The sequence below is a fragment of the Antechinus flavipes genome, chromosome 4, assembly GCF_016432865.1.
Source record: "Antechinus flavipes isolate AdamAnt ecotype Samford, QLD, Australia chromosome 4, AdamAnt_v2, whole genome shotgun sequence".
NCBI classification, from domain to species: domain Eukaryota; kingdom Metazoa; phylum Chordata; class Mammalia; order Dasyuromorphia; family Dasyuridae; genus Antechinus; species Antechinus flavipes.
The window spans coordinates 470140749-470201696 of record NC_067401.1 but is presented as its reverse complement, the minus strand read 5'-3'; the positions used below and the strand labels follow the sequence as shown (position 1 = coordinate 470201696).

Genomic DNA, 60948 nt, shown 5'->3' with positions numbered 1-60948 from the left:
AACCCTTTACCTCCCCGGCATTATGATTGTCATACATAATTAAAAACAAAAATCCCACACCTCCCCCTTCCTCCTCCCGCAACAATCCAACTTCTGATAAACATCCCCCCCACAACTCTGTTTTTTATTTTTTGAAATATGAAAATACATTTAAGTGCTAGCTTTGTTTAGAGAGGCAAAACAACTGTGACCAACAGGACTTCTCAAAGTGGCCGTTAACATGCACACCAACCAGGCTTTGCCCAAGTAGAGGTGGCCCAGAGGAAACAAGAATAACTTTGGCGTGTACGGAAGAAATAGTGACTCTGAAATACGCCCGTGACCGCAATGAGAAGTCAGTATGGAGGGGCCGGTAATTCTGGAAGGAGTTGGGGCAGCTTGCTTCCAACCTCCAGACCTCATCCCTTTCATTTTAATCCCCTATAATACAGCATTTACTTATACTTTATAAGGCCTCAAAGCCTTCCCACTGTCAAATGTTTTAAAATAATTCCCTAAAATACCATTTAAGTGCTAAAAAAATATTCCATGTAGAAAATTTAAAATCTAGACTTTTAAGGAATAAAAGTAAGCATGTGCTGAGTAGATTATGTAAACCTACTGCTCAATAATATGTTCCCTAAATGAAACCGGCTACCTTTGAAGTAGAGAGTTCCCCATTTAGAAGTAGTCAAGTAGAAGTTTGGCGACCAACAATTTGGAATATTTTTTGGAATATTCCATATTCTGGTAACCACACAACTCCTCCTCCTTAAATAACATTCATGGAAAAATTGACTTGGAATATGGTAAAAGATTGCACTTGGAAAGGTCATAGGTATGTGTGTCTTTCACAAAATCACAAATGTTTTCATCAATAAGATAGAATCTCTTATCGACAAGGTGTTGATGAATTTCATTGCCAGAGGAACATTAAAACAGGTTCTCACTCAAGAAATTGTCGAGGAAAGCATTTCTGGAGCCTGCAAAGATTAGAAATCACCAAACATTTGGAGCTTAGGTGATGGGATGAGACAGGAAGTAATCCCTGTAGAATGTCCAGACCGATGATCAGGACATTTTCACATTTGTATACAGTTTATTAATTATATTTCAACTGAAATTTTATATTGAATCCCTGAATTTAGGAAGGTATCAGAAACATTCAAGATGCTTCCTCAAAGGGCAGCAGTGATTGATTTTTAACTTACTTCTTTGATGTTTCAGACATTAAATGGGGTATTGTTGAGGTACCACATGTTAAAGTGGACATTGACAAGATAAAGCAAGACCAGAAGTGGGTGGTTGGGGTGCTGAGAGGATTTAAATGTATGTCCTTTAAAGCCTCAAGAAAAGGGCTGGGGATATTCATCTTGGAGAAAAGAGAGCTCAGGAGAAATAATTTGATTATGTGCAGTTGTATCCAGGGAGCCAGAATTAGACAGAGGAAGTCTTGGTTTCAAATCTTGCTTTAGACACATACTAGCCATGGGACTCTGATCAAGGCACTTGATTTCCCCCCTCCCCCAAAGCTGCAGAGCAGCAGGTGTTGCTCTGCTTTGATGCTCAGTTGCTCACTGAGAATTGCCTACACAATAAAGTCGCAGGCGTGTACCCCACCACAGCCCCCACAAAAATGTGACATAAGCACTGACTTTGGAGATGTCCCTTATGCTCTGTGACCTTCAGCAACACGTTTATCATGTATAAAATCAGGGATTTAAAGGGGATGATATCCAAGGGTACACCTCTAGATCTTCTAATTATTTTTCAATATTGGGGAGTTGTCATTTTGAAGAGACAGGAAATACTCTGGATGCTTTGTTCTAGAGATCTACAGGATGAGGTAAAGTAGGGGGAAGTTAAGGAGAGCCAAACTTTGGCTCAAAGCCATGAAGAATGAAAACAAAACAAAACAAAAAACAAACAAAAAACAAATAATATGTTCCCTAAATGAAATCGGCCAACTTTGAAGTAGTGAATTCCCCATCATTTAAGAAGTAGTCAAGCAGAAGTCTGGCGACCAGCAATTTGGAATATTTTAGAAAAAGAAATTTACTTCAAGTTTCGAGAGATCGGGTAAGTGATTCTTGTGTCTTTTCTAATCTAAGAATCTATGATTTTACAATGGGACTATATTTCCAAGAGCATCTGAATGTTGCTGGCTATGTATGTAGTTAAGGGTGAAGGTTTTCAAAACACAAACGGAGAAACCAAATCAAACCATTTCCTTGAAATTAAGATGGTCAATTAGCATGTATCCATCAAAAATAAAGAATGGGACATTGTCACTGGTAAACTAGAGATTGTCTTTGAGGGATCTGGCTTTAAAAAAAAAAGCAAAATAAAAAACAAAACCCTAAATTGATGTTTTATCTTATGAGTACAACTGTAGTCCCTGAGAAGTTAATATTTGCCATTAGAATTATAATATACGATGAGATTATTTTAAGTGAAATGATGACGTCAAGTTCTTCTTTAGACAAATCTAGCATCTCCACAAATTATGTGAGGTTGCTCTATAGGTGTTAATAACTGTAATCTCTTTATTATACTGGGGTATATTGTATTATACCCATCAGAGGATTACTGAGCAATTTTGCTCCTTTGCTGTAATAAAATAATTTGGGGAGACAAAGAATCAATTCCCTTCCTCTTCTCTTCACTCATCCAATGCAACTTTACCAAGTAGTACCTTTGGAAATAGAAAGCAAACGACTTGTATAGGATTGATGAGACTTTGTTTAGGGTGATAACCAAACATTGCTACCTCGCCTTTTGATGGTGCTTTCTACTTTTTGGAAGTTTTTTTGCATCTGTCACCTTATTTTATTGGAATATATCCTTATGGATTAAGGGGACTTCTTAAATTTATTGTGACTCCTTTTCACCTGGGAAATTTTCATGTGCCCCCAGAGATATAAAATAGGTACACGGACCAAACATTTATTGATAATAAACCATCATTTCATCATCCCTACATTCAGTTACGAGATCGCGTACAGGGTTGTGGACCACGATTTAAGAAGCTAGACCACTTCTCAGTCTCCATGAAGCTGAGGATGTCTTAGCTTTTTCCTCAGTTGTCGACGTGTAGCTGGTGCTTAATAATGTTAGATGAATGAGGCAATGAGGCATTCTGCTGAATCCTAGGAATTTTTTCACATGTACAGTATTAGTTATTATTGAATTGTGTTAGTAATAATTGTAATTAATATTTACATGCCGTTGCACTGTCTGAGCCTCGTGACTGCTTTGTGAGGGACGGCAGGGATTATTTTCAGATGAGGCAAAGTTGACTTTCCTTTGTTCCAGAGAGAAATTTCAGAGGTGAGATTAGGACCTAGGAGTTCCTGACTCTAAATAGCAATCTCTTCACTAGTCTTTTAGGTTGTAGCTTTTTTGATTGCCCCATTTAAAAGTAAGTAAAAAAAGAAAATTGAGCACACGCTCCTAAAATACATGCATATTTATTTATAATCATACATGTTCTCCTGTATGAAAATGTTATCTAATATAAAATATATGTAACATAGAAATAAAAACATTAAAGATGAAATAATAATAGCTAGCATTCGTATGGAGCTTTGCAAAGTCCTTTACAAATGTGATCCCATTTGATCCTCGCAGCAATCCTGGGAGGCAGGTGCTGTTTTTGTCCCCATCTTACAGATGAGAAAATGGAGACAATCAGAGATTAAGTGACTTGCCAATAGCTGGTAAATGCCTCTTTCTGACTCGAGGTCCCTTAAATCTTATCTCGTCTCCCTCTCTCTTTTAAGCTGGGAGTTTGGTGGCCATCATGGACAGCTCTCACGAGGGATGAGTGTGGGGCAGGCTCCATTTCTGATCTGGGGGAGCCCCTCCTTAAGCTCCTCCTGCCCCCCAGGATAGTCTCAAAGCTTACCATGGACAGCAGCAGGTGGTATACAGGTGGTACAGTGGAGAGAGGCAAGAAGATGCATCAAATCTGGTCTCAGACTCTGTATGATCCTGAGCAAGTCACTTAACTCAATCATGCCTCAGTTTCCTCATCTGTAAAATGAGCTGGAAAAGGAAATGGCAAGCCATTCTTGTATCCTTGCCAAGAAAATCCCGAATGGAGTCATGACCGAAAGGAACAAACCCTCCTGCGCCTCTGAGGCACTGTGGATGGAGCATGAGGCCTGGAGTCATGAATACCCTAGTTCAAAGCCAGCCTGATACCTATACTGTGTGTCTCTGGGCAAGTCACTTTACTTCTATCTGTCTCTGTCTCCTCATCTGTAAAATGTGGACGATTACAGTATCTGTTTCTCAGGGTCCCACCAGGTCTGTCTGAGCTCACAGTTCTCCAGGCAATCGCGCTCCTAAGCCGGTCTCCTGCTGTAACACCTGCAGATGCGTCTCGGGTGTCCGCGCAGTCACGCTTTCCTCTTGGAACCCCTTCCTGTGCTTTAACTGGAGGTCCTGAGATGTTTGAGCTGTTTTATAAGAGTATCTAAATAACCAGCCAAGAATAAGGAAACAGGGACATCAGTGAATGAGGAAAAATATCATGTATCTGCCATGTTTGGCCAAGTGGGGACTCCTGATGAGGGCAAGGAGATTTTCATCTACCAAACCCTTTCATTTCTTGGGAAATCTCTATTGAAATGGCAACAGAATTCCCACGAAGGGTCAGAATGCCCTTTCTATGATGAGAAGGTCCAACAGATCCTCGTACACATTGAAGAGGAACTCACTGCGGGAAGACACACCCATATGTTTGTGGGATAGCTCCCTTCTTCAGTAGAAGGGTTTATAAAGCTGCCTACAGGAGGGCAACAGGGTTTTCTAATCTGACAAACTAAGAGCTTTTAAAGGATTTAGGGAGAAACGAGGGTTCGTAGTTGACAGACACCTAGCCTTGGGCTCAAGTACATTTTGGGAAGTAAGAGTTTCTGCAAAATTGAATTTGCTTCGACGGTGAAATCACAGACCCAATCTTCCTCTTCTTTTCCCATCCCCAAATATCTCCCCTTTTCCCTCCCCAAAAAGGGATTTATAACTGTCTTCAAGTATTTGAAAATTTGTCTTTAGGAAAAACAATTAAACTTGTTAGATCTGGGCCTGGGAAACCCCAGAATAATGTAGTAAAAGATGCAAGGAAGCAACTTTAGGCTTCGTTTCGTGAAGAAAAAAATTTCTATTAGAACTATCCATGAATGGAATGGGCTCAGCAGTCAGTTAGTCAACGAGTAGCTATTAAGTGACTACTGTGTAGTTACAAAGAAAGCTAATAATTGCCCTCCGCCAGTATACATTCTATAAAAGGGAAGCATGTAAATAGTTATGGATAAGACATAAGTAGGGTGGGACAAAGGTGGTCTGAGGTGGGAAGCCATTAATGAACGGGGGGATAAAGGCTAAAACGGGCCTCCTGCCAAATCCGGGCTTTGAGTTGAGTCTTTGGGAGCTGAAAGGGAGGAGGAAGCCCATAATGGCCCCGGGGAAGCTAGCAGAGGAGCAGGGGATGGCGTCTGGTGGACGGATGTAGCTGGGCCGCAAGGGGCTGGAGGACCACGAGAAGCTTTAAAAGCCAAGCCGGGAACATCACGTTTGAACCTGGAGCTAAGAGGGACCCTAAGGAGTTCCTGCAGCTACCTGTTAGCTTGGCTTTGCCACAAAGGGTCAACGTACCTCAAATCTTTCTTTAAGCACTTTGTCTTCCTTTTCCAACTTGAGTTTTTCTAAGCTGGATTTCTTGTTTTTGAGGAAGAGTCTAGAAGACAAAGTGTAGGAAGAGAGAAAGTCAGCGTAAGCGATGGCCAGGTATTTTTTGTTAACTCCCCCCTGCTCTGTGGCTCCTAGGCTGCCTCTTGGCGCTCTCGGGTTCTCTGAAAGCTCCCTAACTTAGAGAAGATTGTCCCAGATCCCCCAAATGAGTGATAATTCCTCTAGTAACTGATTCCAATTCTCGCCCTAATTTTGACCCTATGTGCCAGGCACTCTACTAAATATGTTACAAGAATTGTTTCATTTGATCTTTACAACTTTGGCAAGTGGGGTGTATTATGAACCCATTTGACAGATGAGGCAAAAGAGGTTAAGTTACCTTTTTCAGGATCATTTTAAAAAAAACTAGTCTAGCTAAGAGGCTCATCAATGAATGGTCAGCCAGGCAAAGATACAAGTCATCCTGTGTCTGTGGGACTCATTTTGCTTCTCTGTAAACTGGGGGACTCCTGGCAGCGCTAAATCTGGAACACTGGGTGACAGTCCACTTCCCTGGGCTTCCTCCTCCGTAAGATGGTTGGGCTTCATGGGATGACCCTCGAGCTCCCTTCTGGCTCCAGATCTAAACTCTTCTGTGAGTTACTGGGGTCCTTGGAGCCTTTGTAGCCTGCTGCCCCGGAGGGAGCTCAAGAATAATGGAGTCCCCCCCCCACTTTGGGACTGCAAAGTTAGAAAACTCAATAAAGCCCCTTCTCAAGCAATGTGAAACACATTATAGAATATGCATAATGAAAAACATATTTGTCTGCTGGGGGCACAGAACATGGAGTCCAAAGTCAGGAAGCCCCAGCCTGGGTGACTGTGGGTGAGTCTCTGGGTAGGTCAATTGCTCTCTGCCTCGGTTTCCACAACTGTTCATAGCTCCTACCACCAGAGACTGCTGTGAGGATCAATGAGATACTATTTGTAAAGAGCCTATCACACAGTAGGAGCTTTATAAATCCGAGCCACAGTCAGAAACCAGCCACAATGGCTAGTAGAGCTTAACAGGGCAAATGAACAAATGAACAAATGTGTAGATTGTTTGAGAGAAAATTAAATTAAAAAATCCTTTACAGATAAAAAAATAATAAAACCCCACAAAAATAAAAACTCTACTTTGGGCAAAAAAATTTATTCTTTTTAAGGAAAAGAAAATGAGTTAAACAGGAAAATCTGGTTCTTAGATCCTATAGAATAAATAATCTAGAATAAAAATAATAATATAGAATAAATAGTAATAGAATAAAATAATATAAATATAGAATAACAGAAGCAAATAAATAATATTTTATCTATATAGTTTATATTTCTATATAGTATATTAAAATATAAAATACATATTTATTTACTTCTGTTATTATTCTATATTATTAAAATATAGAATAGAGAATAATAATATAGAATAAAAGAAACTTAATGAAAAGTATTTCAAAAACTATCCTTCCCTTCACAATTATCTAAATGGATTTTTTTGATGCTCACGGTTGACTTCGGTTTTGTGCGCTTACTCTTTTTTTAGCTTAGTACTTGTTCACGGGGCTGAGGGGACAGAAATTCTAACTCCCTCCAGCTCACTTGAATAAATGTGATTTTTACTTCATGACTTGAAAGCATATTGCAGTTGGAGGAGGGAGGAGGAGAGACGAGAGAGCGACGGGACCATGGAAGAGAGATGCCGATTCTCAAATGGCCCAGAGTCTCGTTTGCCGGACTGGCCGTCCAGCCTCGGCCCGTTGGGCTCTAGCTCTTTGGTCCAGTGGTGGATGGGCAAAGAACTAATGTGGGTCAAAGGCAGGATCTGAACCCAGGGCTTCCTGTCTCTGTGCCTGGGCTCTGTTCACTACCTCACTCTCTTCCCCACCACCGAGAGTTCTTGCTCTTGGCACGGGAATCAGACGGACCATTGCTACTTGTGACCGCCCTGTGTCTGTCACCCCCCCTTCCAGATACCTTCCCTGGTTCCCACTCCCTTCCAGGAAAATGCAAACTCTCTGAAGGCTTCTTCACTCTTCCTCTTCATTGTCCCCATCTTGCCTTAGGATGTCACGTTTGTATGAGGATTCAGATAGAGGCAATTCTGTGACAAATCCTCCTTCTGTCACAGTTTCCTTCACATTCTGTGTTCTGCTTGGGAGAGTAAAATGACCTCTGAACTAAATCGGGAGGGGATGGAAGCCCGGGAGGGGATGGAAGCCCGGAAGGTTCTGGGTACGGGTCCAGTAGCAACAGGACAGACGCCAGGGGAGCCACATAAATGGCCTTTGCCCTCATGGTGCTGTTTTCAGCTCTTTAGGCTTATTGTCATTCTTTTTCACTACTTCTGCTTCTCCTGCCACTTCCACCAAGGCTACTCCAACTCCAACTACTCCAATAGCTTCTCCCATCACCACCATCATCACAACTACTACTACTGTGTCCCTAAAAATAAAAGACCCAGCAGAAGAAATTAAAAAAAATCAAGATTAGAACATTTTCTCCTGTCAGCTTTTCAGTGACTCCACAGTAAATAAACCTTTTTATCGATATTTTCATTCAAGTAAAAAATCTATCTCCTCAGCAATCGTGCTCTGAATGTTAAATATTAAAAACAGTCATCCAATGGTGACTCATCTTAAGAACATTTCTGTAAAATGTAGATTCCCTGAGGATGTTTCTTTTTTGTCTTTGTGTTTTCGTGCATTTATTAAGTGTCTGCTGTATACCAGGCACTATGCTAAGTGATGGGGATACTAAGAAAGGCAAAAGACACTTTGTGATTTGAAGGAGTTCCCAGTCTAATGGGGAAGACAATGTACAAACAATGACTCCTGAGTAAAATCTAGACAGGCTAGATGGCAGATAATCAATAAAAAGGAGACACTGGCCTTAGGGAAGATGGCTGAGATTTCTTGTAGAAGGGGAGATTTCAGAGGCAGCTAGATGGTGCAGTAGATAGTGTTAGCCCTGAAGTCAGAAGGACATGAGTTCAAATCCAGCCTCAGACACTTAGTACTTCCTCGCTGTGTGACCCTGGGTAAGTCACTTAACCCCAATTGCCTCAGCCCCCCCCCCCCAAAAAAAAGTGAGATTTCAGCTGAAACTTGAAGGAAGCCAGAAGGAAGAGAGGAGGATTCTGGGCATGGAGGATGGCAGAGAAAATACCTGAGTCAGGAGTTGGAATACCTTAATGAGTACTAGCAAGGTAGCCAGGGTCAGTGATGAGTGGAGTGTATGAAGGGGAATAAGAGGACGGGAAAAGTTTTTCTTGGGGTTCAGGTTAGGAAGGGCTTTGGACGCCAAACAGGGTTCTAGAGTTGATTTCAGACCCTATCGCAGTGTTGGTACACAGTAGGCACTTAATAGATACGTGTTCATCAATGGATTGAACTCCTTTGAATGAAGAACACAGGTAATGATTAAGTTGAGAATTAGATAATAATAACAATAATATTAACTTCCCCCCTCCTGCACCACCGATAAGGTAGAATAATATGTCCTCTCATTATGTCCTTGGTATATCACAGGATTTTTCCGAGATCATGGAATTAGCTCTGGAAAGCCCCTTAAAGGTCACCAAGTGGAACCCTCTCATTTACAGATGAGATTTAGAGAGATGATGTCATTTGCCCATGGTCCCTCCTGTATGTCAGGAAATAGCAAAGGTGGGATTTGAACTTGGGTCCTCTGAAGCCAAACCGCTGGGCCGGAGGGCTGCTTTCCCCAAGAGGTCGCTGCTAGTAACCAGTTTCCCTAAAGGTGCTGACCTGCTTTCATTGCAGCTTCTCTGACAGCCTCCTCCTGCCCAGTTCCTGCACTCTGAAACCCCGTTAGCTGGCCACAGGCTTCGAGTTTTTCCGCTTGCCTGGGACCCTCCTGACCATTTTCTGCCCTCAGCTCTCTAGCCCTGCCTTTCAGGGGCCTTTATCCCACCCACCACCCCTCCGTGCTCTCCGGGGCACCCCCTGGCACTGGCTGCATTCTGTTCTCTTTTAGCACCGTTGGGATTCTCTCTATTTGAATCCCTTGCCTGCTGGTGGGTCACTCTTCGCCAAATTCTACTTTGGCTCATTCCACCCCCTGGAACCCCAGCTTCTCTTCACTTAATATTGAACAGAGGGAGAGAAAGTCACAAAATCATGGCGATGAGGTCCCCAACGACTTTAGAGGGGTTCTCCTGGCCGTGCCCCAGACTGTCGTATTAATAGATTCGTTCTCCCTTTTGGCAAAATGGCTGTTCCAGACATTTCCTCCCTCTTCATCCCTCCCGTGGCTGCAAGGGGACCCCTTGCAGTTAATGATCCCTCCCATGCTTGACTGAAGAAAATGAGACCATCCACCTTGTCTCCTGTTATTTGGATCCCCAGGCCTCCCACTATTTCCTCCTTTACTGCTGTCTTTTAGGAAGAAGTGACCAAGGTAAGCCCATCTCCACAGAACCTTACTTCCAACCTTTTGGTGTCTTCTCCAGGAGATTGCTCCCACCACCAATCCCTCTTCCTCCAATCTTCTCCCTCCCTTCCTCTCCCCCCGTCTCCTCATCTCCTCTCTGTCTCTGTCTCAGTTTCTTTCTGTCTCTGTCTGTCTGTTTCTGTCTCTCTGTTTTTGTCTCTGTCTCTCCTTCACAATAGCCCCTTATCCCTCCTGTTGCTACGGGCTCTCCCTCTAGAGCCCTCGGTGCCTTCTCCTCCGAGCTCCCTGAGAAGCACACGTGGTGACTCCTCTCTTCTCCCTCACCTAAGAACATCCTGATGGCCACTGCTCTCTCCGGAGCCCTAGGGGAGTTCTTTGTTGCCTAGTGACCTTGGCTCAGTCCCCACGATTTCTTGAAAGCCTTTGACCCAGGATCCCTTGCCAGGTTTCCTTCTCTCCCCCTTCTCCCAGCTTCTCTCCCTGCACCTTCCCAGCCTCCTTTGCTAGATCTCCATGGGGATGACCCTGTTTAATATGAATGCCCTCAGGACTTTTTCCTGGTTGCAGAGACCAAAGTGGTCTTCCTAAAGGGTGGGGCCATCACTCTCCTAGGGAGTGAATTCCTGTGGCTCCCTATTACTCCAGGATCAAACAAAAATCCTGTGGCTTTTTTTTCTGAGCAATTGGGGTTAAGTAACTTGTCCAGGGTCACACAGCCAGGACGTGTTAAGTGTCTAAGATTAGATTTGAATTCAGGTCCTCCTGACTCCAGGGCCAGTGCTCTCTCCACTGCCTCATGTAGCTGCCTTCACAGCCTGTTTCCGTCTTCTCTTTCTGCCCGTGTCTTTCTACCTCAGTCCAGTGACACTTTCCCTTTGTTCCTTAACATCTATCTCCTATATTTCCACCAGCTGCCTCCCCCATCTGTAATTCTTTGGGTCATCTCTGTCTCTTGGCTTCCTTCGAGTCCCGGCCGAAATCCCAGATCCTACAAAAAGCCGTTCCCAATCACTTCTAGTACTAATGCCTCCCTCGGCATTATCTCAGTTTCCCTCCCTTATAACCGGTTGGTCCCTGGCTGTTTGTACACTGCCTCCCAACCCCACCTTGCTCTCGGAGCGACTTTCTTATTTCTGCCTTTCTCTCTCTCCCCAGCCTTTAGACGAGGAGCTGACACAGAGTGTCACAACATTTGTTGATTGATTTATTTTGAGGAAAGTTCTTCATAAAACTGAAAAATGCTGGGAAATCTTGCTGCTGCTCCCTTCCTCCTAATTCATCTCTCTAGCACCGGCCTGGGGAAAAAGTGATAGAATTCATCCTTTTCACTGCGGTTGTTTTTAATGGCTGTAGATTAATGTTTGAAGGGCAAGGAAGCTGGGTATTGATAAACAGGAAATGAACAAGATAGAAAAGCGTCTGGACTTCCTGCCGCATAAATATTCATTTAAACACTGGAGTGTTTAACCTGGCAGATAGTCCTGAGGTGGGAGACATTATCCCCAATTTCAATTGTTTGCGGGGCTGTCACATGGGAGATAGAATGGATATGTTTTACTTGGCCCAGAGACAGAATAAGACTGACGGGAACCCCCCCCCCTACAAAAAAAAACCACATTTAAACCAGAGAGCCAAAAAATCTTCCCAACAATAAGCAGCATCCTGAAGAAGAGGAAGCTTTTGATGAGAAGTGGTCAGGGGCCCTTGGTGTGAGATGTTCAAGAAAGGAAGATGATGGATAAAATGTCATAAAAAAGATTCTTATTTATTCACTGGGCTAGATGATTTTTGAGGTTTCTAGTCATTCTGAAGTTAGAATCATCTAGAACTATTATGAAGAACTATTTTTGTTTTGTCTTTTTAGGAAAAATTAAATTAAGACAAAAATTGAATTCATTCATTTAAAAAATGAATTAAAAAATGAAAAAAAAAGACTTCCTCTGCAATGTCATTTTGAAAGGGGGAATTCCTGTCTTCTTGGAGATTGGGTCAACATAACCAAGCTTTAATGGTGTCCACAAAGCTGAAAATGCTCAGAGTTCAGGTCCAACCTCAGAGGAACTCTTCACTCCATTGGCCATAATATCATGAATTGTTGCTCAAAGCAGTTCCCATCAGTAAATGGAATACCCAAGCTTAAAATATCCCTCATCTTTGAAGTATTTAAGAGCTTGTGAGTTATGGCCCTCAGCCAGTTTTTAGAAGGAGATAGGGCTGGGTGTGGTGGCCCAGGCCTGTAATTTCAGCTCCTTAGGGAAACTGAGGATGATTGAAAAATTGAGCTGCACTGTTTGGAACCGACATGGCGAGTCCCAGGGAGACCCACACAGGGGCAGACCAGCGCAAGTCAGAAATGGAGGAGATCCAAGCTTCCCCACACTCAGGAGTGTGTCTCAATAACAAACAAATCCAAAAAAGGAGGAGGAGCTGCAGAGAGAAAATGTTTTCCCAGTGCAGATCAGCAACTTTTCTATAGTTTATAAACTTAAGAGAATTTCTTAGGAGTTGTAAGAGTTAACTTCCCCCTTTCAGGAGGAGGTTTCAGAGGATTTCTGTAATGATCCTGTCCAGAATAGGTATTTAATAACTTGTTTTTTAATAATAAATTCATTTTTGTCTTAATTTAATTTTTTCTAAAAGGACAAAACATAAAAATAGAGGTTTAGAATATTTAAACTTCAGAGTGACTAGGAACCTCAAAAGTCATCAAGTCCAATGAATAAATAAGACTCTTTCCTCCATTTTTATCCATCATCTCCCCTTTCTTGAACATCTCACCCAAAGGGCCCCAGACAGATTCTCATTAAAAGTTCCCTGGACAAGTCATTTAACTTTGCCTCAGTTTCCTCATTTGTAAAATGAGCTGGAGAAGGAGCTGGCTAACTGCTCTGGTATCTTTACCCAGAAAACCTCAAGTGGGGTCATGGAAAGTCAGAAAAATGACCGACCCGATCTATAAAAATGCTGTACTTGTTCCTTTCAAGCCATTTGCCTTTTGGGCATAGCATGGGTCTCCCCTCCTCCGGCTCTGTGAATGTCTAGCTGTTCTTTGATATAAATACATAAATACGAGACTTCAATGACTGGGGCATTTAAAGTTTAAAATGGAAAACGGCTTTTCCAACCCATGAATCCATCTTTCCACCCCAGGAAAAATAAATTACATGAAATCTGAGTCCAGAAAAAATAAACTTCAGGAAAAGGGGATTCTGTGCCATCTTCCAAGTCTGTATTTGCCTTGGCCAGGCCCAGGATCCCCTCCCCCAGGGGGTCTTCATCATTGCCCAAAGCAGCCATCACCGCCACCAAACTTGGGGAGGTACCCTTCATGAGACACTTTCTACAACAGAGCCGGAGAGAGCGTTCCCAGCCCCTAATGATGGAGGAGGCTCCGTGTCCACTTCCCAATAGCTCAAACATCCCACTTCCAAACTGTCCACCAGGCTTGCCAGGGGCTAGAGCTGCAAAGCTGATTCCTCTTTCAGATCAGAGCTTCGGGTCATCTCTGCTGGGGGGACAGAGCACTAAACAACATGGCGGAGGAAGATTGCTGGGGCTGGAATCTGACTGAGACCTAGCCTTGAAACAGTGGGCAGTCGACACTTTCAGCCTCTGTTTCTACTTGTCAAGCACAGTTAAAAGCTGGCTTCCCTCACGCCTCCAACTAGAGATTTTGCTGCTGTTCTTGAGGCGTTTCAGTCACGGCCGACTCTCCATGACCCCATTTGGAATTTTCTTGGCAGAGACACTGGAGCAGTTGGCCATTTCCTTTTTTTCTGCTTATTTGACAGATGAGGAAACTGAGGCACATGGGGGAAGTGACTTGCCCAGAGTCACACAGCTAAGAAGTGTCTGAGGCTGGATTTGAACTCATGTCCTTCTTGACATTAGGCGTCATGGCACTACCAAGTTGTCCACTTAGTATTTGCTCTCTGCATGTGATAATCTATTTATCTGCCCACATGTTTCCCTCAATAGAATGATGGCTTCTTGATAACAGGGAGGGTTTTGCCTTCATCAATGCCTTGCACATTGGCACTAAACAGATTTTCATTGCCTTCAAGTCTGAATTTTACTATGTAATCGGCCTGTGTGGGGGAAGAAAGTGCTTAGCCAGCCCTAAGTGACCATCTTCACATGAGGGCTCGACCTTGATTCTTTCTACAAGATGGAACTGCTCCAGAGAACGGCAGGGTGGTGAGGGAGCGGACTCCACATTGGGCATCAGGGAGGAAGGGGCTAGCCATGTTTAGTTGGCAGAGAGGGGGCCTTGGGCAGAGGGGACAGCTACTCCCTGGTTAGAAAATCTCTTCTCTGTGGTCCAGGTGGGGCTTCTTAAGCCTTTTGCACTTGAGAATCCTTTTTGCCCAAGAAATGTTTGCATGACCCCAGGGATGTGGGTATGTAAAATGGGTCCACAAATCAAACTTCACTGATAATGAATCATAAGTTCGGTTATGAGACCACACGTGAGGTCGTGATTCACAGTATAAGACTCTGGGGGGAGAATGAAGACAATGAAGGGGCCGGGAGACCAGTCTGGACTCGGTCACTGGCTGATGCCCACAGTGGAGCGGGGCCAGACTGAGAGGTTTGTCTGGGGTCCACACGGGGGACTTTGGGATATGACCTTGCCAAAGACCTTTGGTTTCAACAGAGTGGAAGCTTTTTGGTCCATCCCTCTGCCTCCCAGCTTGTTTGGTTGGTGCTTCTGTGCTGGGGGGAACGTCAGGTCCATCCCGGGGGCTATCCCCTCACCCTCACGACTCCCCTGCTTGGCTCTGGGCTGTGGTACGAGCCAGACTGATTCTTTCAGCGGGCAGGGGGACAGTTTTTCAAGTGGAAAAAGACGCAGCTCAGTGAGAATTGGGTGTGGGAATGTCAGCTGAGCTCTTAATGCCCTCTGGGCCGAGCCTTTCTGACCTCGCTGATTCTTGGCTGTGGTGATTTTGAAGGAAAAGGATATAAATGCTTTATGTCGAATTTAAATCAATTTTTAAATGTCGCATCCACAAAGCTGGTTTTTTTTTTTTTTTACATTTTTTCACATACTGCACTATGATCCCCTAGCTTGAATTACTGAACTGGTGTTGGTTAGGCCCGGTTTACATTAATCAGCATGTGGAGCTCCCAGTATGGAGGTTCCATCCACCAGTGCACATCACAACTTGTCTGTGATTTAGGAGAAAAGCTCTAGGATAGAGGCCTTTAACCTGGAGATCATGAATTTGTCTTTAAACTATCTGGGGAACTTTATTTCAATGCATTTATTGGGTAATCCTATGAATTTAGCTTGGTTCTGAGACGAGGAGGTTCAGATCTATGAAATAAGAAAGGTGACGATTTTCTACTTTAGGGAGTTTTCTGAGAGCTGAGTGACTACCTCAGGGACACACAGCGACAGTATTTAGTGGGATTTAAACCCAATTCTTCCTGTCTCCAAGTCTGTCTCTGCCTACTGCCCCACAATGCCGCCTTTTAGGAATGCAGACATCTTTAATACTAAAGGAAAAAATTCCATCCTTCATGATATGCAGGTATTTATTTTGTGATGTCAAGTCATGTGTGTGAGCGTAAAGCTTTAAGGTACCCAGGGGACCCTATTTCCAAGTCTTGCCTAAGGAACACAAGTGCCTTTACCTAGCTCTGTTTCCCAGAGATGTTGTAGGAGGGATTCGTGCTTTGGCTCAGTCATGGACTCGACTTCTGAGTCAAATCTGTCCCCTTTCCTGCATCTTTAATTTCTCCCACTAGCCTTCACCTTCACCTACAGGCTCACTAAGTTATCCCCCTTCCCCTTCCCAAATTGTCTCAACTTTATGAGTCCCTCCAGCCAGCATGCACTCTCCTGTTACTGGCTGGGCCCACCATCACTGGCTTTACTTTCTCATCTCACTGCTCAGATCGCTCTAATTTGACTTTTTATTCATTCTCCTCTTCTTCTGCTCTGCTGAAATCATTCTTTCCCAAATCAATGGTAACTTCCTCACCTCTGAATCCCTTGGCCTTTATTCTCTTCTTACTGATATTTGGTGCTGTACATCACTTTGTTTTTTCTTTTTTCTAGACCCCAACCCACTTTTGGAACCCTTCTCTTACAGTTTCTTTCCTTTTCCTTGTTCATCTTTGGTCATCTTTTCCTGCTTCCCTTTAAATGTAAATAACCCTCAAGGACCTGTCTTTGGTCTCCTTCTCTTCTCCCTCTGAATCATTTCTTGGGATCTCATGTATTTCCATAATTTCCATAGGTTTCTGCACATAGTAGGTGCTTTATAAATGTGGCTAAACTTATTTATTTAAATAATTTAAATAAACTTGATTATTAATTACATTTCATAGAGACAGAGATAATTCTCAAATCTCTAAATCCAGTTTCAGCCTTTTTAATATCTCACAATATTCCAAGGCATTTATAAATTCAACATGTTCAAAACTGAGCCTTCTGCCCCTCAAAGGCCAAGCCTTTCTCTTACTTCCATGGAAGTAAGTGCCACCGGCACTCCAATAATGTTGCTTCATATCCTCCGACTCATTTGGACTCTCTCATTCCTCACTTTATGAGCCAACTCTAGTCAATTTTACCTCTTCAATATTTCTTACATCTGGTTCTTTTCTACTATGCTGGCTCAGGACCCCCGACTCATCTCACCCACTCATCTAGATAAAGGTAATAGCCTCCCAACTAGCCTTCCTTCTTCTAATCCAATCCTGTTTGTCTCCCGTTTGCCTTTAACACAAGCCCTCCCTTTCCCAAGAAGCCTTGCTCAATTCCCCTTAATTCTAAGGGCTTCCTTTTTTGCTCCATGTACATCTTGTTTGTACAGAGCTATTTATATGTTTTCCATCCCTTTAGATTGTGAACTCCTTGAGAATAGGGATTACTTCTTGTTTTGTTATTTTTTTTCCCTATCTTTGCGTCCTCAGTACTGAGACCTGGCCCATAGTAGGTGCTTAATAGATGCAAGATGCCTGACTGACATTGCTATATGAGCCATCTTCGTCTTCAGTGTTTGATCGTATCCCTCTACAGCACAAGAATCTTCATTTTCTGCCTATTGCCTACACATACATGTAGTAGTATACAAGATGATAAATCTTGTATTGGCCCACAATTCTGAATCCTCCACAGTTTGCTTGAAACAACTGCATGAGGTTGGTATTTCAGATATTACTTTCCCTAACTTTGGGATGAGACAGGTTATCAGTGTAGCTGGCCATAGTGTAAGGTAGGAAGAGTGTTAGATTTGAACTTAGAAGCCTTGAGTTCAAATCATGTCTTGTTTACTTACTCTCCGTGTGACACTGGCCAAGTGACTCATCCTTTCTGATTCTCAGTTTCTTCATATGTAAAATGAAGATATTGAAGTTGACTGTCTCCCAAGGTTCCTTTCAGATCTAAATCTGTATTCCTCTGCTCCTCTGGGTCAAAGAGGGACTCAAAATGAGGCTTCCTGATTTCAAGACTCTTGTTTATTTTGCTTTTCTATTTTACTGCACTGCCCCGTGTGGAATCTGGTTTTAGCTTAATTTTCTGGCTTTATCTTTCACATCTCCCACAAACTCTGTATTCCAACCGAATTGAATGCTTCCCCTCCTTCTCATTTCTTCTGACAATATTGCCAGAGTAGATTCGCCCCTCTTCTCCATCTTTTGAAATCTTCCCTAATTTGAAGACTTAACTCATTGACTCCATGGCGCCTTCCTTCTCAGAAGCAAAGAATTTCCTGGTGGGAAGTGATTGATCAATCCCAGTGACCCTTGGGTCCAGATCCTCATGTTACACGGCATAACAATCCTCACAAAACAAGAGAGGGAAGGACCCACTTGGACCCTGAAGCCTCATGTATACCCCAGAGGGCATCCCGACACGACCTGGCTGATCCAGAGAGCTTGGACTTGGGCACTGGAGGGAGCCCGTGCCCTCCTGGAACAGCCCACTCTGTTTCTGCGCCCCTCCAGCCATTAGGGAGTTATTTCTCTTTTTAACCTCAGGCCTGCATGGGTGACTCCCACCCATTGTTCTCAGGTCTGCCTGTGAGAGCTGGACAGAGCACGTGCAGTTCTTCTTCCCCATGACAGTGGGCATTTAATAAAAATACTTAATCAACTTTACTGAGTATTTTTCCTTACAGTTTCATTCAAGTTCTGATGGAGAAAAATGATCCCTTGACCCCAGACACCCATTCCTGAGCAGCTTCCTACTTAGGCTCTGAGAGTGTCCATTCCACGAGGGCAAAGACGGTGTCTCGCCTACACTACACGGCCCTGTTGCCTCAGGCTCGATACCAGGTGCCTGGTGCCGGGTCATGAACATTCCTAAAAAGCTCTCTGGTCACACATCTGACATGTTCTGAGCCTAGAATTTAGGTTCTTGTTCATTTGAAAACTCACATCAAGGAGACCCTTGAGTAAGACCCAGGGAGGGATGGGATGGGCGCAGGCCATTACCTTTCGGATTCCTCAGGCATTTTGTTCGTTTTGCTGTCTTTCATCATCAGAAATTTTGGTTTCCAGAGTCTTCCTTTGTCTTCTTTTTCTCTGAAATGGGAAAAGGGAATGAAAACAAGGTAAGCACAAGTGGTTTTTAGAAAGGGATAACACAGAGCATAGGAAATAGAAAATTTGGCCAGACAAGATCCCTGCCTTTGGTTATCTGAAAAGATTTAGACAGATTCAGACTCTCGAGAACATAATTAGTGAGGACCCTAGGAAGGAGCTTGTGGAAGGTAGACTTTGGCCCGATGGAAGAAAGAACATCCTGATAACTATAGCTGCCCAACTATGAGAGTATCAGCATTAATTTAGTTCAATTCAACGTTGACTTCGAGCACCTCTAGTAGCCTGACTTTCATAACTGGGCTTGGTGAGATTAAAAAACGTTGAGATAGGCCATGGCCTCTTTCTTTTCTTTTAATTAATATTTTTTCACTGCCTCTTTCCTCATGGAGGTTATGGCTAGCTGTACCACACATCCCAAGCTCTACTACAGAGTCGTAGTCATCAAGGCAGTTTGGTCCTGGATAGAAATAGAGGGGTTGCTTATAGCCCCCTCATTCCCCAGCTCCCTGAAGGCTAGAGCTATGCTGTAAGAGGGCTAGGTCACTGACAGAGGATGAGGAAGCTAGACAAGGGCAGGGTCTTCTACACCCAGGGGTGGGGAGGGACATTCAAGAAGAGGGAGCTGATTATTGTTACAAAGAGATCAAGGAGAGGAAGCATTAGTCCATTTAACGGGGCAATTGGGAACCATTGCCATTTTGCACTTGCATCTATTTCTTTGGGCTTTTCTTGGCAAAAGCACCAGAACAGTTGGCCATTTCCTTCTCTAGCTCATTTTACAAATGGAAATGGGAGCAAATAGAGTGAAGTGACTTGCCCTGAGCCACACACACAATTAGTAAGAGTCTGAGCCTGATTTTGAGCTCAGGTCTTCCCGATTCCGAGCCCAGAGCTCCGGTCACTGTACCACCAGCTGACCTGCTAATTGGGAGCTCCTGGGGACCTTTGAGAAGCTATTTGAGTGGAGTGCTGCAGGACGCAGCCAGATGCCAACAAGCTGAGGAAGAAGGGAGGTAGAGGGAAGAGTAAGGGGAACTACGGCACGGGAGCAGCTAGGCAGCGAAGAAGGCCTTAAAAAAAGTTTTTTTTTTTTTAAATGGAAAATTAAGCAGAGAAGAGTGTGTTGTAGCCAGATGGTAATGAGTCAATTCAGAGGGATTATTTGAGAGGAGAGAGAAGACTTCAAGATCCTAGAAAAAAGCAGAAGGGAATTATCCCAGGGAGGCAGACAGGTGGATTAGCCCTGGAAAACTCACATGACCTTTAGGGATTTATGACACTCTTTAGATCAGCCAGTCGGACCCTTTGTCTCATAGACAAGGACACTGAAGCCTGACTTTTCCCAATCCAGTCAAAATTCCAAATCTGGGTGATTTTCCCTTCCACCATGCTGGCTGTCCTCAGCGGACTTAAAAAATGGTATACTTCTCAAAAGATCCAATCCACACTGAGGGGCCGGATTAAACATTGGGCATATCTGGCTGACAAAAGAGCAAAATCAACATACTTGGAATCTTTCTTATCCACTGTCACATCATCGTAGAATATGTTTTCCTGAGACTTAAATTCTAAAATCAAAAGGAAATGAAAATCACTAATTAATCAATCAATAAGCATTTATCAGGCACCTAGTATGTGCCAGACAGGAGACAAGGAAAGGCAAAAGGAGAAATTCTTATTTACAAATGAGTAAAGCTTTCATAGTTCTTTCAGACTGTGAATAATTGTGTGATGATACTGGGCTGTCCCCAATATTCACCAAGAGATGAAACTGAAGTTCCCTCTTGTCCTATGTATATGTTTATATAAATTATATGTAAGCATGTATGTGTTTGTATATGTATATGCATAAAGACATAAAAGAAGAGAGGGAAAATGAAAGAGAAAGAAGAAGAGGGGGAGAAAGGGGAAAGAGAGAAAGAGAAGGAGGGAGAAAGAGGAAGAAGAAAAAGAGAGGGGTGGGGGAAAGGAGAGGGAAGGGAAAAGGGAAAGAGAGAGGAGTGGAGAGGATAGACAGACAGGCATTTCATAAATGTGTGAAAAATTGAATGAAAGTTCAATTAAAGAATTAAAAGTTGCCAGAATGGGATGATTTCCCAGTAAGACACAAGCATGGATTTGCAGTATTACCTGATAGACACATAATTTCAAGTTCATGAGCTTCTCTGACAATTCCAAATTGTCATCATCAACATTATCACTATCAACATTCCATCGTGATAACTGATGTTTATAGAATAATTCATAGAGCACAGATATAGAGGCTGCCTCGTGAAACTTCTCCATTTTAAAAATGAAGAAACTGAAGTCCATGGAAGGTCATACGAGAAAGAAATATCAGAGATGGGATTTGGACCCAGGTTCTCTTGTTCTAAGTCAATGTTCTCTCACAAACCTTAAATTTCATAAACCCAAAGGCTTAGAAAATGTTTAATATAATCACATTTAATACTATGACTCTGTGAAGACTTATTATCCTTATTTCACAGATAAGGAAACTGAGACCCCTAGAAATTAAGTGTCTTGTCCTGGGTCACAAGACAAATAAGAGTCAAGAATCCTGATTTTGACTGAGGTCTTCAATGCCAGTGCTCTGCCCACTATACCACACTATTGACTGCTGTGAAGATTCACTTTCTTCCTCCAGTCAGGAAGCATCGATGTTTTCTGGAAGCACTGCTTCAAAAGTGAATCATATTCAGGCTTGTAAAGTGAGAAATACTTTGGTAAAATGCTTGATCTGTATGGAAAGCTTCTGTTTTTGGGTATCAAGTTTTTTTGGGGGTGGGACTCACTTCTCTCCCTTCCCTCATTCTGTCTTAGCTAATATATTTGCATGAAACCAAGAAAAGTAATTGTCACTTACCTAAATTAGGCATCGAAATGGAAAATCCACTGCAAGTCAGCAAAACCAAAAGGGGGATGGAGTGTTAGACAAAAATATTATTATACAGAACATTTCTTTATCTCAAAGAAAAGTAGCATCAGAATAAGGAAAATCTGGATTCAAGTGCTCTCAGTCATTTGACCTGTCAGGGTCCTAGAAACTTCCTAAGACCCTTAATGTCAGAGAAGTCTGTTTTGCCTTGGCAGAGGGAACTGTCTCTCATCTGACCCTTCCTCTTCTAATGATTTCACAAGTGTCCTATTCTCTACCCATTCCAAAGACAAGACTATATGCACAGAGAAAGAAAAAAAAGGAAGAGGAAAGAAAATAGAGAGAGAAAAAGAGAGGGAGAGGGAAAAGAGAAAGAGGAGAGAGAGAGAGAGAAAAAGAGAGAGAGAGAAGAAGAAGAAAAAGAAGAAAAAGAGGAGGAAGAAGAAGAAGATAGAGACGAGATCCTAACTCATAGTAGGCATTTAATAAATGTGTGAAAAACGAATGAATGAAAGACTTAAAAATTGCCAGAAAGGGATGATTTCCCAGTAGGACACAAACATGGATTTGCAATTTTACCTGATAGACACAATTTCAAGTTAACAAGCTTAGACAAGAAGTCCCTTCTTGTCTTCTGTTTGTTCCTAGTTCTACCTGTGTCTTCCGATTCAGTTTCCACCCCGAGAGATGGCCTCCCTGCCCACATCCCTCCCTCATTTGACAGACCAGGAAAGCAGACTTTGAGACATTTGATAACACTCAAGTTCTCGCCTCATCTAGGAGGATGGACTGGAACTAAACCGTAGTCTGGGTAGCAGAGGGAACCTCCCATTCTTCCCATACTCTCTCCCACTGGCTGGCATTGGGCACAACTGATGATCTCAATTAGGGATCTATCATCACTGTGTTTTTAGGGTTTTGAATTCAGCATGGTAACTATGAGTTACCATAGTAGCCTGGAAAGAATACTATTTCTGGAGACAGAGGGTCCAAGTTCAAGTGGTTCTCTACTGCTGCCCACCTGTGTGCTTTTGGCCACTAAAGTTGCCTTTGTTATAGAAAGTGGGAATTGAGGGAGATGATCCTGAAGTGTCTTCCAGATTGAATCTTATAATCCTGTCCAACCTTTTTCAATGTGCAAGTAAGGGACTGTCTAACTAATCAATGATGGAGACAGGTTGAAAAATCCGGCTTCCCATCTCCTCGTCTGGAAGCCTGGAAGGTGAGATCTGGGGCGAGCTGGTCTCTGAAGATTCCTTCTCCCCTGAAGATTTTATCATTGCATGATTTCTGACCACAAAGGTCTGCAGCCTTAGAGCTGAAGGGGACCTTAATATAAATCTTAATCAAGCTTTCTTTCCCAGATGAGGACACTGATGACACCGAATCATGCTTACGGAGTTTCTAAAACTAAAATAACTGGCTAAACATGGGATTTAGCACCTAAGAAAAAGGGAATAATAATAATAAGGTCTAGAGCAATATATGCCCAGCCAGAAAAAGAAACTTTCTCTTTCAATGTACATTTAATTCAAACTGGAAGACCATAAAGACTTAGAGGAGCAACTTCCTTATTTTCCGGAAGATTGAGAGATTTGCTCAGTACCACAGAAAAATCAAGTGACATAGTAGATTTGAACCCAGATCCTCTGACCCCAAATCTCTCTTTTCATAGTTTCTTGGAGCCACCTATTCAAAGTCCTATATTTTGAAATCCTTTCTCCTCTATCTTTAAAGGCAAAATAAATATTTTTTTATTAAAGCTTTTTACATACAAAACATATGCATGGGTAATTTTTCAACATTGACCCTTGCAAAACATTGTTTCAATTTTTCCCCTCCTCCCCACCCCTTCCCCTAGATGGCAGGTAGTCCCATACATGTTAAATAGGTTAAAGTATTTGTTAAATACAATATATTTATACATATTTATACAGTGAAAATAAATATTTTTGATGATCCTCCATATTGTTGTCTATATAGTAAATGTCTTTCCCTCTAAAAATTAATTTTAAAAGGGGGCATTTCCCACTAAAAAAAATTCAAAAAGTAAATTACTAAATTAAAAAAATTACTATTTCCTACAGAAAGACTCCCCCACAACTCATTTTTTTTTTTTTTTACCTGAAGTTCTTTTTCATCTTCTTCGGTTTAACTTTTTCTTTTTCTTTTTTAAAAAACCTTCCCAGTTTTTTAAGTTTTTCTTTTCCTTCCAACCTAAAGAAAAAAAAATGTAAGTGCTGGGCCCAAGAGATACCCCACTGAGTGAGACCAGAGGTTTTCTGATGGCTTTATAACAGACACAACTGCAACAGAGATCTCAGTAACAAATCTCAACATGTTCTAGTTTCTCTTCCTTTTTGGAAAGGACCAGTGAACTGATATCTGATTCAAAAGGGGAAATTATGTTGCCATACTTTTCTATATTAAAGGGAGGGGGGCAAATAGTGAGGTTCCTAGAACAAAATGGCGCATTTCAGGGGTAGTCGCAAGGAGCACCACAAAACTGCTGAGTGTATGTCACAGACTCAGGGACTCTGAGTTAGAAGTGACCTTATAGTGAATCTAGATCAATCTGTTGTTGGACAAGGGTGGGGGGAGGTATTCTCCTTCCCGTCCCCCTTCAAGACTTCACTCATGGGCAGCTCTCGTTATGCAGTCGGGTTTCTCGACATCAGTGCAGAATTTCTCTCTCAAATGTCCCTCCTTGTTCCTGCTTCTCCCTCATAAGGAGACCAGCCTCAGCTCCTTTTTAGTCACCTTAATTAGTGATTGTTTCCAACTTACTTAATACAGATGAGGAGGGGAGCGGGCTTGTAGAACGCCCTTTACGATGGACATTTCTTCTAAGGCTGAGCCTGAAGATTTATGGTAAGACTGGAACTGTATAGGAATCAATTATTTTACATGTATTTTTCCCATTTAGTTCTGACTGAAGGATTCTCATTCTTTGAGCCCTCCCTATTCACTAACTGCTGAGTCAGGACTAATTTGCTTTTTTGGTACCTTCGGGTTTTTAGGCCCGCCCCTTGTTGTTCCTTCACAAGTGCAATTTCTTTTAAGACTTGGTGGACGTTTTTTAGTTAAAGTCGTGAATGGGGCTGGCTTCTCTTTGCAAGAGATGCCGGCGTTCTCAGCTCGTTAGCCTTGTCAAGCCTTCCATTAAGCGTGGCGGGATAAAGACTGGCTTCGGAGAGAGCGCGGCCACGTGCTGGGATCCTTATTCGGAGAGAGCGCGGCCCCGTGCTGGGATCCTTATTCGGAGAGAGCGCGGCCCCGCGCTGGGATCCTTATTCGGAGAGAGCGCGGCCCCGCGCTGGGATCCTTATTCGGAGAGAGCGCGGCCCCGCGCTGGGATCCTTATTCGGAGAGAGCGCGGCCGCGTGCTGGGATCCTTATTCGGAGAGAGCGCGGCCGCGTGCTGGGATCCTTATTCGGAGAGAGAGCGCGGCCGCGTGCTGGGATCCTTATTCGGAGAGAGCGCGGCCCCGTGCTGGGATCCTTATTCGGAGAGAGCGCGGCCGCGTGCTGGGATCCTTATTCGGAGAGAGCGCGGCCGCGTGCTGGGATCCTTATTCGGAGAGAGCGCGGCCGCGTGCTGGGATCCTTATTCGGAGAGAGCGCGGCCGCGTGCTGGGATCCTTATTCGGAGAGAGCGCGGCCCCGTGCTGGGATCCTTATTCGGAGAGAGCGCGGCCCCGTGCTGGGATCCTTATTCGGAGAGAGCGCGGCCGCGTGCTGGGATCCTTATTCGGAGAGAGCGCGGCCCCGTGCTGGGACCCTTATTCGGAGAGAGCGCGGCCGCGTGCTGGGATCCTTATTCGGAGAGAGCGCGGCCCCGTGCTGGGATCCTTATTCGGAGAGAGCGCGGCCCCGTGCTGGGACCCTTATTCGGAGAGAGCGCGGCCCCGTGCTGGGATCCTTATTCGGAGAGAGCGCGGCCCCGTGCTGGGATCCTTCGGGCTTCCCCGGGAGAGCTCGCTCCCCGGACACTGGCTCTCCCCCAGCCCCAGCCAGGAAGGGAAACGCGCCCTCGGCCGTGACCTGCTCGGTCCCTGGCTCCGTCCCTGGCTCCGGTCGGACATTTCACTTCGCTCGGGTTTTCTCTCCCCCCTCTGGGGAAACGGTTCGTTAATCTCGGCTTCTCCGCGTTTCCCCCTCGGGTTTCGGGAACTCTCCATCCTGGTTCCCACCCTTCCTCCCGGGGCCTGGACTTTGGTCCCTGCGGTGGTCTGGCTCCTGCCCGGCCACGTGTCGTTGTGGGACTTGGGGGAGATGAGAAAAGGCAGCACGAAGCGCTGGCCCCCTGGGCCCGACATGCGGCGCTGCCGTCCCCGTCAGTGCACGTTCTGGGCCCCGCGAGTTTTGTCGCTCTGAGAGATTCAGGCCGCCAGCGTCCGGCTCCTCGGATTCGTCCCAGTGCGCTTGCTCCCCCCGTCCGTAGGGGGCGCCTCACTCTGTGTTCTTTGGTTTAGAGAAGCAGGGTTAGAGTCCAGTCTACCTCAGCCCCCACGTCCACACTGGGGTTTGGGTGACCCAGGGACACACCGAGGTCTGGGCCTCCATTTTGCCGCCGACCAGCCCGGGCTCGGGAGGAGTTGGGGTCCGAGGCGGCGGCCGCCTTAGAACGGGGTCTTCCCCCCTTCCGAGCCGGCCCGGAAGCGCTCCCCCAGCTCTCCCTTCATGCGCACCAGGGGTTCCCCTCCCTCAGGGGCCGGCGTCTCCGCAGGCAGTCTGTGAGACTTTGGACCAGCAGTAATTTCCAGGAAATTCTTCTTACACCAAGCTGAAATCTGCTCCCGAACCCTCCCCTCCCCCTTTCTGAGGTTAATTAGAACAATTGACCGCTCTTTCACGGGACTGAGCTTCCTGCTCCCCACACGCCCTCCGCTGGCTGCCCCTCCCCCCAACCCGGCAGAAGCCGGACCAGGCGAGGAGGAAGAGTCACTCACTCGGTCTGGGCCTGGCCGCTCTCCCCGCCGTACAGGTCTTCGTACACCTCGTCGCCGTGCGCGTCTGCAAACAAAGAAAAGGAGCCGGTCACGGCTGTTAGGGGATGTCCCCTGGGACTCCGGGGGCGGCTGCCTGAGAGAGTCCTGATCATCCGGGGAAGCGGGCGCCCAGAGACTCTCCGAGGGGTCCGGGCCCAGCGTCCGCCCCGGCTGCCCGCGGGGAGAGGCGGCAACTGCGCCAGCCAGAGTGGGAGGGAGGGGCTGGGAGGGGGCCGGGGAGTGACCCCGGGAAGAGAGCCAAGCTCCGCAGTCCGAGTCTAAACACCCTCGATAGAGTTTACCCCACTCCGGGCTTTCTTGGCAAAGACAATGGAAGGGTTGGTCATTCCCTGCTCCAGCTCATTTTCAGATGAGGCACAGGATAAGTCACTTGCCCGGGTCCCACAGCTAGGAAGGCTGAGGCTGGATTTGAACTCCAGCTGGGGAGTGCTCCCGACTCCCGGTCTGGTGCTCTGTGCACCAAGGCACCACCTAGTGGCTCAATGTTAGTTCCCCTCGACTTGCTTATCTAAAACAAGCAGAAGAAAGTTCTGTGCCCCGGTTCAGTGGACTGAAGTTCAATTACTCTGCTCTCAGTACCTGTGCAAACCTGTCCTAATCATGATTCTTTGCCCCCAACTCTCCTTCCCCCCCTTCTCCCCCCCTTTCCTTAACTATAAAGTAGGGAGGTGGGATGAGGCCTTGAAAGTCACTTTTAGCCCTAAATCAACGATCCTGTGGAAATAAATGCCTTAGTATTTCTGGAGGCTGTTAATATTTCCAAAGAACTGTGAGGTAGTTTTTCCTTTTTCTTTTTGGTCTGGGTCTGTGATTTCGGCATTGTGGACAGTTCTCTGAATCCCTGCAGATTAGCAGCTTATTTCTAACTTGCACTCTTAGAAACTTCTTTACAACAATTAGAAATTAAGCGATCCTTCTTTTCAGGAAAGCCTCCATGTGTCTGGGACAGCCCTTGACCTCAGAGCTTCCCATGTCCAAGGTGGGCTCTCACACCACAAGAGCACCCCGCCCCTCCTGGAGGTATTATTACCTTTACTCAGTGACCTCAGACACTTAACACTGCCTGGCTGTGGGACCCTGGGCAAGTCACTTAACCCCAATTGCCTCAGGGGAAAATGTGTGGAAACAAATAGCATTTTCTATGGTGAGTCCTTGGGACTTGTTTTGGATCATTATATTGTTGAGAAGAGCTAAATTAATCACGGCTGACCATCGCACAGCGTTGCTGTTACCATGTGCAATGTCTCCTGGTTCTGCTCACCTCACTTGGGACATCAGTTCACATCTTTCCAGGTTTTTCTGAAATCATCCTGCTGGTCATTTCTCCTTGCATAAAAATGAAAACTTATAGTCTCTAAGCTACACCAACAGAAAAACTTTCAAAATATAGAGTGCCAGTGGGAGAAACCAAAAAACAAGGCAACAGGAGGACGTCTGTATCACCTTCCTCATCCTTTCTAGTACTGGGATTGTCCCAAAGATGCTGACACTGACTGAGCCTATGAGGATGAGTTAACATCCCCACACTTTCATCTTGTTGCCAAAAAACCAAACCACAAAAAAGCAAAAATAAGAAACAATTATTTTATCCACCTGTTCGAGAATCCCCAGATCATTAAACGTTAGAGTATTCAAAAGAACATTTCTGTATAAACACCATAGAACCATTGATGAGTCAGTTAAGATAGTAATGATAATTAATATTTATAAGATGCTACAAAATTTTCAAATCAATTTATACACATCATTTGATTCAATATTCAAAAGATATTTGTGAGCTAGGTACTGTATTTCTGAGCTTTGACAATTTTGCAGATGAGAGAAACTGAATCTGAGACTCTACTAGGAAATCCTTTCCATCTCCGTGTTTTCCGAGTCTTTCTGAGACATCGAATTATGGGATCCTCTAATGTCCAGTGTTCTGCTTTTCTATTTGAGGAACCCAAAGTCCTGAGAAGATAACTGACTTGCTTGCCATCAGAAAGCATTTCTTGAGGACCTACTATGTGCTTAAGGACTGTGTGAAATAAAATTAGGATTGGTGAGACAAGACTAAACTCCCAAACAAAAGAAGTGCCAAAGGGGTTAGGGCAGACTTTGAGTGTATGAGGTCCTGGGGCCAGAGAACAAGTCCGGAGGGGACCTTAGGAACCATCTAATTTTTTAGATTTTATAGATGAGGAAATGGAGGTCTTGAGGGGAGTAATGATATACTCAAGTCATACAAATGGCAGAGAGAGGATTCTATCCCCTGTGCCTTGACTTCAAACCCAGATCCATTCTCCTTCCCCAGGATGTGAAGACCTTTTATGTGTGAGGGGACTGTGCTCCAGGAGCATTCTTAGGCCATTATCCTCCTCCAGGCTTTTCCTGCCCAGTTAGAAACACAAAGGAGCAGCCACACAGCTTTAAATAGCGTACTGGGCTAAGGACTTGGCAGATTGTTTTATTCCTCATCAATAGGATGAGTTCAACATGGAGCAGCTTTCCAGAGTGCAAAACCATGGGCTGGTAAAGGGCCTACCTTGTGAACTCAACAAACTTCTCAGGCCATCACAACACTTTCCCCTGGTTCCTTTTTGTACTCTCTTCTGCCTCCAGTGTGAACATCCTCCAAGGCTCTGCATTCATGTCTCTTAATCCCTCTCTAAATTTGTCTCTTGCTTATCTTATCCATCCTTCTGCCTCCAATTATCATGTCTAGAAACACGATGATGGTGACAAAGAGATGATGATAGTGCTCCAAAAGTCTTTGTGTGGAATTTTAAGCTATTAAAGTTTAAAAATGAACAAAGACTTTAAAAAATATTTATTTTATTTTAAATTTATGGAATAAAATAAGCATCCATAACATGATGATGATTGCACATGGAACTGAAAATTTATTATGTACAACTTGCTACTCCTTTTCAATATTTAGTAAATTTATCCTAACACTTTTGAGATGTCTTGTAAAGTACTTCAAGATTTGCAAAACATTTGAAATATGGTATCTCACTTGATCCTCACAACAAATCTAGGAAGTAGGTATTATTATCCCCATTTTATAGACCAAGAAACTGAAGCTGACAGGTTAAGAGACATTATCAAGTAAGTGTTGAAGGTAGGATTTGGACTAGGTCCTCATGAGTCCAAGTCCATCTCCATTAATTTCATCACCAAATAACTCTACAAATGTTCTTTCCAGCTCTGATTTCTCCGAACTCGACTTGTATTTTTCACTTCTTTCTGGATATCACTGTCAGCTAGTTCTAACTCCATTTCTCTCCCAATCATCAGGCTTTCAATTCTGGAGCCAGTGCTTATTCTTTTTAATTTTTTATTTGGAATTAATTGGAGGTTAAGTCATTTGCTCAGGGTCACACAGCTAGTAAGTAAATATCCGAGTCTGGATTTGAACTTGGATCCTTTGGATTCCAGGGCCAGGACACCTAGCTGCCTCTGGTATTAATTCTTTCACAAAGGTGGTCAACTCTTGAAAGTCACCCCTCTATAAAAAGCGAATAAAATGCTTTCATATACTCCAAAGTCCTTTTAGAAAAGCAACAAAAATAGTTTCCTTAAATGCATTTTGCAAATCCATGTGGCTCTCCTCTCTCATCTCATTCACTTTTCTTTTTTTTTCAAAGCTGTAGATCTTAATCTATCCATTTCTGCCAGTTCTTTAACTCCTACCCACATCCCAGGGGGCAACACAAACCCTAATGTTCTTCTTATTATGTAAAATCAAACCAAACCATAAAACAACCATAAAAAACTAGTGTTTATGTAGTGATTTAAGATTTAAGAAAATAAATGATTTTCATAGATTATTCTCAGCATACTGTATCCTCACATCTATCACGGTGCCTTGTCTGAGTAGACTCTTAATAAATTGTTATTGAATTAATTAAATCCTTAAATTACTTTTAAGTTGCAATATAACCACAGCAAAGATCCCGACAGACACTTAACAAGGTCACAGATTGCACAAGGATACCAAGCTCTCTGAGGCCCCCAGTTTTCCACAAGATTGCACCAGAAACAACAGCTTCCCTCAGGTCCAAAGAACCACAGCTTATTAAAGTGCTATTTGTATGTGAACTTTGATTAATGATACTGCCATGGGAGCGAGAGGCAGGGAGGCAAAAGGAATCAGCCTCTGTGTTTCACCTCTTCTAAACTCCATTCTTATCTCCTCCAGACCCTCAGCTCAGGTACCTCTTCCTTTAGGGAGGAGGTAAGAACCCAGCAATTGTCAGTGCTTTCTCCTTCCTCAAGTGTGTATCTGCCCATATATGGATCTCTTAGGAGAATGTAAACTCCTAAGGACAGGGATGCTATTTGTAAATCTCCTGTATCTCCCACAGTGCTCAGCGCACTCCTAACCTTGGCTCTGCTCTTGGACAGCAGCATCCCCCCAGGGCTGCCTCCCTTAGGATGCTCCCAGGGAGTCTCACCTGGCTTTAGGCGTAGCAGATTTCTCTTGCCTCGGAAGTCCTCCTTTACCTGGAGTTTTCGAGGAATGCCTTCAGCCCCATTGATCTAAATGTAAGAAATGAGAAGAAATCAGTAGAGTTCTCAGGAACTTCACTTCCATTTAAAAATGCTATTTCCTTTTTATTTTCTCATAAATTAAAGACAATGACATTTAAAAAAAAGGACTTCCTAATAAGATCGGAGGATTTAGGACTGGGAGGAACTTTAAAGTGTTCTGCAAATAGTACTCAAGTGTGTCCCCATTTGGGTTTTCTTAGCAGAGATCCTGGGGTGGTTTGTCATTTTCTTTTCCAGCTAATTTTCAGATGAGAAACTGAGGCAAATAGACTTAAGTGACTTGCTAAGAGTCATGCAGCTAGTACATGTCTGAGGTAAGATTTGAATTTAGGTCTTTCTGACTCCATAGTTCTCTGGCTACTGTGCCACAAACTTCTCCATGGTTTAAGATTTATAAAATGGTTTCCATAGGCAATTCTCAGCATATTGTGTCCTCCTATCTATCACAATGCCTTGCCTATAGTAAACACTTAATAAATTGTTATTGAATTAATTAAAATAAATTACTTTTAAGAAGTTTACACAGTTTCTATAATAAAAATAAAACCTAAACTTACATCTAAACTCAAATCCTACCTCAGATTCAGACACTTAGTAGATCTACGTGAGCCCAAGAAAGTCAAATGTGGATAATGGAAGGACCTTGGAACACAGGAATGGGGAACCCTTAGAGTGTGAGATATGGGAATGGGACGGGGAACATCAGAGAGAATCTAGTTCATTTGACTGTCAGCTTTCCTTGGCTCATTATAAACTCTGGCAGACTAGGATTCACCTCCTTATGATTCAGCTGACACTCATTAAGCACCTATTATGCTACATTGGATGCCTTAGAATTCAAGGATCACAAAGAGCCCTTGCTCCCAGAAGCTCTTGTGCCTTAAAGAGATGTCACATGTACAGAATGATGCATCTAGGAGGGGATCCAGATGTCTACCCAAGCAGACAAATACCTTCTTCAGATTCGGGTCCTTGTCCTTTTGGTGCACTTCACCTTCCCGTGGCTGTTTCCCCTTCTTTTTGTCGTTCCCAGAGGCGTGTTCATGGCTGAAAAATTGAAGAGATGCTTGAGCCAAGTCTGAACTGAGGACAGTCTCACAGTAGCAGTAGACAGACAGGCTGGACCTGTGGATTAGCCACCGTCACGTCTCATCTTTGTGTAATGGATCTTAGCCCTTTGCTGAGTTGAAGAGCACCAAGTTGGGAAGGAGAACCATCTGAGAATCCATCCCCAAATGCATTTGGAGGGGAAAAGACTGGTTTTTAGCAGAAGGGGATTTATTCCTAAGTCCGTCTGCCCCAGGAATTAGTGACTATCCAGGCTGCTCTGCCCAGAGTCAGCCATCTTCTGCCAGTGTCTGACCCAAATACACACCCAGAGGTTCTAAGCCAGATGGGAGCAGTTAGGGAGGTTCTAGGGTATGAAGAGAACTTGATGAGGAGTCAGAAATAGGCTGGAGGGCCGGCTCACAAAACCCCAGAATTTGGAGAGAGGTTGGAGTTCCTCCAGTCCCACCCTGCCTGAAGGAGAAGTTCCTCCCCAGCATCCCCTGAGCCCTGGCGGAAGAGCCCCCGGATCTCTGGAGGGATTTCCCTTCTGTCAAGCTGGCGCTCCCTCTCTGCATCGAGTTCTGAGTCAAAGCTGAGCAAAGCTCATTCCTTTTCCTCAGGAAAACCCTTCAAATACCTGAAACCAACTCTCCTGGCTTCCCAAGGTTTCTCCAGGTTAACTCTCCCCACATCCTCCAAGCAATCCTTGCACCACGACCTCGTTCTCACCACCCTCCTCTAGAGACACATCATCCTTCCGAATCATGGGCCTAGGACTGATCACCCTGCTCCAGGCCTGGCCTGCCGAAGCATCCCTCCCAGTGTGGAGGCGGTTCTGCTTCTGCCTTCTGAGCTTGTTCTCCCCTTTGGGGCCACGAGGAGCAAAATATCTCCATCTACCTCATGACTAAAATGGGGGAAGACAGGAGCTAGAGGAGCAGCACAAACAGGTGCCCCAAAGGCCAATTAACTACTTCCAGACTCACAGGAGTTGGGACTGAGGGAACCGTGCTATTTCCAAATATTGGAGCCATGTCAACAGGAGAGGATCCAACTCTGATTCATTTCTCAGATGAGTCATCCAAACCCACACTGCCATTCTTTTAGACAAGGAAACTGAACTAAAAAGCAGGGAGATCTCCATTCCTGCAGGTCACTACACCTGACTTGGAGGGCTGGTTGTCAAGGAGGTGGTTCTGAAGTCCCTTTCACCTCTGACATTCGGTGATTTGGGGCCCAGCCAAGGTCAAGCTGACCTGCAAGTCCACAGCTCTTCCCACTCTACCTCAATCTGACAATTTGTCTTATCCTGCTGGCCTTAAAAGCAGAATCTGATCTGATTGTTTAGCAGAGATGGATCAGTGACCTATTCCAGAGCTCACAAGAAATTGTAACTGGTTTAAAAACAAAACAAACCCAAATGCTGCAGATTGGGAAAACTGAGGGTTAGGGGCAGGAGGAAAGTATCAGGCCTTTGAGAACTCACCTAAAACCTTGATGGACAAAACTCTTCCGAGGCTGAAAATAGAAGGGAGAACATTCAGGATTGTAAACAGAAAACATTCCCATCAATGACTTAACCTTACTTTGGGGTGGAGGAGCAAGTAGCAGAACCAGGCACTAAGTGCCAGTTTAAAGGTCTAAGTCCTATAACAGGAGACTAACTCCTCGCTCGTCCAGCCTAAGGCCTGAATAACACACTGAAGATGGGGCTTTAAAACCAGCCATATTTGAATTAGCTCCTCATTCTAATTACTTGTATTTTTATGACCTTATTATATATGTATATATATAGTCCCGCCTCTGCCTCAGAAAGAATATAGTTCACTGGGAGCAGAGAGTCCCAAAGTTAAATGCAGTAGCCAGCATGCAGTAAGTGCTTAATAAATACTTATTGATGGAATAACCAGTTTGTAAGGCTGAAAAGAAGAAAACTCCAGGCAATCAGACAATCCATTGGACAGCTCAGTATCCCCTGGTACCAGAGACTATCATCTACTGATCCAATATTTTTCTATCCTAAGAGACAGAAAACTTGAAGAGAAAAACCTCTTGGAGGTTCCTCTTGGAGTTGTGGTTTCTAAGTCTCTGCCCTGATTTCCTGGGCTGGATCTGTCGTTTCCAAGGGAGATCTCAGGGGTTCCAGCTAAGGAACACAGTTCTACGGATCTTGTGGACTGGCTCATGTGGTCTCCGAGTTTCAGACCAAAATGTTGGCCAGAACACCCATGAAGGGAAGTCTTTGTGGTCCAGTAGACTCAGCTCCTTTATGGCATGGCATGTGTGGCACTTAATAAGTGCTTGCTGAATACAGTTGTATTGATTTGGGGGGAAGAGAGGGAAGAGTTCAGGAGGCTGATTTAAGGTGTTTTTTTTTTTTAAACATTTCAGCCACCAGCATTTTGCCTTCTCTTTTCAATTCAGTGAGATCCTAGAAGCAGTTATTAAGAACCAGTTGTTTCTAGAGTATTGTGGTAAGCATGATGGGCATCCAGACAATCATAGTAGTCTTAATAATACATTTGCATTTCAAACATCAGGGGATGCTGTTATTATCCCCCACTTTACAAACGAGAAGCCATGTCCCAGAGGATGAAATGATTTGTCTAAAGTCACCCAGAATGCAGCAGAGGCTTCGGACTCAGGACCTCTGAGCCCCAGTTCTGAGCCTTCTCCATTTGCTGTGCTCAGTTCTTTGGCCGGCCTTGAAATAAGAATGTTTCTGGCCATCCTTGCCCAACTCTGGGATCCCCAACATGGAAAGACAGAGAAATGTTTGTCTGGTAACCTCCCCACCCTGTGCTTCTAAGAGTCTCCTGACATAAAGGAAGCTCCCACACCAGCTGAGAGCTGCCCATTAATCACCAAGAGAAGAAAAGTCCCAGGATCCCAGAATTAGGCCCCCTCTGCTGCCCAGATATGGTAGAATATTCCCTTACGATCACCTGCTCTTACCCAAACCTGCCTGGCTCCTGGGTAACTTCTGACCGCCCTCTGAACACAGGGAGGGGTTTTTCAGGTTCTGTACGGGTTTAAGGTGACTGACCTCTTTGGAAGTGAGGAAATGGGATCCCAGAAAATGCTGGAGGGCTCTGCCCTTGAAAAGCGAGTTTATTAAAGCTAAAACGGGACCTGCCGGCATGAGATGGGGGGCTGGCATCCCACTAAGCTTCTATCGGCCCTGCCCTCCGCACCCTCCTGTACCCGCCTCTCAAAGGCTCAGAGCCTCGGCAATCGCCCCCCATGGGCACTCTCAGAAATCGAAAAACCCTTCAGAGACCAAGGTGCTTCAGTCCCGTCTGCTCCTGGGCATCCTGCTTTTTCAGTCAGACGCTTGCTAGGAAGGAGGAAAATTACCTTGGCGATAACTTCTATCCCGATGTCGGAAGCGGCTAAAATAAACAGACAGAAAAGTTAGATTTCAAGATGGTCTGTTCCGGCTCTCGCCTTCTTTTCCCCATCCTCAGCACCGAGCCACATGTGCTGCAGAGGCTAAAGCAGTGGGGAGACCGCGGGAACAGGGAGCACCTGAGGTTCTGGAGAGAAGACATCATTAGGATACTGGCCATGTGCCTGGGCACACAGACTGTGGTACGCCCTGTCCTCTACCTACATAAAGTGTGATGGGGAAGGTGATTGGTGAGCCTTCAAGTGCTCTCAATTAGCCATTTTATTGGTTACACTGGAACATTCCTAGTCAAAGAATTCTGGAAAGAGATACTTGGCAGAGGCCTGGAAATCTTGGAATTCCTTCCTTCCTTCCTTCCTTCCTTCCTTCCTTCCTTCCTTCCTTCCTTCCTTCCTTCCTTCCTTCCTTCCTTCCTTCCTTCCTCCTTCCTTCCTTCCTTCCTTCCTTCCTTCCTTCCTTCCTTTTCTTCCTTTCCTTCCTCCTTCTTTCACTTACTCTCTCTCCCTCCTTTTCTCTCTCTCCCCCTTTCATCTCTTTGTCTGTCTCTGTCTCTTTCAACAGAGTTATTAAACTAGTAAATCAGGAGAAAGATTTACTTTTAGAAATAGTTTAATTAGATCTTCTATTCCTATGTCACGGAGACACCATGATGGTCTAGTTGGAGTAGATTCAGAGCTAGTTGACCAGAAAGACCCCAAGAGGAGTCATTCATGGAAGAACTTGAGAGAGAGATCTGTGATCGTGTATATTACCAGGGATCAGCCTTAGGTCCTGTAATCTTTGCCAGTTGTATCGCTGACTTGGATGAAAGCCACAGAAAAGTAAAATGACTTGCCCAGGATTGCACAGCTAACTAAATGTCTGAGACAGACATTGAACCTATATCTTCCTAACTTTAAATCCATTACTGTCTACATTACATCATCCAGAGATGTGAGGTTCTCTATATAGTCCCATCAGCCTACAATAATAATGACTGATAGAGTTCTAAAACGTGCAAAGCACCTTAAGACACACAATTCTAGGATTGTAGCCCTTGAACAAGAAGAGATCTTACCTCCATTTTACTAATTACCAAACTGAGACCCAGAGAAGGTAAGTCATCCAGGTCCACATAGTAAATGTCAGGATTGAATCCAAGTTTTCTGTGTCAAGAGGTCTCAAATCCCTGAACCACAATGCCTTATTATTATAATTATATTTTAGGATGTCAGAAAGTGATCCCAAGATGCTCCCTGAGAAAATAAAACTTATTTTTTTTAACACCAGTATTCTTCCAATGATTGTTTATGATTTTATATATATATATATATGTGTATATATATATGTATATATATATATATATATATATATATATATATATATATATATATATATATATATATATATTTTTTTTTTTTGCTGAGGCAATTGGGATTAAGTGACTTGCCCAGGGTCACACTGCCAGGACGTGTGAAGTGTCTGAGACCAGATTTGAACTCAGGTCCTCCTGATTTCAGGGCTGGTGCTCTATCCACTGCTCTACCCAGCTGTCCCCTATAATTACAAATCATAAAAAGTCATTTCCTAAAGATCCAAAATCATGAGTTGGCCCAAAGAACAAAGAAAAGACAACTATTATTGCATGGATCATTGTTTTTAACAGTGATGGCTTATACCAACATGAGCGATATAAAGATATAAAGAACTCTCAGGAAGTGCCTGACTACATAAGGTAGAATGAGCATTGTGGGGATAACATGACCTCTGTACCAGTACCCATGGGCAGAGCTTCTATGGAAGACTTATGGGAAACACGAGCAGGATAACCCAAGATGAGAAGGCTCGCATGGGTGATGGCCTGCCTCACAGGAAGGAGTATTCCCATCAAAGAGATCACAAAATATTGGTGCAGTTGCTTGTGCTTGAGCCAACGGGTCCATGTTTGGACTCTCAAGTTGTGGGTTTATTGATCTCCAGGCATGGGACTGTGGAAATACCTACCATGTCTTTCTGATACTCAGTTTTCTCATCTTTAAAACAGAGCTGGCAATACCTTATTGCCCATGGCCCAGTGCTTTCATGGGGAAGGAGAAACGCTTTATAAACCTTCAAGGTTGACAGAAATGTGAATTATCATCATTATAACATTTGATTTCCTGAAATCCCTCCTAGCTCCAATATTCTGTGGTCCCTCCCAGCTCTGACATCCTTAGTTCACCGTGGAAAATTGGCCAATGATTTGAGTGCCATGGGAATGGACAAAAGGCAGTAGGAACCGCAATGCAACAACAACCCAGTGCTCCATCCCTTTCCCTCTCACTTGAGAAGAAATGTTTCCCCAGAAAGCTCTGATTGCCAGCAGAAACACCAGAGGCTTACAAGTCAGTGACTTCATCCCTTTGAGCCGGCCCTTTGCCCTCCCTTAGACAGAACCCCGGGACCTAATTCCCCAGCTCTGTTATCTCCCTCCACACACACAGAACAGCCCGTGACTTCAAAGGAGATATCAGAAGTACAGAAGAAGCTCTAAGCCCTCTTTCGGGATAAGTTCCTTACAGAAGGCATAGGGAGAAAAAAATTAATCTTCCTATCTTGATTTTCTTTTTCTCTCCCCCACCCAATATCTACAAAAAGAAGGACATCAAAGTAGATTGGATAGGAAGGAAAAGAAGCAGAAATGGGGTTGTGAGAGGCAATGGAAAAGAGCACTGATGCACCCTTCCCTCCCCTCAGGGAAAAATGGGGACGGTGGGCTCAGCCAGGGAGGTGCCGTATCTGTCGTGCCCAAAGTAGGCCAGGCAGTGTGGCGTCTGGCCACCTGCATATACCAGACTATTAATACCTTCATCAGCTCTGTAGACTCACATTTATCAGCGCACGGGGAAATGAAGTCCTCAGATGGCTTCTGGAATGGGATTCTTGCCTCGTAATGGTGCACTTCTTCAGATTCTTGGCTGAGAAGCAAGGGGGAGGAATGGCAGAGATTAGTTTATTTTCCCCTGGTAATTTTCAAAATTGATTTCAGGGAACAATTCTGGGATACCTATTTTTCAGATGAAGAAATAGACTGAGAGAGCTCAGTATTTTTCTGTGTTTTAAATCTGTTTATTTTGTACCCTGAGGACATCAAGCCATTTTCCCCTCCTTTTTTGATCAGAAAGTTTTCATCTTTCCACAGTAATATGGAAATATTAAATAATGTTTATTTAATTAAATTAAAGGCATTAAATAAATAATATTTATTATTATGACAGTGAAGTTGAGTTTAAATTGAAATAGTCTTGAGATGAGAGTCTATGATGCTGTGATTCTTTTGCATTGAATGTTCTATGAACTATTGCATAGATGCATGAGAATGTCTGCTTTCTGCAGTCAAAAAAAAGTGTTAGGGTTTGTTCTCATCTTCTAGAGAGCCACCCAAAGCATCCTTGCTCTAGCTCCAGTAGCAGAACAAGATGACATAAAACATATGGACCTCCTACAGGTGCCATATAATTTTGACTTTTTTTCAGCTGGGCCTCTATTTTTAAAGCTTTTCATTTCAAGCACTTTGGAGACTGTGGCCATTTGGTATGACAACATCTTTAAAACGTTCCCTAAGTTCTCATGGATCAGTTTTATGCCTGAGAAATTGAAGGTAACAGTTCTTCCTGAGATAATGCTTTGTTTCCAGTATGGATTGAGTTGAGTTTTCCAGGCTACTGTGAAGTGTATGTTTATATGATGGGATGTATATAGGTAGTCTGTGGTTGGAGCATCAAACCTGGAGTCAAGAAGACCTCAGTTCAAATGTAACCTCAGCCACTTGCTAATTGTGTGGTCCTGGGAAAATAACTTAATCCTGCCTCAGTTTCCTCACTCCTCATTAATTTCTTATGGTGAAGACAAAATCCTGGATCCCTTCCATTTCTATGAATAAATTGACATGATTCACTCAGACATTTGTTTCCCCACTTCTCTATTGATAAATGATTTGTTGAGTTATGAACCATGAAAGGATGCAACTGCCCTAAATAGAAATGGGGAAGCTAGGGAGAAAGATTTTAGGAAATCCATGCGTTCAGTTTGGGACATATTGACATTGAAGTGTCTGTGGGTTTTTTAAGTAGAAGTGGGGGATGTGGGATTGTGTTTCAAGAGAGAAAGATAGAGTCTGGCTATAGAGAGAAATCTGATGAGGAGTGAGAAAGAGACAGAGAGTGAGAGTCAGAGAGAAAACAAAACACATATACACAGAGACGGAGAGGAACAGAGAGACACGCAGAGAAACAGAGGAACAGAGAGATAGAGATGGAGACAGAGAGGCAGAGAGAGATAGAGAAGAGGGGAAGGACTGGGAAGGGAAAGGAAAAGAAGGGAGAGAGGAGAGAGGGCAGAGATTTGCCTTTGTACCTCTTTTGATAAATCTTCCTTATATTCTTTACATTCTCTTATACTTATTATTGGAATATTGTATATTATTATGTATTGGTAACATGCCAGAGCATGAGCTTCATGAGGTCAAGAACTTGACTTTATCTAAACTATGTCTTGACCAGTGTTTCATACAGTGCTCTGTACCCAGTAGATAGAGAATAATTGTTGAATTGGATACAATATTCTCCTTGAATCGTAGCAGTTCTGCCTGTTAAGGAAAATGGAGGTGGCGGTGGGAAAAATACTCCATTCCACCTGCATTTTAGTCAATTAGCCTACAAGTCCTGATGATAACAAAGATAATATAATTTTTGGGTATCATTGCTGTTGGGGGGGCACTTCTGTTGGGTCAGAGATATTCTTTTAGGGGATGAGTTTGTGATTGTTTTTATAAAAAATCAATTAAATAAGAAGCATTTATTAAGGGCTGAATATATGCTAGGCACATAGTTGGTAGTGGGAAATAAAATCCCAAACTTTCCCTGCTCTCATGGAGATCCCAATTTAATAGCGTGCAAATAGCAACCAGCAGCTAAGACGTATAAAGGGCACATTGGGGGTCAGAGGGAAGGCAGTAGTATTAGGGGAAACCCAGAAAGGTTTCCTGCTATAGTTGTAATTTTAGCTGATACCAGAAAGAAACCAATTGTCCATACAAGCCACATGCAGGAATCAGTAGAGATAATTTGGGAGGAAAGGCATGGAGGAATTAGCAGGGAGAAAACCAGAGGCTGACCATCCACTATCTATCTACCTTATGAAACAGAAAGAAATGAAGAATGGCAATTTGTGTCTTCAGAACAATTATTAAAGGTTTAAAATGAACTTTTGGTATTACTTAAATTAATTGAAGTCACATTAGCTTAAGTTGCTAAAGGTTTCTGTTTTCAGAATGTACAGAGGAAGCATAAAATACAATCTATGTGAAAATAAGAGGCTTTTTAGAAGGAACTGGTTATGCATATTTAACATATATAGGACTGCTTGACATCTAGGGGAGGGGGTGGAGGGAAGGAGGGGAAAAATCGGAACAGAAGCGAGTGCAAGGGATAATGTTGTAAAAAAATATTACCCTGGCATGGGTTCTGTCAATAAAAAGTTATTATAAAATAAAATAAAAAAATACAACTTTTCACATAAAAAAAAGAGAAGGAACTGGTTATGCTTAGTAAGAAGAGGAGATTTGATGGCAAAGTGGGGAAGGGGGGAGGGAATCATAGAATCCTGCATTTTAGACCTAGAAAGATCATTGGAAAGTCTCTCTTTCCTATTTTATTTCTTTTTCTTTTTCCCCTTCCTTCCTTGCTTTTTCTTTCTTTCTTTCTTTCTTTCTTTCTTTCTTTCTTTCTTTCTTTCTTTCTTTTCTTTCTTTCTTTCTTTCTTTCTTTCTTTCTTTCTTTCTTTCTTTCTTTCTTTCTTTCTTTCTTTCTTTCTTCCTTTCTCTGTCTGTCTGTCTCCCTGTATACATATCTATATCTATAGACATCTATAGATATACAGATAGATATATCTACTTGTCCCAGATTATTTAACTTTTAACAAAATAGTTTTTCATATTCCATTAGCAATAGGGAATTACTAAAGTTTGTAGACTATGCTTAAGGAAAATCACTTTGGTAGCTAAGTAGAGATTGACTCAGGATGGAGGAAAGACTTGAAATATGAAAATTCACTAAAAGTTCCCTAAAATAGTCCAGGCACAAGAGGATAAGCACTGAGTGAATAGTTAGAAAGGAGCAGGGCATTTGTATCGAAACTGAGGAGCAGCTAGGTGGCGCTATAGTGGATAAAGCAGCTATAGCAGCTAGAGGCAGGAGGATCCCAGTTCAAATGTGACCTCAGACACTTGATATTTACTAGCTGTATGATCTTGAGCAAGTCACTTAACCCTGATTCCTTCTCCGCCCGCCCCCCCCCCCCCCAAAAAAAAAAAAAAAAAAAAACTTAGAAACTGAAAGATTGGATTGAGGGAGCATTTGCTAGCTATATTCTGACTTGTGACTTTCTCAATGATTTGTTTTAAAATATAGCCATTTGGAAAAGAAAGCATATTTTTAAAAGATATGAGACACTCTGATCTCTCCCAGAAAAAAGGACAATAACAAGGATTTTTCCAGTAGAAAATGCCCCACAAGTGGTTCTTGGAAAAGTAAGATTAAAGCTCTTAATTTTCATACATTCAGACATTTTCTTTCCAAAATACCCCAGAAATCACTGTTCACCAACAGACTTTTAAGTGCTTTTGATCTTTATGGTAGTTTCTCCTTCCAATTGATAATCTTTCCCCTCTTTCTATAGAGTAAGTTTAGGTTTTGAGATTATTAGTCAAAAATCTTCAACTTCATTTTAGATCTTAGATTAGATATCAAGAAATAAACACACATTGTATACCTAGGTGATGTGAAGGATCATGGGAAGAATATCCCATTATTACCACTACACCCTCCCCCCCCACTCCCACCCCATTCAATCCAACAAGTTCTTTATTAAATACCTCAAGTCCAAGGCACTGACCTGCTTTTGGGACATCCGGCTGGAGGTGAGCCACGGACAGTTGGTGAAGCCGGGCAGGAGTTCAGGTTAGAGACTAGAGCTGGATATGTAGGTTTGAGGACTCGTTTAGATAGAGATGATAACTGAACCCTTGGGAAAAGAAGCAGAGGTAAGGAAAGAAGGTTTCTTCTGGTAGTGCAGCTGGGAAAAGGAGAAGAGCTTTAAGCCAGTAGCTTAGCAAAACTTTTTTTGGGGGAGGAGAGTGGAGAAAATCAAGATGAGGTGACTTATCCAGAGTCACACAGCTAGTAAGTGTCTGAGGCCAAATTTGAATTCAGGTTCTCTTGATTCCAGGGCCGGTGCTCTGCCCACTGTCCCACCTCACTCCAGTAAACCTCTTAAAGTGGTATTTGAACTTTTAGTTGGTGGCTAGGTGTGTAGAAAGAGCACTGGACTGAGTTAGAAACTCAAGAGCAACATAATACAACGAAAACCAAAACAAATGGGAAAACTGGCCATGCAGTCCCAGGATCTGAGTTCAAACCTTGCTTCTGCCACTCAGCAACTGGGCTTCTCAGGGCAACCACAGATCCTTCCCAGACTTTAGTTTTCTCTTCAGTAAAATGAGGGGGTTAGTCTCTCTTGCCTCTAATAGCCTTCCCTTTCAGTTCTAAATTTGTGATGCTGTGAAAGTTGTTTTTATTGGGGCAGCTAGATGCCGCAGTGGGCAGAGTAACAGCCCTGAAGTCAGGAGGACCTGAGTTCAAATCCTCAGACACTTAACACTTCCTAGCTGTGTGACCCTGGGCAAGTCACTTAACCCCAATTACCTCACCAAAAAAAATTGTTTTTATTTTTAAAAACCTATCACATACATAAGACTCTCATCATCTTAAATCGTTAGATCTTTTAAGAGTCCATATATACACTTCCTAGCTGTTGCACACAGCCCCTCTATACCTTCTTGTCCTGATTAGTTCCTGGCCTTGGAAAACTCACTGTCACCTGCTCCCAGGAAGAATATTAGTGACAAGCCTGCATGGTGGAGGGCCTCAGTTACAAGCCTGAAGACCAGCTTTGCCCACTTCTCTACCCTCCGGGTTTGCCGTGTTTAGACTTCAAATTGTTGCTACCATTTGCTTCTGTTTAATAAACAAGCCCTTTCTTCCTTGTGTTTTTGTTAGAAATAATAAAAAAAGTGTGAGTCAAAAATAGCACCCCTTTCCCTTCTCCTCCCCTCCCCATGCTTAATTATGGAATAGGGTGGGGACTCTCCTGGGGAGCCAGTGAATAAAAACTCTAGTTCCCACTGTGTATCCACAGAGACCAACACGGAGCTTGCCCTGTGATCCAACTGGCTTTATTCCCACAAAAAGGGCCAGCTTATTTAAGGAGGGAGGACACAAACTCACTGTACTGGTAAAAGAGAGCAAGGATTAAAAATGAACCTCGGAGAGTTATCTCCCCATCCAAGGCTAATGAAACACTAACATTGTCGCATAGTTATGGAATAAAGTCAGGGTTAGACTAAACTTTAGTCTTGTCTCCCTTTTCCAAAGAAGGAAACTGAGGTTCACAGAGGGAATTAACTTGGAGTCAGGCGTAAAACTGAGGACTACTTGGCATGAATTTGGCACAGTGATGCCCAAGTGAATGATAGGAGCAGTAAATCTAAGTGAGAGAAAAGAAATGATTCTCAGGTATCTTCGTGATGGCCTTCTAACTCTTTGAAGGAAACATGAAATGTGAACTCAGGGGTCCCCAGCCAGCTTTCCAAGTGTCATGGCATCTGAGGATCACTTGAAGGAACTGGGCTTGTTAAAGCTAGGTCTGAGCAGCCTGGCCATGGGGAGAGGGCATTCAAATATGTTGGGGATCAATCACTTTGGTCGTGTCTTACCCTTGGTGAGCCCCTTTTGGGTTTTCTTGGGGCATGGTTTGCCATGTCCTTCTCCAGCTCAATGGACAGATAAGGAAACTGAGGCAAACAGGATTGATTAGGTGACTAGCCTGGGGTCTCATGCATCTGAAGCCAGATTTGAACTCAAGATGATTCTGCTTTTACTGTGTAACCTAACTCCTGGTTCCAATATGGCCATATTCAAATATTTGAAGGGCTGCCCTTTGGAAGGAAAAGCGTTCTTTGTCTAATTATGAAAACGAACCCACCTCAGATTGTCAAAAAAAAAGAGTGTTCAGGGAGGATGCAAAAATGGACATAACATGGTCTCTGTGGAAATGGAAATGCAGCCAAACCAGTATATTACACGACAGAAAGTGTGGTAAGTACTGAACAAAAGGAATAAACAGGGTACCTTGGAAACAGAGAAAGGAGTTTGATTCCAAGGGGATGATAATGGGAGAAGGTGTTGTAGAAAATAAAGCTTTTTGAGCTCAGTCTTAAAAGAGGATTATTTTCTCCAGAAGGAGGGGACCAGTGGGAGCCCACACCTTTGGAAACAAGCATTGGATACTGCTGGTTCTGATGAAGGTGATATCAAAAATGGAGGATTCTACAGTGTTTTGGAATGGAAAAGAGCAGGAAATAAATAATGATACATATAATGATATAAATAATGATACAATAAATAGCTGTCATCTATTTAGCACCTACTATGCGCCTGCCACTGTGCTATTATTATCTTTAATATCCTCTCATTTGATCCTCATAAATAATCCTGGGAGAGAGGTGCTATTATTATTCCTATTTTATAATTGAGGAAATTGATAGAAAAGGAGGTTAAGCAAGTCTGGAAGGTCATATAGCTAATAAGTATCTATGGCTGGATTTGCACTTAGGGCTTCCTGACTTCTGGCATTTGTGCTCTAACCATTTGGCTATCTCCCTCCTCCCTAAATCTGAACCCATCTCAAAAGCAACACATCCAAAGAAAACCTCTTTTTCCCCTGTCCTCAGCCATTCCCTCCTTCTGATCTTACCACTTTCATCAGCAAGACCCCAAACTACAGAGCTCTCTTTCCTTTGGCTTGTCCCCATACCCATTTAGTTGCCATGTCATGTCATCCCTTTCCCCATCACATCACTCACATCCATCCCCAAGTTCCCACTTGCTTGGATACTGACCTACGTTAGGGACTTCTTACTTAGATTTCTGATATAGCCTCTCAATGCACCCCCAATGTCCATGCTCTCTCCTCTGTAAATCATTCTTCATACAGCTGCAATAACAATCTTCCTGAAGCTTATCTGAACATATCCAGCTGCAGAAAACTCAGGGGCTTTCTCTGCCCCTAGAATAAAAAACCAAACTCTTTGGCTTGGTATTTCCCATCACCAAAGTCCTTTCCAAGATGGTGGCCATTATCCTTTTCAGGATTTTTTTTTGCATATTATTTATGTTTGTGTACTTAAATCTAAGAAGGACCCATTTGCTATCTCCCCAACTAAACGTTCTTCTTGCTGGCTCCCTAGACCCTTATGCTGGAAATGCATTCCCTGATGACCTCTGCCATATAGAATTCCTGAGCTTCCACAAGGATTTGCTCAGATGTTACTTCTTAGGAGAAGCCTTTCCTTGTCCCCTTTGATGATCGCATCAATGGTCAAAAAACAGAAAGAATTTCCGAGACCCTTTAACCCACCTCTCATTTCCCAGATAACCTGGGCCCAGAGACATTAAAAGGTTTGCCCAAAACCACACATGTTGTCAGTTTTAGAGTTGAGATTTGGACCTAGGTCCAGGTAAGCTCTGTGATGAAGGGCACAGAGAGCTGGGCTGAGGAATACTCCTCTTCCTGAGTTCAAAAATGGCCTCAGACACTTCCTAGTTGTGTGATTTCCCCCAGCAAGTCACCTTACTCAGAGTGCCTCAGTTTCCTCATCTGTAAATAAGGAGCTGGAGAAGGAAATGGCAAATCCCTTCAGTATTTTTTTTTTTTTACCAAGAAAACCCCAAATGGGGTCACGAAGAGTTGGACATGATCAAAATGATTGAATGACAAATCATTGACTTCAGAGTCAGAATGTTTCCACTCACAATAAATATCATTATGTTTAACATTTATTGGATTACTTGCCAGCCAGGGGAGGGGGTGAGGGAAGGGGAGGAAAATTTAGAACACAAGGTTTTACAAGGGCCAATGTTGGAAAATTATCCATGTACATGTTTTGAAAATAAAAAAGAAAATAAATAAATGCCATGAGCGCAGTCCCTCCTGACATTATCATGTATACACTTAGCTCCTTGTATGTCATATCATATAAGAAGCAAAGTGCAAATTTTGGGTGAAGGGACAGCTTTTCTTTAATCTGGGACTTCCTGGGATCTTGCTTATAAAAGACACCGAAAAAATATTCCTGAACTGGTGCTTTAATTCTTCTCTTTCCTTCTCACCGCTCAGGTCTAACGAGTTCCCATGTTCTCTCAGCTCCTGATTATTGTTCCCATGTGTCCCTTCCTTTCTGTCCTCATTGCCATCGTTCTAGCAAAGGCTACTGTTGTCACTCCCTGGATTATTAATGACGACTCCTAACAGGTCTTCCCATCTCCACTCACTCCCCCCTAGTCTCTGTTTTACCTTCGGTCTTTATCCCGCTGAGACAGCCGGTCATGGCAACCTCTGCAGACTCTGTTGGTAGCTCCCTGTCACTTACTGCTTCCTTTCCAATTTAGAAACTCTCTAACTTTCCAAGCGAATCTCCCATTGCATCCATCCCTTGGCCTAAGCCCAGGCAAGATGGATTGCGCTCAGCCCTTTCAATGACTCCCGCACTCCTGCCCTTCTTTTCTTTCCTTACTGACTTGCCCCAGATGTCACCTCCTCCAGGAGGTCTGCACGGAGTCACAGAATTTCAGAGCTAAAAGGCCATCGTCATCAGTGACCGTCTAATCGAACCATAACTGTAGGAAACCTACAACCAATTCATCCAGTCTTTGTGTGAAGAGGCCAGAGCGGGAGCTTACTCCATCCTGAAGCAGGACCTCTCACTCCAGAATGGCCATAACGGCCTGTAATCATGTAACCAACGGTTAAGCATCTGCTATGGGTCAGGCTGTGCTAGGAAGGGATGAGTTTCCACTTATTCTTATCCATCCCTTTTTTTAAAACCCTGAGGCAATTGGGGTTAAGTGACTTGCCCAGGGTCACACAGCTAGGATGAGTTAAGTGCCTGAGACCAGATTTGAACTCAGGTCCTCCTGACTCCAGGGCTGGGTCTCTATCCCCTGCGCCACCTCGCTGCCCCTTATCCATTTCTTTTTAAAATTTTGCACACCCTCCTGGGCCACACATTATCTTCGGTGTCATCACAATAGCTAATATTAATGGGATGCTTTAAAGCCTGCATCCATTATCTCATTTGACTTGACAACAATCCCAACCAATTAAATGGGGATGCATTTTACTGATGAGGAGACTGAAAACCAAACGCACCATATTTTCTTTCCCGGTTCCCTGAGTCCGTCTAGCTGTCCAGTGCCTCTCTGACTTTAATTTGATTTATGACAATGGCAGTTGATGTTTCAATTTACCGTCCTCGGTCGTATAATAAATAGGAGACCCAGGAGGTTAATATTTACAGTTTAGTGTCTATCCCGTGGTATGATGGAGTTTACCTAATCTTTCATTTGGACAAAAGTAGCAATTCATCACTTTTAGACTCATGCTCCTTTCCACGGTATCGCCAAGCTCGTCTAGCCTGCATCACGGGCTCATGGGCCGCTTTAATGGCCCCACTTTCTGGGCTGCCCAATTAAGAATCAGATACTTACTTTTCTGGAGCGAGGCAGTTCTGTTCTGCAGCAGCTGGAAGGAGGCAGAGAAATGAGAAAGCTCAACATTTGTGGTGTTTTATAATGCGTGAGTCACATCACAGTCCTTTCTACCAAGTGGCAGATGTCTGCCGTGGGGGGTGAGGGGCACCGAGGGGGTGCCAGCAAAGAGCGGCTCCGGCCTGCTGGTCCGGTCTGCTGCAGCTTCCCTCAGGAGTGGGACTGAGCCCCCTTGGCCGTCTTGGTTGTGGACGGGACCTTGACTTCAAGAATCGACCTCCACCTGCCCACGATCGCCAGTTCTCCAGGGATTGCCACTCTGGCTTATTTTTATCCTCACATCAGATTATATATTCTTCCTCAGGGTGTGAAGGGGAAATGATTCAGTGGAAACCATATGGTATGAAGATTTCCAAACACTGTCTCTAGTTTCTCTATACTCTGCCCTCATTTTTAGGCCTTATCTCTGAGGTGCTTAACATGAATGAAATGATTCTTAACCCGTTTGAATCTTAGACAGATATGCAAAAGAGATGTTGGTCTCAAACCTGTTATTATTATCCAAAAACACTTTAAAAAAGTTTTTGATTTCCCTCCCCTTGCCTTCCCTTTTCCCCTTGGCTTTCCTTTCCCCTTCCTTTTGCCTTTCCCTTCCCAATCCTTTTCCCTTTCCCTTTTCTTTTCCCTTCTCCTTACTCCTTCCTTTTCCCTTCCCCTTTCCTTTCCCTTCCCCTTCCTCTTTCCCTTCCTGTTCCCCTTCCCAATCTCTCCCTCCTTCCTCTTCCTCCTTCCTTCTTTCCTTCCTTCTTCCTTCCTTCCTTCCTTCCTTCCTTCCTTCCTTCCTTCCTTCCTTCCTTCCTTCCTTCCTTCCTTCCTTTCTTCCCTCCTTCCTTTCTTCCTTCCTTTCTTCCTTCTTTCCTTCCTTCCTTCCCTCTTTCCCTCCTTCTTTCCCTCCCTCTCTCCTTCCTTCCTTCCTTCCTTCCTTCCTTCCTTCCTTCCTTCCTTCCTTCCTTCCTTTCTTCCTTCTTTCCTTCCTTCCTTCTTTCCTTCCTTCCCTCTTTCCCTCCTTCTTTTCCTCCCTCTCTCCTTCCTTCCTTCCTTCCTTCCTTCCTTCCTTCCTTCCTTCCTTCCTTCCTTCCTTCTTTCTTTTCTTCCTTCTTCTTTCTTTTTTTATTTTAAGATTTCCGCTATGTAAATACAGGGAGGGCCTGGGATTTTGGTTGTTGTTCATGGTGTGGAACCTCCTTCTGCTAAAATCTATGACTTGAAATAATATCCTAGGTGCTAACTTCAGCACACAGTGGTGACCTCCCCACCCCAGGTCATGGGCAGCTTGTGTCACAAGTAGGATTTTTTAAATTCATTTTTTTAAACTAAGAAACATCAATTTTTCTTGTTTTCCTTCCTCCCTTCCCCAAATCTTCATCTTTACAAGCCCAGTTCTTCCTCATCCTTGGGCAGAGTCATGGTCATTCCTTTTACCAAGCCCCGATTGTAGCACACACTGCCCGCCTGAGCCCTCGGTATGATTTTGGGAAATATTAAAAAAGGAGGAGGCAGGACTCAGCGGGGAGAGGGCTCGGAGAGGGAGGAAAGCTTGGGCCCCGCGACTCTGGGCAAGGTATCGGAGAAGGCGCAGCGGCCTGGTCGGAGGGAGCTGTCCTCCTTCTCACAGCGAGCCCCGCGTCCGGAACCGAAATCCCTCCCGACTTAAAAAGGCCTCCAGAGCCGAGGGTGGGCCCTCAATGGGCCGTAGACCTGGCAGTTACTCGGGGCTGGTGAGCAGGGCCTTCCCCCACAAATACACTCTTACACACATACATACACAGTACACACATACACAACATACATATACTTATTACAGCACACATACATACTACTCACACATATACACATACCCACAATGCACACACACACACACACACACACACACACACACACACACACTAAACAGGGCCTTGCCTTTCAGGGGCTGGCGGGTGACAAGCTCCCCCCGGACCCCGAGAGCAGAGGGGCTTCCTCACCTCCACTCTGTGCCGGGGCAGACGCAGAAATCATGCTCCGAAGGGCCAGCAGGCTCACAGCCGGAGGCCTGGGCGGTTTGGGTGGCGCACAGCCCAGGGTCTCTGGGGCTGGCAGGGGCCTCCTTTTGGGGCCCAGGCCAGAATCCGGTGTTTCTGAGAAGAGAGCAGATGTCGCGTCAGCCGCGATCCCTCGAGTCCGAGCACGTTTCTTAACCCCCGGCCCGGGCGGGCTCTGCGCCAAGTGCTGATGAGATGGAAGCTCTAGCTCCTGCCTTTGAGGAGCCTGATTTTTATGGGAGAAGCAGCAATCACACCAATAAGGCGCTGGGGAGTAGAGACAGAACAGATCCAACCCATACAGAAGGGAGGAGAGTCTGACCACGTGAGAAGGGTGCAGGTCAGGAAAGGCTCCTGTGGGAGCTGTCCCTTCAGCTGAGTCTGGAAGGGAGCTGGAGGCTCCAAAGGTAAAGATGCAGGGGGAGAGACGCCATCTTTGCACACTCTGTGCCAAGGCGGAGATTAGGAGCTAATTGATTTGATACCTATCCCCTTTGGCTCTAGATATTTCTAAAAACGTCTAGAACTTTTAAGTCCTAGAAATCCAGAAAATTCGAACAGCCCCCTCTACAATTCCCCAGGGATCTAGAAGTGGAGGCACCGTGTGGGTAGGTGGAGTGGGAGCCGGAAAGCCGCTCTCACAGGACTGGTGGGAGGAAAGCGCTTCTCACCTTTCAGAATAAAGTCAACACGTGTGTCCTCTAAACTTTCTCTCTGTGAAGCTCTGAGCAGGTGCTTTGTAGGTAAAGCTTTGGCTGGCCACAGAGAATGAATGAATGAATGAAGGCTAGAATCTAAAAGTGCTACACGAAGAAGATTTCCTATGAAGCTTCCTGGATCTGGGTTTTCCCACCCGTAACATGAGGGTATCCTAGGTCTCTTAGGAGGTCCTGATGGAAGGGTTTTATGAGATGCCATTCATTATTGTTACTAAACAACATAATCGGAACTAGACGCTTTCTTTTCCCTCTTACAAAACACTTCAGGAAATCTAAGAAAAAGGCTTTAAGGGCACTTGAGCAAGTGAATTGGGGGGAGTGTATTCCTCATTCAGTACAAATACATTCATAAAAGGACTTCTCCAAGCTGAGGATGTAATTCTCATATAAGGGAAATAATATTCAAATAAGGGCTATCTACTGATACATACACACGGTCATACCTGTGGTAGATCCAAGGAGGTCATTCATGCAGCTACCTGACGTGGGCGGAAGACCAGCGCTAATGCCTGACAGAGAAGAACAAAGGGAAAATGAGGGAAGCTCTGAGAAGTTCCAGCCCCCCGCTCCGTGGGGAGGGCTCCAAGTCTCTGTACTCGCTCCTTTGTCTCTGAGGTTCGGTCGCGCCACATATTCCAAAGTCAGCGCCAGATCTGAGGGCTGGCAAATGTGTCTCGCTCCTCATAGCTCTGTCTGCCTCCCTTCACCTCCAACCCTTGACATACACGTGCATTTTGAGCAAACAAAACGTGCTTTTTTTAACCAACCAGCAAAGCAAACAAAATATTGAACCACATTGTAGAGTAAAAAACTCTTCATCAAACAAAATAAAAAAGCAAATGGGTTTCCAGATTACAATCATTCATATTGGGTTTTTTAATTTTTTTTTTCTTTTTTTGCTGAGGCAATTGAGGTTGTGACTTGCCCAGGGTCACACAGCCAGGAAGTGTCTGAGACTAGATCTGAACTTAGGTCCTCCTGACTTGGGGGCTGGTGCTGCTCTATCCACCACGCCACCTGGCTTCCCTTAAAATCCTTCATATTGACAGTGTAAGATCCAAAAGCAGAATGGAACAGGAATTATTAGCCGTGGTGGTGAAGCAAAGTGGATCAAGCAAAGGCCGGATGAACATTTATCAGATGTGTAGTAGATATTAACAATAAAGTTGTTTCTTTTTTTTTTTTAACCCTCAGATCGTTTTTAGATAAAGTGAAATACTTCCATCTTAAAATTCATTCAAGTTCCATTTGGCCCCTCTCTGTGGAGTGCTTACTTTATACTTACTCTATCCTTTGTTCTGGGAGATAAACAAAGAAAGCCCAGAACACAGCTTTTAGAGGAACTTACTCCTTACTGTGGGTGGAGTCAAGTTCTTGGTTTATATGTCCTTCCTTATATCAGCTCTCGTGTGTCTATATTCCCTTCAAGTTCCCAAAGGACATTTTTTCATAAGGAGCAGTAGGGAGAGTAATCATTCTCATCCTTACAGTTGGTAAGACCCAAAAGCGGTTAAGTCACTTTCCACGGTCTCACAGGTGGTTAAAGATGGAGAGGAGATTTTAAGCCATGACCCCTGACTCCACAATCAGCTCTAAGCCTAACTGCACCGTCCCAATGTTTCAGAGTTGAAAGGGACTTCTTGGACAACTCCTTCCAACTGACACCAAAAAAGAATCACCTTAATAGATGAAAAGTAGTCATTAAGCCTCCATTGAAGGGAAACCCTTTTGAGACCAAGCCACCTTTGGCTCTTATCCTGTCCGTATGAGATAGTATAAGGCAGTGCTCTATGGTGAATGGGGCTCTGCTTGGGAGGCAGGAAAATACAGTTTTGGCTCCATGTTGGAGATTCAGGGGTTGTGTGATCTCTCTAGGTCTCAGCCCCTAATGTGAGGACATTGGACTAGATGGCCTTTAAGGTTTCTTCCAGGTTTAAACCTGTGATCCTATGATCGAACTTTGAGCGAGTAACCCTTTCATTTTACAGATAAGAACATTGAAACTCAAAGGCGTTAAACCCCTTCCAGGATATATAGATAATAGCAAAGATGGAATTTGAACTCAGGTCCTCACAATCCACATCTAACATTATTTTGCTGGTAGCATCACAATGATACCCCCTATATATCAAGATCACTCTTAATTTTGGCACGAGCCTAACTTCTCCACTTTCAGTTCAGAAAATTTAGGTTGGATTGAAAATTGGGGAGAGAGTTCAGGGGGAGAGGGGGAAAGAGAGAATGCTATCTAAGCTTGGACACTTCACCAACTAGGAATGAAGTTAGATGGAACTAAAATGTCTTCATTGGTGTCTCAAGCAAACCTTTTCATTCTGTCTTGTTAAAATGGCTGAAGATTTTCTAATGTCTTTCTTAAATCATGAGGTCATGAAGCATCCAATTAATAGGAGGACAACACTGTGGATAAAGAACATCTTATTTGGAGGAGAAGGAAGACCTGTTTGAAATCTCAATTCTCTAGTTACTTCCTATTAGAGTTGGAGGCAAAGAACTTTATTTCACTTGTTCCTTTTCTCTAAAATGGGAGAGGAGCAAGAAAAGTAGATTGAGATCATTCAGGGTCCTTAAACTATGGCCCGCGGGCCAGATGCGGCAGCTGAGGACGGTTATCCCCCTCCCCCAGGGCTATGAAGTTTCTTTATTTAAAGGCCCACAAAACAAAGTTTTTGTTTTTACTATAGTATGGCCCTCCAACAGTCTGAGGGACAGTGAACTGGCCCCCTATCTAAAAAGTTTGAGGATCCCTGATTCTAAAACATGTCATATTTGGGGGTTAAAAACAACAGAAAGTTCCCTTTCTTCAAAGAAGAAATGATTAAAACAACATACCTTGAGGATCTAGCTCTAACCCATGGAGATCTACTGATTCATAAATAGGCAGTGATGGTTTTTTCCCTCCACTCTTCCTATGTTTTGTATCTTCTTGGCTTGTGGGACTGATCAAAGAAGGAACCTCAAAAAATTCTTTGAAAGAGACAAATTTCCCGGTCTCAAAAACCTTTTTAATGGAAGCCACCGTTGGCCCTAATCTTCTTTCACTGGATGACAGAGGGATTTTAGAAGTATCTTTGAAAGAGGCGAGTGTTATCCCTGGTCCACTGTCCCTAAATGAAGAAGGTATATTAAAAGACACTTTGATAGAAGACATTGTTGGCCCCAGTCTTCTGTCATTGACTGGAGGAGAAATCTCCTTGGGAGAGCCGAGTGCCATCTCAGGGCCCTTGTCACTGGATGAAAAAGCTGCCTCAGGCGACTCTTTGATAGCAGCAAATAATGGCCCTGGTTTTTTGCCAGTGGGCAGAGGTATCTTAAAACACTCTTTGGCCAAAGACACCATTGACCCTAGTTTTCTATCACTGGATGACTTGAAAGAGACCAGAGGTGTCCCTGGCCCCGTCTCTTTCACAGAAGAACATTGGCAAGGAGTGACTCTTGGTTCTGATCTTCCATCAGGAGACGAAGGACTCTTAGAAGACTCTTTGACAGAAGTCAGAATTGTCCCTTGATTCCTGACATTCTCTAAAGAAGGACTATCAGAAGACTCTTTGAAAGAGGCGAGTGTCGTCCCTACTCTTCTAACAATGGAGGTGGAAGGAATCTCAGCAGACTCTCGGTCAGGGGTCAGTGTCCGTGGTTTCTCATCACTGACTGAAGAAGGAATCTCAGAAGACTCTTGGACAAGGACTACTGTGCCTAGTTGTCTATCGGTGGATGAGGAAAGAATCTTAGAAAACTCTTGGGCAGGGGGAAGACTCGCCTCTGCTTTTCTATCACTGAATGAAGAAGAAATTTCAAAAGACTCTTTGATAGAACCCACTGTTGGCCATGCTCCTCTGTCACTGGATAACAATAGAACCTTAGAAGATTCTTTGATTTGGGCAAGTACTAGATTCTTGTCACTGGATGAAGAAGGAATCTCAGAAGACTCTTTGACAGGAGTGGCTGTTGTCCCTGGATCCTTCTCACTGGCTGAAGATGGAATCTCAGAAGATTCTTTGACAGGATCTAGTCTTGTTCTTGGCTTCCCGTCACCAGTTGAAACAAGAATCTCAAAAAATTCTTTGAGAGGAGCACATATTGCCCCCGAACTTTTGTCAGTGGAAGAAGAAGAGATTTTAGAAGTTTCTTTGACTGGTGTAAGTGTTATCCCCAGTCTCCTGTGTGTACATGAAGTGGGAATTTCAGAAGATTCCTTAATAGGGATAAATATGGCTGGTCTCTTGTCACTGGTCTCAAAAGAATCTCTGACAGAATCCATGGTTGGCTCTGGTCTTCTGTCACTGGATGAAGAAATAACATGAAAAGACTCTTCAAAAGGGACTAATTTTGTCTCTGGATCCTTGTCACTCAATAATAAATGAATATCTGAAGAGTCTTTAATAGTAGTAGTAGTAGTAGTAGTAAGGCCTTTCCCTAGCTTCTTATTGGTGGAAGAAGAGGGTATCTTAAAAGACTCTTTAACAGAAGTCACTGTTGGGCCTGGTCTCCTGTCAATACATGATAAAGGAATCTCAGAAATATCTTTGAAAGAGGTCAGGGCTGTCCCTGATTCCTTGTCCTTGAGGACAGAACGTATCACAGAAGAATCTTGGAAAGAAGTGACTCTTGGTTCCAATCCTCGGTCAGGACGCTCAGAAAATTCTTTGACAGAAGTAAGTGTTGTCCCTTGACTCCTGACATTGTCTAAAGAAAGAATATCAAAAAACTCTCTGAAAGAGGCAAACGTAGTCTTTGGTCTTTTGTTAACAGATGTGGAAGGGATCTCAGTAGACTTTTGGACAAGGGCTAATTTACCTAATTGCCTATCAGTGCATGAGGGAAGAATCTCAGAAAATTCTTGGGTGGAGGAAAAACTTGCCCTTAGTCTCCTGTCATTGAATAAGGAAGCATTTTCAAAAGATTCTTTGATAGAACTCACTGTTGGCCATGATCTTATGTCATTGGATAACAGTAGAATCTTAGAAGATTCCTTGGCTGGGGCAAGTACTGGATTCTTGCCACTGGCTGAAGAAGGAATCTCAGGAGACTTTTTGGCAGGAGTGGCCATTGCCTCTGGATTCTTCTCACTGGATGAAGACAGAATCTTATAAGACTCTTTGGCAGGAGTTAATCTCGTTCCTGGCTTCCTACCAATGGTTGAGATGAGACTCTCAGAAGACTCTTTGAGAGGAGCCCATATCACACTTGAGCTCTTTTCATTAGAAGAAGAAGATGTTTTAGAAGTTTCTTTGATCGGTGCAAGTGTTGTCCCTTGTCTCTCGTCTGTGCATGAAGAAGAAATTTCAGAAGATCCTTTGATAGAGGAAAATATACCTTGTCTATTGTCACTGGATGAAGACGGTATCTCAGAAGACTCTGTGATAGAAGCAATTTTTGGCTCTGGTCTTCTATCATTGGATGAAGAAATAATATGAGAAGACTCTTCAAAAGGGACTGCTATTGTCTCTGGACTCCTGTCATTCAATAATAAAGGAATATCTGAAGAGTAAGTAGTAAGATCTTTTTCTGGCTTCCTAATAGTGGAAGAAGAAGGTATCTCAAAAAACTCTTTAACAGAAGTCACTGTTGGCCCTGATTTTCTGGCAACACATGATAAAGGAATCGTAGAAATATCTCTGAAAGAAGCCAGGGCTTTCCTTGAATTCCCATCACTAGATGAAGGATCATTTAAAGCATCATTTAAAGGAGCCCCTGTTAATCCTGGACTCCTGTCATCAGATGAAGAAATAAAGTCAGAAGACTCTTTGAAAGGAAGTAATATTGGCTCCTTGAATGTTGTAAGGGTTATCCCTGGTTGCTTGTCAACAGCTGAAGAAAGGATATTAGAAGACTCATTGAAAGAAGTCACTTTGGAATTATGTGATGAGGGAACCTCAGAGGACTTTTTAAATGAGTCAGGTGTTCTCCCTGGGATTCCATCACTAGATGAAGTACAAATCTCAGAACACTCTTTCACAGAGACAAATATCGATCTTGAATTCATGTCAGAGGAAGGAATCTCATAGGTTTTTCTAAGAGACACACGTCTTGGCTCTGACTTTCTGTCATCTAGAGAAGAAAGAATCTTAGCAGATTCTTTGAAAGACACAAATATGGTCACTAAATCCATTTCACAAGAAGAACGACTCTCGTAAGATTCCGTGAAAGAAGTAAGTATTATCCCTGGGCTTCGATCGGTGGATGAAGAGGGAATTTCAGAAGGCCCTTTAAAAGAAGTAGCTATGCTCCCCGGATTCACGTCACCAGGCAAAGGAATGATGGAAGAGTCTTTGAATGAAATCAAAACTGGCTCTGGCATTCCGTCACTTGGAGATGGAGGAACCTCAAAATACTCTTCACTAGATGTCATTGTTGGCTCTGAGCTCGTGATGAAGCCTGATAAAGATTTAAAAATGGTACCTGGACTCACATCACTAGTTAGAGAAATCTCAGGAGATTCTTTGAGGGGGATAAATGTTGGTTCTGAGATCCTGTCATTTGATGCAGAAAGAATCTCAAAAGATTTTTTGAAGGAAGCTATTCTGGGTATGTTACTGTATGATGGATCAGGCTCAGAAGACTTTTTGTAATATGTTGGTTCTGGGCTCAAGTGGCTGCAAGAAGAAGGAATCTCAGAGGGTTCTTTGAAAGAGGTCCATCTCGGCCCTGATCTTCTGTCATTGGATGATGAAGACATCTCAGTATATTCCATTAACGAGTCTGATATTGTTCCTGGGCTTATTCCGCTGGGTGAAGGTGTATTAAAGGACTCTTTGGAAAAGGAGAGTGTCCTCACAGGTTTCTTGCCACTGAATGAACGAGGACGCACACAGGATTCTTTTGCCCTTATTCTCCTGTTCCTGTACATCGAAGGAATCTCAGAGGATTCTTTGAAAGAAGCAATTTTTGGCTTCGAACTTCTTTCACTGAATGAGGAAGGAATATCAGAGCACTCTTGCAAAGAGGCCGTTGTCATCCTTGGACTTTTGTCATTGGACAAAGATGGGATTTCAGAGGATTCCTTGAAAGAACCACAACTTGTTTTGTGTCTCCTGTCCTCAGATAATAAGGGCAACTCGGAAGATTTTTTTAAAGGATCCAATGATGTCCATGAGCTTTTGTCGCTGGATAAAATTGGAAGTTCACGGCACTCTTTAGAAAAGTCAAGTGTTGTACTTGATTTCATGTTCCTGTATGAAGAAAGAAGCTTAGAAAACTCTTTGAAAGAGCTAAGTCTTCCTCTTGGTCCCCTGTTCTTGGACAAAGGCGAAGTCACCAAAGATTCTTTAGAAGAGACCAGTATTGTACCTGGCCTTTGGACACTGGGTGAAGAAGCAAGTTCATAAGATTCTTTGGAAGAAGTGGGTATTGTCACAGACTTTATGTGTCCAGATAAAGAAATAATCTCTGAAGATTCTTTGCATGATGCTGTTATCTTTTTACTTCTGTCACAGGATGAAGAAAGCTCAGAGGACTCTTTGGCAGAGGTGTGCATTTTCCATGCTTTTTTGTCCCCGGACAAAAGAAGAATCTCAGAAGCATCTTTGGAAGAGTCTAATTCCATGCCTGGGTTTCTGTCACTGGATGAGGAAGAAAGCTCAGAGGACTCTTTGGCAGAGGTGTGCATTTTCCATGCTTTCTTGTCCCCGGATAAAAGAAGAATCTCAGAAGCATCTTTGGAAGAGTCTAATTTCATACTTGGATTTCTGTCACTGGATGAAGAAGAAAGCTCAGAGGACTCTTTGGCAGAGGTGTGCATTTTCCATGCTTTCTTGTCCCCGGATAAAAGAAGAATCTCAGGAGCATCTTTGGAAGAGTCTAATTCCACGCCTGGGTTTCTGTCACTGGATGAAGAAGAAAGCTCAGAGGATTCTTTGGCAGAGGTGTGCATTTTCCATGCTTTCTTGTCCCCAGATAAAAGAAGAATCTCAGAAGCATTTTTGGAAGAGTCTAATTCCACGCCTGGGTTTCTGTCATTGGATGAAGAAGAAAGCTCAGAGGACTCTTTGGCAGAGGTGTGCATTTTCCATGCTTTCTTGTCCCCGGATAAAAGAAGAATCTCAGGAGCATCTTTGGAAGAGTCTAATTCCACGCCTGGGTTTCTGTCATTGGATGAAGAAGAAAGCTCAGAGGACTCTTTGGCAGAGGTGTGAATTTTCCATGCTTTCTTATCCCCAGATAAAAGAAGAATTTCAGAAGCATCTTTGGAAGAGTCTAATTCCATGCTTGGGTTTCTGTCACTGGATGAAGAAGAAAGCTCAGAGGACTCTTTGGCAGAGGTGTGAATTTTCCATGCTTTCTTATCCCCGGATAAAAGAAGAATCTCAGGAGCATCTTTGGAAGAGTCTAATTCCACGCCTGGGTTTCTGTCACTGGATGAAGAAGAAATCTCAGAGGACTCTTTGGCAGAGGTGTGCATTTTCCATGCTTTCTCGTCCCTGGACAAAAGAAGAAACTCAGGAGCATCTTTGGAAGAGTCTAATTCCACGCCTGGGTTTCTGTCACTGGATGAAGAAGAAATCTCAGAGGACTCTTTGGCAGAGGTGTGCATTTTCCATGCTTTCTTGTCCCCAGATAAAAGAGGAATCTCAGGAGCATCTTTGGAAGAGTCTAATATCACACCTGGGTTTCTGTCACTGGATGAAAAAGAAAGCTTAGAGGACTCTTTGGCTCTGTCCAACATTTTGTCTGGTCTCTTGTCCCTGGACAAAGGAAAAATCTCATAAGATTTTGAGAATGAATTCAATATTATGCCTGGGCTTTTGTTACCAGATGAAGAATGGAATTCTTGTTTGGAAGGATCCACTGTTTTTCTCGGTTTCTCATCCTTTGGCAAAGGAAGGATATCATGATAATCTTTGAAAGACTCCACTGTTGTTCCTGGGCTTCTGTCACCGGATGAAGAAGAAAGTTCATAGTGACTTTGGGAAGATTCCATTGTTTTCCCTGACTGCTTGTCTCTGGGCAAAGGAAGAACCTTATAATATTCTGTGAAAGAGCCCAGTGCACTCACTTGACTTATGTTAGAAGGAAGTTCACAGCCCTCTTTGAAAGACGCAGGTGTTGTGTTTGGTCTCTTGTCAATGGATGGAGAAATAGTTTCTGAAGATTCTTTAAATGATACCAGTGTTATTCCTGGTTTTCTACCACTTTGGGAAGAAGGAATCTCAGAGTGTGCTTTGGGAGATGATAATGTTTTCCCAAATCTCCTGTCTCTAGACGAAGAAAGAATCTCATAGAACTCCCTGGGAGTAGCCATTGTTTTCCCTGCTCTCTTGTCCCTAGGTGATGAAGGAATCGGAGAGGTCTCTTTGAAAGTGGCCAAAGTTTTCCCCGGTCTCCGGTCCTTGGATGAATAAGGAATCTCAGAAGACTTTTTGAAAGACCCCTGTGTTTTCTTTGCTCTTTTGTCTCTGAAGGAAGAAGAAATCTCAGAAGATTTTTTAAAAGAAACCAATTTTGCCCTTGGGCTTTTCTCACTGGATGATGAAGGAATCTCAGCTGTGTCTTTGAAAGATGTCACTGTGGTTCTTGGACTTTTATCGGCAGAGGAAGAAGGAATGTTGGAGGTCTCTTTGAAAGACTTAGATGTTGACCCTGGGTTCCTGTCACTGGAAGGAGACGAGATTTCAGAAGGTTCCTTGAAAGAGGCAACTATTAGTCCATGAATAATCATGCGCTTCTGGGAAGGTAATGTCCATTTTGGGTTTCTCCTAGGTTTTGTTTTTTGGCTTTCTGGAGTATTTCCTACAGCACTGTTTTGGCTTTCCTGAGGAAAGGATTTATTTGAATGCTTTGCAAGGGATGTTGCAACCTGTGTCCCACTGTGTTGAGTCATCGCTTTCTCCCAATTGTCCAGGGTGTTCCTAAAGCAATTTTTCATCTTTACCTCCTCTGCTTTGATTGTCTTTTGATGTGACTGGCCTTTGTCGGCAATAAGTACGTCCTGCATAGAATATTTTGGAGGTAATACA

At 43.6% G+C, this 60948-nt stretch overlaps 1 protein-coding gene across 2 annotated transcripts; it reads right to left on the bottom strand.

The window, feature by feature from the left end:
- Window positions 1–3433: 3433 nt before the first annotated feature.
- Window positions 3434–56954, bottom strand: FYB2 (FYN binding protein 2). 2 transcript variants are annotated; one of them, XM_051999594.1, is made up of 17 exons: window positions 53825–56938; window positions 51418–51483; window positions 50199–50351; window positions 48175–48208; window positions 42464–42592; window positions 38399–38487; window positions 35500–35534; window positions 33629–33660; window positions 32046–32139; window positions 30996–31080; window positions 26497–26560; window positions 23669–23761; window positions 21533–21561; window positions 20174–20234; window positions 18556–18645; window positions 5641–5722; window positions 3434–4459 (listed from the first exon to the last, which is right to left on the bottom strand). In XM_051999594.1, the coding sequence occupies exons 1-17, from the start codon at window positions 56040–56042 to the stop codon at window positions 4448–4450; spliced, it is 3366 nt and encodes a 1121-aa protein (XP_051855554.1). In that variant the 5' UTR covers window positions 56043–56938; the 3' UTR covers window positions 3434–4447. The 2 variants fall into 2 exon arrangements, with proteins under 2 accessions (XP_051855554.1, XP_051855555.1); XM_051999595.1 differs by lacking the exons at window positions 3434–4459; window positions 5641–5722; window positions 18556–18645; window positions 21533–21561 and having other exon boundaries at window positions 53825–56954.
- Between the last annotated feature and the right edge of the window lie 3994 nt (window positions 56955–60948).

Bases quoted from the DNA above. Each gene is read 5' to 3' on its own strand.
- FYB2 (XM_051999594.1), bottom strand. From the start codon at position 56,042: ATGGCCACTCCTGCCAAAAAGTCTCCTGAGATTCCTTCTTCAGCCAGT. The intron at 35,535-38,398 runs GTGAGTCTACAG...TGTTTATTTTAG, and splicing joins TTCCCCGTGCGCTGATAAAT to CCGCTTCCGACATCGGGATA. The intron at 21,562-23,668 runs GTAAAAAAAAAA...GCTGACTTGCAG, and splicing joins AAGATGAAAAAGAACTTCAG to TGGATTTTCCATTTCGATGC.